The following is a 72089-nucleotide window of genomic DNA, read 5'->3' on the forward strand; positions in this document are numbered from 1 at the left end:
GCTGTATGTATGGTGCATTCAAATGAGTATAACACTTTTTTTTTTAAAGGGGGGAATTTATATTTGTGTATTCAAGTACATCGATGTTAAGAACATTTATTAATTATGAAAATAAGTTTCCATTTCAAACCAGTAGTATGTAAAAGTCTAATCTGTACTTTTATTTTTTTCTTATGTTGTGAAGAAGTTATGAGTTGTTTGGCACATTTAGATGCAAACCTGATTAGTTATGGATTTATTTTATTGAATAAGCGGAACTTGATACGATCATCTAACTCCAGTAGGAATTGATAGGCAATACAAATAAGCCTTCACTTTGTGAGATAAACATTATTGTCCTTAATTGCAAAACTAATATGTTTTTTAAAATCTGATGTCAAAAAATTATCAGCCTATGGGCTTGCTCGGTGGCTCAGGCAGTTGGAGCTCCGTGCTTGTGGGGACAGAGCCAGGAGTGCAGTTTCCAGGCTCTCGGCCTCACATAGAAAGGTACTGGCTCAGGTAGTAAATGGCCATCAACTGTGATTGGATGACCATCAGCTGTGGCTACGTGGCCGTCAGCTGTAACCAGTGAGCCATTGGCCACTAATATAACTGCCGTGGCTACAACTAGTAGCAAGTGGTGGGCTAGCAAGAAGATGGTGGCTGAGCTAGCAAGCGGCGGAGTGTGGATTGCAGATTGCAGAGAAGCGGATTGCTAGCAAGTGAGATTGTTTGTCAGAGACAAGTGGATGGCGGGTTGCCGATAGTGTGGCTCCTGCTTCCTGTGTCTCCAACCCAGCTGCCAGCAAGACTATAGTGGTATGACTCCGCTATCCATGGCTCCGTGGGTGTTCCTTTTTGGCCTCACCATATCCTGCGTTCCTATGTGGGGAGCGGGAGCAGAGACCCCGCCTGATGACTCCCTGCACGACAATGTTCCTAACTCCGAAGGCTGCCAGTTCGATTCCCACATGGGCCAGTGGGCTCTCAACCACAAGGTTGCCGGTTCGACTCCCGCAAGGGATGGGGGGCTGTGCCCCCTACAACTAGCAATGGCAACTGGACCTGGAGCTGAGCTGCGCCCTCCACAACTAAGACTGAAAGGACAACAACTAGACTTGGAAAAAAGTCCTGGAAGTACACACTGTTCCCCAATAAAATCCTGTTCCCCTTCCCCAATAAAATCTTAAAAAAAAAAAAATTATCAGCCTAAAACACCGATTTAGAGGGTATTTATTTATACTCTTATTTATTCCTTTTCTAAAAGTATCATATATTGTCTTTAAAAATTACTTAGGGTCAATTTGCATTAATATGGTTTTATAAATATGTTCATTGGAATGGCTATGATGTCTTTATTTACCAAACTAAAAAATGATAGGAAAAACTATACATAATTTGAACAGATGGAAAAATTATCAGTGTGTAAACCATGTCCTGGCCATAAGGTTGGCACTTTTGAATGCCTTAATAATCCTTGGTACACTGGAATGATTTAAGCACTAGGTGGAGTTCCAAATAGTGTATCCTTACAACACTTTATTTTATTAATATATTTGAGGCTTCAGCTTTTGTATTCCTCCTTAGTTTCAGTCTCAATTTCATTTGTTTTCTGTCTTCCTCGGAAAGAAGCCATGCAAGTATCCACTCCAAGGTACTCAGCAAGGGCAATCATCATGTTTGGAGATAACATTCTAGAGAAAAGCAGAGGAAAAAATCATAATACTTTAAGAGGAGTCAAAGAGACTTCTTTGCAAACATTGCTTTCCAAGTACACAAAGTGTGATGCCCTGATTCATGCCGTGCACATGTCACTAAATGAGAGGGATGAACAAAGAAATGCTGTGTCACCTACACTGTGTGCCATCGGACATCCAGGGAGCTTGGAAAAATTCCAATGCTCGGGCCACAACTTATCCATATATTATACACACTGAATTCTGTGGAAAGACTATGTACATCCTTATTTACTGGGCTAACAAATGGTAGCAAAAACGAGAAAGAAAACCAGACCGACTAAAGCAGAATTTCTCAGGAGCGGGCCCAGGCATCAGTGTTAAATGTTCCCCAGGTGACTCCAATGTATACCTGAGGTTGAGAACCATTGCTCTAGTTCCGTGAAGATGGAGGAACTGTACCTTTAGCTTAGTTCTGCTTAGATCAGCTCAGTTCTGCTCAACCTAACTTAACTTAGCCAATATTTATGGTGCGCATATTCTGTGTTAGGTACTGTACTAATTCTGGAGCATATAGCCAGCAACAGTGCAGAAAGTGTGCCCTTTCCTCCTGGAGCATGCAATCTAGCAAGGAAGACAAGATGTTATACAAACATTCGTAGGTGTAATGAGTACTACAAAAGGCAGGGACAGTTGTGATGGGATGGGACATCAAGGACTTGATGCAGATGCTTAGGGCAGCTCTTAAGCCAGGATGAATAGAAAGTGCCATCTTAGAACTTCTTGTGTGCACACATGTCCAGTGAATGCATGAATAAACCCAACATGGCAGAAAGTATGTTGAATAAGGTATAAATAGTAAAGAAAGTACTAGATTTATTAATAACATAATTTTATAATAGTGAATCACTGGTTGTGTTTTTGACCTGACAAGTAACTTTTTAATTTTTCTGGCAACACACTGTTTTTCCCCCTCTATTTTTCAAAATAGAATTTTAGATTAGTCAAACTAAAAGAGTTCGCCAATAATATTAATAATAACAACAATAACTATTTCTCTTGACGTAAATAATTTGTGCTCTGGGAGGCCTAATTTTCTTAGTGTCTGGAAAAACCAAGACACAGCTAGCTGGAGTCTAGTAAATTGTCCTTGTGCTATTGAAGTTCTTCCTTTTACCATTTAAAAAAAATATATGAAATTACTTTCTGGCAAAAGAGGTAACAGTGATGGGACAATTTATTCACAATTAACCAAAATGATAGAGAGGTCATTATTAACTTACTGTTTAAGGAGCAATGCAAAATACATAAATTTGGGCATTACTAAGTAAAGTTGTTCCTCTAAAATAGCATTTAAAATTTTCTGGGCCACATACTCCTGCTCCAGTATAGGCAACAGAAATGGATACCTGGAATAAAAAGAAAGTTACATTGTCAGAGTGGTACTTTTTTTCCCCCCAGACTGGTATTTTTTGTTGTCATCATGAACACTAATCATTAACTTTCAGATATGGAGTTAATAGTTATAAATATCCAAACAGAATGCAAATATTAAGAACTGCCTTGTATTTTCTCTTATGACCAATATTGGGACAGTGCTAATACATTTTATTTCCTAGAGTGAACTCCCTGCCTTTACTGATTTTCTGCTATGTGATGGTCTGGACATATGGAAGGAACTGCTTTTAGATTTTTTTTTTTTTTCATTTGTCTTCCCTCCACCTCAAACATCAAGTAAGTGTGTACTATTACAAAGCAAACTTGCAAAAAATAAAATTTTACCAAAATAATATCTTGAGCATGTGTAATATGTCTTTATTTTAGGCAGACCATTGTTAAATAGTAAGCAGAATTAGATGTTTGGGGGCCGGCCCGGTGGCTCAGGCGGTTGAAGCTCCGTGCTCCTAACTCCGAAGGCTGCCAGTTCAATTTCCACATGGGCCATTGGGCTCTCAACCACAAGGTTGCTTGTTCAACTCTTGGAATCCCACACGGGATGGTGGGCTCCGCCCCCTGCAACTAAGATTGAACAGGCAGCTTGAGCTGAGCTGCCGCTGAGCTGCCGCTGAGCTCCCAGATGGCTCAGTTGTTTGGAGCGTGGGCTCTCTACCACAAGGTTGCCAGTTCGACTCAACTCCGGCAAGGGATGGTGGGCTGCGCCCCCTGCAGCTAACAAAGGCAACTGGACCTGGAGCTGAGCTGTGCCCTCCACAACTAAGATTGAAAGGACAACAACTTGACTTGGAAAAATCCCAGAAGTACACACTGTTCCCCAACAAAGTCCTGTTCCCCTTCCCCAATAAAATTTTTTAAAAAAAGAAATGGCAATTATGTGATAGGATGGAGGTATTAGCTAAGTTATGGTGGTAATATATTGCAGTATATATATGCATCAATACATACATCTTAAACTTACACAATGTTATATATCTATTATAGTTCAATAAGGCTGGAAAGATATTATCTATATACATCATTGTTTTATTCACCCCCTACCATTTTAGGATTACTGACTTGATTTTTCCTGGAGACTTTGTTTTTAGCTTTTATATACATAGGGACTCCAAGTTTACAAAGGCCATCATTTAAGATCACTGCCTTTTTTGGCTACCATGCCATCTCCCCTTGGTTGGTCACATTTATTCTGTAGTCTTTACAATTTAGCTTTCATCTTTACCATTCTGGAAAGGCTAATGTTATGCTGAGTTGTCAGAAAAAGTTTCTTAGCAAATGCAAATGTCTCATTTGGTCTTCATCATTTAAACTTTTCCTGTCCTTCCCAGTTATCCTCTCTGACCAGATATATTTTCTTATGTACTTAATTCCAGAACTTCCTACCACATTTTTCCTTTATGGCTATTCCTTCAGTTCATATGGATTTATTATTATATTTAAAAAATATTTATTATGAAGAATTTCAATGAAACAAAAGTGGAAGAGTATAATAAACAGTGGTGTGCTGTCAAATGATAAACAATTGTAAAAAAATAATAAATGGAGCCACTTTAAAATGGAGCTAGAGCTGCCATCCCAGGAGACCTACCATGCATGTCTTTTGCCTCAAACTTTTGGAATGTTAAAACAGGACAATGTAACATTTGGACTAGGCATAAAACAGCTTTATGTCTCGAAGAACTGTTTGCAAAGTTAACAAGAAAGCAAATATGACTACTGGACTGAAAATTGAAAACATTCTTTAGAATAAACATCACTATGTTATCTGCACAAATAGAAATGTCTTCTTTTTATTGATGTAATTGTTCCCCTTCCCTTTCTTATAAATATCTCTTGCATTTGCCTCTTAATTAGAGCACTATTTGGATTTCTGACTGAATCAGTGCTTTCCCCGAATATTTTTTGATATCAAATAAATGCTTGTAGCCTCTTACTTTGAAAGGCCTTTTATTTTCAGGTAAATGAGTAGTTCCCTGGAAAAGAAAAAAGTGTGTATAGTTTCTAACTTCATCTGACTTTACTCTCCAGTTTGCTCATTCTACTCAGACACAGTGGTCTTCTTTCAGGTTCTTAAGTACTTCTGGTTCTTTCTGATCTCAGGAGCTTTATACAGGATACTTAGATGCTCTTCCCACTGCTCTTTTTTTTTTTTTGTATTAGTTTCAGGTGTACAAAAATAGTTAGATATTTACACCCCTCACAAAGTGATAACCCTCCCAATCTACTACCCCTCTGACATAGTATATAGCTGTTACGATGGTAATTGACTATATTCCCTATGCTATACTCCATATCCTATGAGGGTGTGTGTGTATATATATATATATATATATATATTTTTTTAATTATATATATAAGTATATATTTAATTATAGTTGACATTCAATATTATTCAACTTCAGCTTCTGGTGTATAGCTCAGTGGTCTACACGGTCCATAAAGTGTTCTCCCTGATAATTCCAGTGCCCATCTGCAGCCTACATAAACTTTACAATATTATTTATTGTATTCTCCAAACTGTATTTCATAGCCTCGTGACTATATTATGACTACTAATTTGTACTTTCTAATCCCTTTACCCTTTCTTCCATTCCCAACCCCCTCCCATCTAGCAACCATCAGTATTTTTTTCTTCCTATATCTCTGAGTCTATTTCTGTTTTGTTTGTCCATTCTGTTCTTTAGATTCCACATATAAGTGAGATCATATGCTATTTGTCTTTCTCAGTTAGACTTTTGTCACTTAGCATAATATTCTCTAGGTCCATCCCCTTTTGCTCTTTACCTGGTTAATTCCTCCTTATCTTTCAGGTCTCAGTTTCTATGTCACTTCCTCTGAGAACCTACCACTGACCACCCCACCCCATTTTAAATTATATACCCCTTATCTCCCTCATAAAACTTTTTTTATTTTATAGAACTTAATCACTATCAATTCTTACTAGTATTGTTATTTTAGTAATAATGTTAGAAACAAAGAAGTAAGTTAAAGAAATTTTAAACAGGGAACTTACCTCAACATAATAAAGGCCATATATGACAAGCCCACACCTAATATCATACTCTAAGATTAGAACAAGACAACAATGCCCACTCTTGCCACATTTAGTCAACATAGCAATGGAAATCCTTGCTAGAACAATTGGGCAAGAAAAATAAATAAAATATATCCAAATTGGAAAGGAAGAAGTAAGTAAAACTGTTTCCATTTGCAGATGACATGATATTATATAGAGAAAACCCTAAAGACTCCATCAGAAAATTGTTGGAACTAATAAATTCAGTAAATTTGCAGGATACAAAATCAATATACAAAAATCAGTTATATTTCTATACTCTTAACAACAAACTATCAGACAGAGAAACTAAGAAAACAATCCTATTTATAATTGCATTAAAAAGAATAAACTACCTAGGAATAAATTTATCCAAGGAAGTGAAAGATTGGTACACTGAAAACAATAAGATAGTGATGAAAGAAATCAAAGAAGACACAAGTATATGGAAAGATATTCTGTGCTCATGGATTGGAAGAATTAATATTGTTAAAATGTCCATATTACCCAAAGCCAGTTATAGACTCAGTGTAATCCCTATCAAAATTGCAAATGGCATTTTTCACAGAAATAGAACAAAGAATCCTAAAATTTGTATGGAACCACAAAAGACACCAAATAACCAAAGCAATCTTGAAAAAGAAGAATAAAGCTGGAGGCACCACACTTTATGATTTCAAACTATATTACAAAGCTATAGTAGTCAAAACCGTATAGTTCTTGCATAAAAACAAACAAAAATCAGTGGAATAGAGAATCTATAAATAAACCTGTATGTATATGGTCAATTAATTTACAACAAAGGTGCCAAAAATATACAATGAGAAAAGGATAGTTTCTGCAATAAATAGTGTTGGGAAAACTGGACAGTCTCATGAAGAGAATGAAACTGGACCCCTATCCTACACCATACACATATGATTTATAAGTAAAAAAATATTATAAATTCCACATAGTCAATTGCTTCTCACAGATACTTTCATTGATTTTTGAGGCATTATTGCATCACATGTAATAGTTCGCTGTATGGATATGCCACATATTGGTTATCCATTCATTAGTTTTTGGACATTTGGATTGTTTCCACTTTTTTGCTGTTATGAATAATGTGGTATGAACATTTGCATATAAGTTTTTGTAAGCATGTATGTTTTCATTTCTCCTGGGTATATACCTAGGAGTGGAATTGCTGGGCCATGTGATAACTCCATGCGTAACATCTGAAGAACTGTCAAACTATTTCCCAAAGCACCTGTACCAATTTACAATCCCACCAGCAATGTGTGAGTGTTCTACTTTTAGTAGTACTTCATTCTTTGTTATGGCTGAATAATACTTCCTTGTATGGTTATACCACATTTGTTTATCCATTCATCAATTGATGGACATTTGAGTTATTTCCACTTTTTTAATATTATGAAGAATGCTGCTATGAACATTTGTGTACAAGTTTTTGTGTGGGCATCTGTTTTCATTTCTCTTGGATATATAGATCTAGGAATGGAAATATGGTAACACTCTATATTTTTGAGGAACTGTCCAACTGTTTTCCAAAGTAGCTACACCATTTTACAACCCCGCCAGCACTATATGAGGATTCCAATTTCTTCATATTCTCATCAACACTTATTATGGGTCTATTTGAGTATAGCCATCGTAGTGAGTATGAAATGGTTTTTCATTATGGCTTTGATTTAAATTTCCCTAATGACTAATGATGTTGAACATTTTTTAATGGGTATATTGATTATTTGTATGTCTTCTTTGGAGAAATGTCTACTTAGATCTTTTGCCAATTTTTAAATTGGGTTGTTTGTCTTTTTATTGTTGAGTTGTAAAGACCCCCTAGTACATTCTGGATACAGGTTCCTTATCAGCCATATGAATTGCAAAAATTTTCTATAATTCTGTGAATTGTATTTTCACTTTCTTCATGTCCTTTGAAGCACAAATTTTTAAGTTTTGATGAAGTTCAATTTACTTAACCTGTTGTTTCTTGTATTTTGTTGTCACAGCTAATAAATTATTGTCTAATCCAAGGTCACAAAGATTTGCACTGTTTTTTTTTGTTTGTTTGTTTGTTTTTGTTTTGTTTTTTGGTTTTATCTCTTACCTATAGGTCTGTGATATATTCTGGGTTAATTTTTCTATATGGTGGGAAGTAGGGATCAAACTTTACTCTTTCGTATCTGGCTGTCCAGTTGTCTCAGAAACATTTTTTAAAAAAGACTATTATTTCCTCATTGAATTGTTCTGGCATCTTTATTGAAAATCAATTGAGCATGATTATAATGGTTTATTTCTAGACTCTCAATTCTATTCCATTCATCTATATATCCTTAGCCCAGTATCACACTATCTTGATTAGTGTAGCTATGTGGTAAGTTTTGATATTGGGAAGTCTGATTCACTCCAACTTTCTTCTTTGTCAAGATGGTTTTAGCTTTTTTGGATCCCTTACATTTACAAATAAGTTTTAGAATCAGCTCATCCATTCCTGCAAAAAAGGCAGCTGGGATTCTGATAGTAATTCCATTGTATTTGTAGATTAATTTGGAGAGTATTGGCATCTTAATGACAGTAAGTCTTCCAATCTATGAATGTGAGATATATTTCCATTTATTTAAGTCTTCTTTAATATCTTTCAAAGATGTTTTGTAACTCTCAGAGTATGTTTTGTACCTTTCTTGTTAAATTTATTACTAAGTATTTTATTATTTTTGATGCTATTGTGGATGGAATTATTTTGTTAATTTCATTTTTTAGATTGTATGTAGCAAGTATACAGAAAGAAAATTATTCTTTTGGATATTGATCTTATATATTTCTTGCAACCTTGTGTAATTTATTTCTTTGATCTAATGATTTCCCTGTACATGTATGTATTCCTTAGGATATTCTATAAATACAAGATCATGTCACCTGAGAATAAAGGTAGTTTTACTTCTTCCTTTCTAATCTGGATACCTATTTTTTTCACATTCTTGCCCAATTGTCCTGTTAAACAGGAATTGAATCAAAGTGTTGAAAACAGACATCCTTGTCTTGTTCTTGATCTTAGGGTAAAAACATTCAGTCTTTCATTACTAAGCATGATGTTAGCTGTAGGTTTTTTATTTTTATTTTTTTTTGGATGCTGCTTGTCAGGTTGTAGAAGTTCCCTCTATTCCGGCTTTTTTGGGGGTGTTTTTGTCATGAAAGTGTTAGATTGTCATATGCCTTTTCTGTGTTTATTGAGGTGATCATGTAGCATTTATCCTTTATTGATGTGATGTGTTACATTAAATTATTTTCATGTTAACCCAACCTTGCTTTCTCAGGATAAATTCCACTTGGTTATGGTGTATTATCATTATTATATGTTGCTGGATTCAGTTTCTAGTAATTTGTTGAGGATATTTGTATTTATATTCATAAGGGGCATTGATCTTTAGGTTTTATTTTCACGTGATGTCTGTTTGATTTTTAGTATCAAGGTGATAGTAGCATCATAGAGTGAATTGGGAAGTGAATTGGGAAGTGTTAAGTTCTTTTTTTATTTTTGGAAGAGTTTTTGAAAGTTTGGTATTAATTCTTATTTAAATGTTTGATAGAATTCACTAGTGAAGCCATCTTGACCTGGGATTTTCCCTGTGGAAAGTTTTTTAGATTACTAATTCAATCTCTTATTTAACTCAATTTGGTATTTTTTATTTCCTCTTGTCTGGTTTGTGAGTTTTTATCTCTTTAGGAATTTGTCTATTTCATCTGAGTTATCTAATTTGTTTTCATGTGGTTGTACTTTGTATTTTCTTAAGATGTTTTTTTTCTTTCTGTCAGAAGTGATGACCCTTTTTTTATTCCTGATTTTAGTGCTTTGAATCTTCTCTCTTTTCTCTTTCTTTGGTAAGTCAATCTAAAATTTCATTAATTTTGTTGATCTTTTCAAAGAACGAACTTTTGGTTTCATTGACTTTCTTTAGTTTCTTATTCTCTAGTTCATTTATTTCTGCTACAAATTTTATTATTTCTGCTTGCTTTGGATTTAATATGGTTTTATATTTTATAGTTTATTAAGGTGGAATATTAGTTACTAATTCAAGGTTTTCCTTCTTTTCTTTTCTTTTTTGGAACACAATGAATTGCTTTTATTTCGGTACGCATCCACTTCTCAGCATGTAGTGGTCCTGAACAGAAAGAGTGGAAAAACGCAGCCATTTGCCAGGAAGTCAAAGCCCGCCACCTTCGGGGATCTGCCTTGCACACCGAGCTCTTTGTGAATCCCTGCTGAGAACCGTGAGGAGCAGCAGCACCAAAACCAAAGTGTGCACCGAATTCAAGGTTCTTTTTGTTCCAGTTGTCAGATTCCAAACTAGACCCAAATGGATTGCAAAGGTGACCAAATGAGAGCCCTGTTTAAAACTTTAATTTTTAAAAGCAAAAGCAATTACAGGAAAAGAAAACAACTCATTCAGAGGGATCATATGTGCTTACAAGTGTCTTCTGTGGCCTTTCTCCAAGCTTAACTACCAAGGACTTTGAGAGCTGGCAGGTCTGAGTAACCCTGCTGACTGTTTTCACCTTATCAAAACCTGAGCTTAAAAAAACGCCTCAGCTGATGATGACAGCAGAGGATGGCAGGGCTGAGGACCCAGTATTCATTTCCTAGGCTGGCGGAGAGCAAATGAATGTGGTTCCAAAACTAAATGAGAGAGGTCAGAGACTCTTTCCAACCTTACCTGATGGTGATGGCTTCTGGCCAAAGCAAGGGAGTGTCATAGGAAGTTTCGGGTGGTGAAGGTGCAAAAAGGGAGTTGAGGAGGCAGAGGAAGGAGAAAGCAGCACCCCTCAACATAAAGGTGGGGGGGGAGAAGATATAGGGAAAGCCCTGAATTCCTCACCAAAGGCCAATTTCGGAGGGGAGCAGAAGGGGTTACAATCTATGCTTCGGCCAAGGGTGATGGTAGAGATTGGGGAAAAGATGATGGCTTGGAGGGGAGGGCATCATTTAAGACTTAAAAAAAGAAACCAAGGGTGCACACGAAGCACCCCCACACACCCAGCAGTAGTTCCACAGGCTGTTACCTGAAACCTTCACATCTACTCTAACAAGCCACCCCAAGCTGGAGGGCGGGAGGGAGGCAGGGGGAGGGGAAGGTGGAGAAGGCAGAGACCCTAGGCCATGTCATGAGCAGCAAGGTGATTGTGTGATGTGTCTTTTCACAGTTGAGTTAGACGTACCCCACCGGTTACGATGGGAATCAATTTAAATATAATTTCTTGATCCCAGAAGTTCAACTATGTGGACAGTGGTTACACTTGACAGGATGATTTGTTATAGCACAACTTATATGTTTCAAATGAACAAAAATTAGTATCATTTACAGTATTTTAAGATAAACAACTGCCTTTCAATGGGAGCTTCCTTTCCAGTACTTTGAGGTCTACAAGACGTAGCTAGAAAATTTACTACTGTGGAAAATGAAGACTGCTTAAATTGAATGGGGATAGTGGGAGGGCCTGTGGTTTTTCTTTTTGATTAATTGCTGTAACACTGTCCTTCAGGTGGCTGAGGGAGTTTCATATTTTCTTTAGACATCATTAGGCGCCGAAGCTCTTGCAGGACAACTTTGATGCTATATGAATTCTGCCATTTTGCTAGCACTGATATGGCTCTTGAGTCCACCACTCCATTAGAACTATTAACTCCATTCATATTAATTTTTGTTACAAATCTTACAAAGGGGGGTGCTTCTGGGTATTTAGGTCCACATTCTATTTTAAGGCTATATATTTGGTTTTCATAAATTGTTCTTGGAGGCCCAATTATCATCCCTGTCCATCTTGTAAGTGTCATGTCTTCGTCATCTTCTAGACCCCAGCTAACTGTGCCATCTCCTACTCCTTTTTGGCCTTCTTCGAGTTCTTCCAACAGTCGGAAATTGCGAGGGACTTTTACTCCCGAGCCCGTGGTGGCTGCCATCTTGCGTCGCTGTCGCTCCTCCTTCTTTTTTTAATGTAGTCATTTACAGCTATAAATTTCCTTCTAAGCACTGCTTTAGCTGCATCCCATAAGTTTTGCCATCTTGTATTTCCACATATTTATAAATCTCAAAATTTCTTCTGGTGTTGATTTCCAATTTCATCACATTTTGGTCAGAGAACATGCTTTGTACAATTTCATTCCTTTCAAGTTTGTTGATGGTTGTTTTATGTCCTGGCATATAGTCTGTCCTGGAGAATATTGTATGTGTATGTGGGAAGAAGGTGAATTCTACTGTTGTTAGGTGGAATGTTCTGTAGGTGTCTATTTTGTCTACTTAGTTCATAGTGTTTTAGTGTTCTATGCCCTCTTGATCATAGGACATCCTTTAATGATTTTTAAACGATACTTTTTGAGTTATTTTCTTAGAGGTTTTTCTACAGCATAAATAACCTATCAGAATCTACTTCAGATTTATACTTCTTAAATACCAGTGAGACACAAAAAACTTTATTGTGTTTACTTTACTTCTTTGCTACTAGCTATATTATCTCTCCCACTTTTGTGTTACTCTTATACATATTATGTATATATGTTATAAACCCAACCATACATTGTTGTAATTATTACTTTATAAAGTTTATGTTTTAAAGAAGCTGAGAGAAGAAAGGAGAAAAAGTATATACCGGGGTGTCAAAAAAATGTATACAAGTGGACACGTTAGTCAATGTTGCAGAAGCAGTAGTTTGTCATAATCGGAGGTGCCTGGATGCTGATGGTAACCATTTGAGCATCCCTTGTAATTGCAGAAGTCAAATGTGATTTGTATTCATGTTTTGTTATTAGGGTATATTGAGTATTACAACTTTAATAATTTTTTTCCTTTCTTAAAATGTGTATACATTTTTTGGCACCCTTTATATTTATAGGCTTTGTTATACGAATCTTCTCCATTTTTGATTCTCTTTATGTCTTCCTGTGGATTTCAGTTACCATCTGGTGTCATTTCCTTACTCCATTACAGTTTTGTCCCCACCTTTTCCTTTGTGATCATATTGTTAAAAAGATTACATTTCTATATGATATAGGCCTAATAATACTATTATGTCCATATTGTTTATATATTCGATTTTAAAATCAGTCAAAAAAGAGAAGAAATATGCATTTATGCTATCTTTTTAAAATTACCTACTTTATTACCTTTACTGGCACTCTTTGTTTTTCTTCATGTGGATTCAAATTATTCTCTAGTGTCACTTACTTTCAGCCTGAAGAATTTCTTGTAGTATTTCTTTTCTTTTTTTTTAAAAGAGTTTATTGGGTATGGGGAACAGAACTTTATTGGGGAACAGTATGTACTTCCAGGACTTTTTTCCAAGTCAAGTTGTCCCTTCAGTCTTAATTGTGGAGGGTGCCGTTCAAGTTGTCCTTTCAGTCTTAGTGTGGAGGGCGCAGCTCAGCTCCAGGTACATTTGCTGTTGCTGGTTGCAGGGAGTGCAGCCCACCATCCCTTGTGGGACTCGAAGAATCGAACTGGCAACCTTGTGGTTGACAGCCTGCACTCCAACCAACTGAGCCATCTGGGAGGCAGCTCAGCTCCAGCAAGGTGTTGTGTTCAATCTTTGCAGGGGGCGGAGCCCATCATCCCTTGCGGGACTTGAGGAGTTGAACCGGCAACCTTGTGGTTGAGAGCCTACTAGCCCATTTGGGAATTGAACCGGCAGCCTTCGGAGTTAGGAGCACAGAGCTCCAACCACCTAAGCCACCGAGCCGGCCCTTGTAGTATTTCTTCTACGGTGAAATGCTAGCAGCAAATTCTTGCAGTTTTTGTTTTCCCTTAATTTTTGACTTCATTTTTTACTTGTTTTGCCTTAATTTTTTGAAACACAGTTTTGCTGGATATAAGATTCTCGTTGACAATTTTTTTTCTTTCAGCACTTAGAATATATTAGAATATATCATTTTTTTGGCTTTTATTGCTTCTTTTGAGAAATCAGCTATTAATTGTATTTGGACTCCCTGTACATAATGAGTCATTTTTCCTCTTCAAGATTTACTTTTTGTTTTCATTTTTCAACATTTTGAATATACATTGTGTCTGAGTATTTACCCCTTATGTTTATCCTAGTTGGAGTAAAGTTAGCTTCCTGAACATATAAACTAATTTTTTCCCATTAAATTTGGGAAGTTTCCAGCCATTATTTCTTTGAATATATATTTTTTGTTCTTTCACTCATTTCTTTCTGTTAGTCTCCCGTTCATGTGATATGAATAATGGTGTCCCAAATTTCTCTTAGTCTCTGTTCACTTTTCAGTTGTTTTTCTTTTCCCGTCTCAAATTTACATTGTTTCTTTTCCACTGTCAAATTTACATTTGGTTCTTTTTTATTCCACAAATAACTTCTAACGATCTATTTATAGTTGATAAAACATTGTCATATGATTTTTGCCATTTTAAAAATATGGATTCCTTTAGATCTTTGAATGTGCTGATGATAGCTGCTTTGAAGTTTCTCTGCTATATCCAACGTCTGGGTCCCCTTCAAAGTAATTTCCATTGCTACATTTTTTCCTATGTATGGCACACTTCCCTGTGTCTTTGCGTATCTTATACTTTTTTTTTTGTTAAAGAGTAGACATTTTAGATAATACTGTAGCAACTCTGAATAATAGTCTTCCATAGGGCTTGTTGTTAGAGTTGTTTGCTTGTTTATTTATTTAGTGATGTGACTGGACTAGTTCAAGTCTATCTCTCCTGCAATGTGTAGCTTTGGGTGTCATTCCTTGGAAGATGCCATCTTGGGCATAAATACAATTCTTCCTGACTGTTAGGTATAACTGTGATTTTAGCCAGGCAATTTTTGACTGTTTCTTTTTCTTAGGTTTCTAGCTTGTCTGCTTCTATTTGTATCACACCCAGCTCTTAACCTCTACAATTTGCTAGCTGGTCGCACTATTTTCTTGATAATGCTCTGACTTTTGGTCTTATGCACTTGAAGTTAGGTCCCATAGCAGAGACAGAGAGATCCCAGTCTGTGGGGCTGACTTTGACCCTTGCCTGGCAGAACCTTTGTGTTATGAAACAGGAGTTGTATATGATGAGAAACTCACTCTTCACTGAATTATCCCTATTGAGCAGGATCTGAGGGTTGGCAGGAAGTAGTGTCACCACCCGGCTGCTGTGTGGATTTTCCACAATGCAGAGCATTGAAGGTAGGGATCTGCCAATATTTACTGTCTGGTGAATCTTCCTAAATTAAGTCTTCTACCTTAAGAAGATAGGAGAGTTCAGTAGCCATTTGACTACTAAAATTACTCGTGTGGCTCTCCAACAATAAAGAGCTGTTCTGCAAATAGGAATTGCTCTCTTCACCAATAGCCTCTCCCCAGATCTTTCCTACCTAGTGGGAATTGGGGGTGGAGGGACAAATATTGTCTGGCTGAGTCTATCCACTCAATATCGGCCTTCCACAGAAAATGGGATCTTCAGATGTTCACTTGCTATCAAACTAACCCGAATAGCTCTTTTACACCAGGGAGCTGGGGAAGATGGATACTGCTACTTGGTTGCCAAGCCCACTGAAACAGTTATTCTACAAGGCAGAACTGTGGGTGGATAGGTGCAGTCCCTAGCCCCAGTGCCATTGGCTCCCAGTGTTCTTACTAAATGTCCATAGATTTTCTTGAATAATACTTCTCAATCTGTTGCATGCCTTTGATCAATCTTCAAAGATTTTGAATGATTGTCTTTGCTAATTTTGACCAGCTAAATAGATGTCTCTTTGTAAGAGATATTCTCCCTCTATATTCTGTCAACTTTTCACCTCCTGTTTTAGCACTTTCTGTTTAATTTATAGTTTCACTAGACTCTAAATAGCCTTATTGCTTTCTAGTCATCCTGTTTGTTGGCTACCTCTTTCCTACAAATATTGCTGATTCATGTCATTTGTATCATATCCGTCCCCTTTTTAGCAATAGTAAGGGCTAAATCATATTTATACTTTTCAATATAGTCTATTGATTGTCTCCTTTGTGTAAAAGCCCCCATACTTCATTTGCATCCTCTTCTGGACTGTTCTGCCAAATGTAACCTTTATATCAAAATACCTCCCCCAATACTTCTCCACATATATAAATCAATCTTACAAAATATTTTATCTTTTGGATTATTTTTTACTTCAGTATACTTATTAGGAAGGAAATAATCTTTTCAATACTACAATGCTAAATATTTTAATAACTTCTCACTACATGTTTCTGTTATATTGTAATATTCTGATTAGCAATTTAGGTTTAAGTTTTCACCATACCATAAACTTTATAACCATATTATTATCCATAATTGAATAAATTAATTAACTTAATACATATTGAATATTTTTCTTTTACTAAATTAGGCATTCAAATTATTTCTTTTGTTTTACTGTCCACATTTCAAAACTTCAAAACAAAAATATGACAATTGACATATATTGGAAGATTATTATAAGAGCAAAGATTACTATAAGAATTCACTTACTTGGTTGTAGCACCATCAAACATCCCAGTTTTGATGAAATATGGACAAACAATGGTGGTTTTAATTTTACTTTTCTGTACCAGTTTTAATTCAAGGAAGAGAGACTCAGCAAAGCCAAAAGCTGCAAATTTGCTTGAACAATAATCTGAAACAAAGTGAAAAACTGTTAGTAATAGAATTTGACAAGTTAATTTTTGGAATTATTTTGAAAATTGAAATTCCCTTTTCTCTGATCTATTGAGCATAGAAGCATCACCAGTAAAGTCATTTTTGTGGCCACTCTACTCCTATATCTCCACATTATATACTCAACAACAAGATGGAAATTATTTCAGTTTCTTTTAACCCAAGGAGACTAATGAACCAGAGGTACATTCTTCTCTTTGTTTTTTAAAAAGAGAATATCTCCTCTTACCACTACCATTTTAAATAAGGAAACGGAAAGGCATGCTGGTGTTAAAAATAGAGCCAAATATACCAGAGATTTCCCCTTGTTGCAGGAAATGTTTCTATACCTTGGAAGAGTCCTAATTTCTGGGTATCATGGGTTGAAAATGTAAAGGCACATGGCAGTAAAGTACTCACCTGTTAGTCCATTAATACCAATTTGTCCTGCTACACTTGAAATACAGACCAAATGACCATGGTTAGCTTTCATCATGGCAGGAAGAAAGGCCTTACAAGTCTGGGAGATATAAATACACTGTGTCAATATATCATTCATTTGCTATTTTATTTGCTCAGTAAGTATTTGATGAATTTTAGTTTCATTTAATAAATAGTTATTTAACACTTATGATGTGTTAAAATCTGTGGCAGTACAAAATAATCACTGGTACCATGTAGTCACTATTCTCAAGGATCTTCAAATTTATTATATATTAATCTATAAGAAATACTATTTGACTTGTTTTTTCTTTTAAATTAACTGTACCAATTGAATTAAATCAACATTTATAGCTTGCTAAAAAATATTTAAAATTTAGTTTTTCTAGTATGCTGAGTTTTTCCTTGCAGTTTTCAGCAATTTGTATTAAAATTTAATTATGTTCACCTTCCTGGCTTTACCAAAAACAAAGTTCCTTCTCACACCAATAGATTGGCAGAGTAGGAAAAACTGATCAAGGAAAGGTGAATTTCAATACAAGGAAAACACACTCTGGGAAATAAAGTGTTTTGGAATTGTCTACCATGACTTAGTTTTTAACTATTTTGATAAAATTCACTTATTCATCCTCAAGTAAAATATTAATTCAGTGTTCTAAGTTCCCATGCCTTGAAAAAGTCACGATTCTCTTACTGCTGTGCTGATTAGGTTCCCTCAGGGAACTTTTCCATTCTCTTTTCTCCTGATACTGGGCTCTTTTATCTCACCTCTACTCAGAAATAATAATCCATAACTTGGAAATAAGACAAAGAGATGATTGTGTGACTTTCAAGTACTAGAGGATTTTTAAATAATTTTGCCTGAGATTTATCTAACTATCTTGGCAATGTAACTGTGTTTCACTAATTATAAGGACCCAGATATTTCCCAATCCTGTTAAATTAGAGGTTAACATGTAGAAAACTAATAGGTGTAATTTTTTTTTGTTTACTAGAAAAAATAATACCAGACGTAAGAATTTAGTGATCTTATTTCAGCATTCTCTTTTATTGACTATACAAATCCAAATCCCTCATATCATCAGTTTATCAGCTGTGTTATTTGGCTGGTTCTCCCAAAAATGAGATGAAACCTTGGCAGACAATACTCACCATCTATTTCTATGAGATTTACGATTTTAACAAAGTCAGAAATTTGTGTTAAGAGTTTTGGAGAGTCTGCTGAGATGTGCTTACTTACAAGGACCAGTAAGTCAGAGAGAAGCTACTGGATCAAAAAATGTCACTGTTACTTTTGAGATCATTTTGGTGTCACTAACCTTGTTCCAGAACTACTGAATGGACTGATGAGTTTCTGCTTAGATATGGACAATGGGTCTCTTCTGACATTTCATGTTCAAGTGGAGTAGCATTTTATATGTCTGTCTCTTATGGTGATGACATCTGTGTTTTTCAAAAATTAAAAACTATTGTTACATGAGTCATTTCTAACTGCAGGCTAGTTAGAAATGGCAAGAGCTGGTCATTGTCTTTCAGAACAACTGTGTGAAAAATTTAGCCTGGGCCCCAGAGGGCATCCTCAGGGCAATCATCTGGTAGACCTGATGAGACTTTTTTAGGGACTGGAAACCTCTCTATGGAGATCTAGCTGCAGCGTCATTATGGGTGTCTGGAAGTTTATCAACTTTCAAGAAGGTGAAGCTGAGTAATGGGATTGAAGGTATGTGTCAGTGTCACTTTTGATAAGGAATTTTGTGGGTTGAGGCAATGAAACTCCCTAGATGAAAGGGAGAGAAAGTAGTGGCCTATAGCAGTCTGTCATATGGTTGAACACTAGTGAAATTTAAAATGATTAGGGGCAGTTATCTACTCACAGGGATCTAATCACTTGCAGGAGTTCAGTTTTGTTCGTGTTTCTCCACCAGGGTTGGTTTTTAAATTTTTCTCCAAATGTATCTGTATTTGTATTTGCTTTTGAACGAAGGCTAAAGTTGCTACCAGTTTTCTGTGTCCAACTGAGAAAATTTTCCTTCCCAGAGAAAAAGTGACTAGGCATTTCGACGGTCTGTGTGTTTATAGCTCTATGTAAGATGGGATTTTAAGGACACTGTATAAGATGAATTTATCATAAAAACCCATCATTTGTTCTTACTACGTAGATATTCACCATTAAAGGGAAGAAAAAGGAATGCAAATAAGTGTTCGGTGAGCAAGTAGTCATCAAAAATGTATTAATGAAACTTTTTAAACTCATTTTTAACCAGGGAACTTAATAGAGAATTATATATCGATTCAGGTTTACACATTACTCATAATCCAGGTAAATCTGTAAACTAATGAGACTTGTTTTATAAACAGCTATTTTCTCTGATTCTATCACCTGTGAGATATAATACAAAAAAAGCATCAGATTTGCTTGATTTTATTTTATTGAATTTGGTGTAAGACTTGGTTTTTCTCAGGAAAAGCCTAATTAATGAACTTCCTAAATTTTTTCACACTGGTTATGGGTCAAATAAGTTATCATTTTTTCCACAAAATATTTCAGGTTATGAAGATTGCAATATGTGTTTAGTGAAATTGAATTACAACAAATGATGAATTTATTGTTTAAAAAAGTATTGACATTTTTGAACTTCAGACAATTCTGCCAATTGTTTGCACTTAGTTACTCCACTTGCACTCTTTTACAATTATTTGATGTCATCTTTTTGAGAACGTTTTAATATCTTCAGTGATTATGCTACTCTGAGTGTCCACGTAAATGACTTGAAGACTTTAGGATAATATCAAGTTGGGTAAATTTATGAGAAATCTTTGGTTAACCACAAAGTTTTTTAAAAAATTAAAGGTTGGGGCTGGCCCGGTGGCTCAGGCAGTTAGAGCTCCATGCTCCTAACTCCGAAGGCTGCCTGTTCGATTCCCACATGGGCCAGTGGGCTCTCAACCACAAGGTTGCCAGTTTGATTCCTCGAGTCCCGCAAGGGATGGTGGGCTCCACCCCCTGCAACTAGAAGACGGCAACTGGACCTGGAGCTGAGCTGCGCCCTCCACAACTAAGAATGAAAGGACAACAACTTGAAGCTGAACGGCACCCTCCACAACTAAGATTGAAAGGACAACAACTTGACTTGGAAAAAAGTCCTGGAAGTACACACTGTCTTCCCCCCCTCCCCCCCAAAAAAATAAAGGTCATAGTGCGAAGGTATGGAGTCAACTAACACAGTTTTGACATGTTTTTGTAAAACTTGAATTGAGAAGGTAAGTTCAGTGTGGCATATGCTATATCTTGTAATATGATGACAAAGTTAATTATATTTTAACATTATAGTTGAAAGCTAAACATGATATTATATAGCTATATGTATATTTTTATGTTTCAGATCATATGTATATTAATGCATATTACAATTAACAAGCAAAATAAATGTATATATGATAAAGATTAAGGATTTGGGAGCTTAAAATTAGCTTTGGAATATTCAGTCTGGCTTAAACAATTGGTATTAAAAGGCTATTCTTTACTTTTGTATAATCTGCTCAGAGAGTGGAGATTCTTGTCAGAATATTCTGAACCCTTAAGCTAATTTTTGTCATGCTATTGAATTGTTAAAACAAAGGACAAAAATTTGTCATATCTTAAAGCTCTTAGGTCTCTTATTAACTATACTATTAATTTCTGTAAGGTTTATTTAAAAAAGAAACTACTTGTATTGTCACTCTAGCTATTAAGTTATCCCATACAATCATTCAGCTATGTTTTTGTTCAGAAAATAAAACTGTGGAGGTTATCATTGCATTCAAAGTTATCTTTGGCACTTTTTAGGTGACCAAAGTACCCAAGGCCTGTTCCCTTAGCTGAAATCATGACATGGCAATCGGTAGCAACAGAGATGTTAGGAACAATGAGGTATTTTTGGTATGTACCACATTTCTTCATTAGCTGAGTCCTGTTTTAGGAACTGTCCTGAGGAAATGTGGGGAAAGTTGTCAGGTAAAAAGAGAAAGTCAACCTTCCCGTGTAAATTTATTAACACAAATACATTCCATCTGAAATTGTACACTTGCTAGGGTGGAGAGAAGGGCTTTAGGGATTTGTCAGAGCTCTCATTGTAATGATTAACCAGATCTGTTTGAAATAGTTATGTATTACACTTCTATCAGAGGATTCTACTTTCACCAATTGATAATTCTAGTTACTGAAATAAATTAATCTAATCCATTCAGATATGTCCTCACCAAGAAGTTTATGGGCTCCCCTCATCATGTCTGAAGGATCGGGTGCGACACCAGAAACTGTGCCTGTGGAAGACAGAGCACAACAGGACACTCTAAAAGTTACACTGGAAAGGACGGTGCCAGGCAGTCAGCTGGTTGGTGCAAGCCTTCCTGTGTGAGGGGACAGCGCCACTGTGAGAGGATCTTCCATAGGCCCCACCAGGGTCTCTTTAGACCAGAAGCAGTTGACAGTATGAAAGCAGACTCTGACCAGGATCCAGCAGAACAGCAATAATTATATACGGCTGGATTATGGAATCAATGAGGGAAATTTAAATGTGCTCAGTGTTCTATTTTCTTATGGGCATATGAAGAAGGCTTTTTCCTTTGTGATCTATTTCTAATCTTCAATTAGGGAAGCTATACTTATGCAAGCTGCAATGAAACACTCTGCAAGGTACCTCATTCCAACCATTACTTTCAAAATTCTAGAAAAGTATCTTATGGGGAATCCTAGTGTAGATTATAAACTAACAAATCCTCAGGGAATGTGAGGATGGTGGTGATTCTTGTTCTGAACTTGGATTTCAGATGAGTATCTTCATAAAGGGTTAAGCTTAGACAAATATATGGAAAGACATTGACTTATCCTAACTGCCATAAATCCATAAATAATCAAGCCATTTTTATAGATAACATGAAATATATTAATTTTCCTGTCCACAATCTACTTAGGGCAATAAGCAGATTCTATTACAATGACTTACTGAGATCCTTCCTCTTTCATGGCCATGTACTCATTTTTATAGGTTCAATAAGAATCAGGCCTTATTCTTACCAGGATATAATTAAAGAGATTGTTAGTGCAACCAGAGCACAGGTGTGTCATATATAAGACTATGTTTCATTTAATCATATATGACAAGACCACATTTTAGGGATATAGTAGTTAGAGTTCATATGTGGAACAAATGCCTGCTAAGTTGCCTTTCCAGGAAGCTGGACTGATAACTGTTCTGTGGCTTGCAGGGGCCCTCCCAGCTTTATAGGTATTAAGGAAGGTCATTTCCTGGCAGGCCAGCAACCTTGGCAGGATTGAGGTACCTCAAGAAAAATGAAATCTGTCATAATTAGAAATACTACTGGCAAAACTTGGTGGAGACATTTTTTGGTTTTGGTTCTGTAGCCTTGGAATACATGAGCTAATAAGAGCATTAAAAAAAATAGAAATAAAATCTTTGGGAGGCGAATGAAGATTCCTTCTACCTTCTATAATTTTCAGATGGAAGTTTATTCTCTGGTTTTAGTGGTTGCTTAGCTTCATCTCTCAAAATTTGTTGACATTCAACAAGAAGGCTATGTGTGTTTATTAATACCCTTTACTGCAACTATGTAAATGAATCAAGCCAAACAGATCAGAACACACAATATCAAGGTACAAGTTAAGAGACTTCATGAGGCCTGAAGGATGAGAAGGAACCACCACATAAGAGGCAGGGGAAAGAATATTCTTGTCAGAAAGAACAGCTTGTGTAAAGGCCCTCATATCGGAAAGAGCTTTATATTCCATGGGGTCTTCTCAGAATCCTTGGAGTATAGAAAGTGAGCAGAAAGTAGAGAAAGTGAGAGGTGGGAGACAGATGAAGGAGGCTATTGCCACATCATGTAGGTGCTTACAGGCCTTGATAGGTAACTGTATGTTATTCCAAGTGCATTTGGAATGCTCTGAACATTTTTGAGCATGAAGTGAGATAATTTGGTTAACAATCACTTTGTTCCTGTCTGAAGACAGGTGAGAAGACACCAGCGTTGAGGATGGAAGGCCATGTTGCACTGCTGACAAGAGGTAACAATGTCTTGGACCAGGGCTAGCAGCAAAGAAGGAAAGAAATGAGTGCGCTTGAGTATGTTTTGTAGGGAGAGCCAAGGATGTTGGCATTAGGGCAATGGAAGAATCAAGGATGACTTCTAAATTTGTGGTGTGATTAGATATGGGTGCCCCTAGCTTTATTTGCCAAGGTAGTGTTTTCCCTTCCTCAAAGAAGTTTTGAGGTGGGGTGAGAGAGGGAAAGAAATCAGGGATTTTCGCAAATATTTATGGAACACCGATTGTGTGTCAAGCACTGTGGTAGGTGTTCACTAAATATTTGTTGAAAAAGATTTGTTCGTCTCCCATAGGGCTTTGCAGTGAGCAGGAAACAAGATCAAGGAAATAGTTCTGAGGACTTCAGAGAGTAGGTATAGAAACAAGGAGCTTGGGAAACCTAAAGCAAACCATTCTAAGGGCCTATCCTTGGAGCCACAGAGGACTGAAGCCCTGCCTCTCTCTCCCTTCCCCATGGCTCCTAAAGTCCATTTCCAGGCACCTGTGCTTCCTGCATACCCTGACCCTGCTGGTACCTGTTCATTTTTATCATAGCATCAAGTAGAAGCCCTCTTGGTGGAAACTCCCTTGGTAACACAAGTCTCCTTCAGCCTCCTAGTATTCATCTTCCAGAATTGCCTTGTTGTAGATGGTAGCCTCTAGACATATATATGATTATTTAAATATGCATTTAAATGAATTACATTACGTAAAATTAAGAGTTTAGTTCCTCAGTCCCACCAACCATACTTCAAGTGTTCAATGGTCATGGGTGACTAGTGGCTACCATATTGGGAAGCACAGAAAAAGAACATTTTTATCACAATTCTACACAACAGTGCTGGTCTAGACACTATAGTCCTAAAGGAAGTCACCCCTGAGCTATAAATTTACTAATTCTCCTTCTTATGTAAAAGTCCTTCCCTTCTCTCTTGCTTCTCCCTTCTGTAAGCTTGGGCTATCACTTAGCAGTTGCAGGACTGTGGTAAGCCATTTAAACCTTTTGAGCCTCAGTTTCCTTATGTGCAAAATGAGAATGAAAATGGTACCATGGCTGTCATGTAGAGGAAAAAACTTAGAGCAGTGCCTAGCCACAGTTTTAGCTTATTTCCTTTGCTATGATGCCCAGTCATGCATGGACATAATAAACCACCACTCTAAAAATAGTCACTTTCTTTCTGCACAAGCTCCTCTTTCACTCATGAAAAAATTAAATTTCTTTTGTTTATACAAAAAGAAATGGCTGTCACATTCTGTTTGTATTTTGGTAGGAAGATTTCTGAATAGCTTAGCATGTCTTGGGACCAAACTAGAGAGGGTGGAGGGGAGGGCCCTACCCTGAGAGTTTGGAAGAGGGTAAGAACTAGCCTGAGCCCGTGGCAAGGTGAAACCTGGACAAAGTGAGAGGTCATTAGCCTATCAATGGGAAACTCACAAAGGATATATTTACAGATAAATGGCTGAACAGTTGTTTACAGAAATACATGGAGTTTTCATTCTCATCAAGAAAAGAAAATGAAAAAGAATGAAGATTTACCCAGAAATGAGACAAGGCATTTATAAGAAATGAGCTTTCCACCATGTCATCTGGAGTTTTGAGAAACAGCTTTCCCGTCACAATTCCAGCATTGTTAATGAGGAGGGTCACGTCACCGACTTCTTTTTTAACCTGGACAGAAATGAGGCAAACATTAATTCATTTGGGGGTGGTACACTTTAATATTTATTTTTCCAGGTCATCGTTTTTTCCCTCATTTTATTCAGGGAATTTCTTCAAAACCAGAAATTTGTTTGTTTTTGCACATAGAAAACCAACAATTTTAAAGTAACTTTATGATCTAATTATATTAAAAACCACTGTGATTTGCCAGTTTTGCTTAAAGAATCGTGTGTGTGTGTGTGTGTGTGTGTGTGTGTGTGTGTGTGTGTGTGGAGATGACCTAATATTGCAACTGTTTTCTCTATCTCCTATTTCTGTTATGCTACTAAGCCTTTCCTGCCTGTTGCTAATGCCACGGGTGTTGTATGTGTGGTGTCTTTCTGTATGCCTCCAGATGTCTTCCTTCAGATGACAGTTAGGTCTTCCCTCAGCCTGGTGAGGCTTACACTTCTGTTAGTGCCTTCTTCCTGACTCTTCTGTGAATTGGGTAGCAGGAGCACATCCTATCCCCCTGGAACCTGGCCAGTGCTTGGCACAAAGACATCCCAAACACAGATGTGTTTGGCCCACTGCCCAGAGACCTCTGTGAGCTTGTGCACTTCTGTCCAAAAGACCTCCCTAGATCTAATTCCTGTCCGAGGCTGATGTTTCCCTGAGGTCCACAGCTGTGCTACAGCAATTTTCTTCCCCTTTCCCTCTGCATTGCCTACCTCGCCTGCTTGCATAATTCACGATCTACCACCAGCCTTACTCGAAGGAAAGTGTGCTCCAGGAAACACTGCAGGGACTGTTTTCCTTTTTTTCACCATTTGATCTCAAATCATGGCTTTGTAGGCAACATCGACAAATTGGACCCAAGAGCAAAGCATGATGCATGTTTAAATGATTTGAATACCTTTGCATGTTTAAATAATTTGAATACCTTTTTTATTTTTGCCCTTAACTAGATCTTTTGTGCTGATGCAGCCATCTCTTCCTGAACAGGAAGCCCTTCCTGCCTTGATTTGATTTTCTAGTTCTGGATCACATACTTCTTTGTGTTGAGCTTTCCAGATAATATGATTGGGACATAGTAGGTAAATATTGCTCCTGATGTAGTCAAGTCGAACAAGCTATGGCAGAAATGATTAATATTGCTGAGCTGAGGTTGGGCTGAGGGATTAGACTACTTTTGGGAGATGCAAGGCAGAGGAAGATACCCAGGAGAGGCTAACTTTTAAAGAGAGACATCCCATTGGCTTGAGGAGGGAATCAGCATGTGCAAGTGCTCCATCTTAGACCAATTGTGAGGGAGAAATGTAGGCCTGAGAAAGAGTTGGAATCTTTGATGTAAGACATTCTTGAATATTTAAGAAAAACCTTGGTTGCTGTCATCCTGTCCAAGACCTAGAGAGGATAGGTAACTACAATGGAGTATTACTTGGCCATAAAGAAGAATGAAATCTTAACCATTTGCAACGATATGGATGGACCTAGAGACCATTATGCTAAGTGAAATAAGTCAGATGGAAAAAGACAAATACCATATGTTCTCACTTATATGTGGAATCTAAAGAGTAGAATACATGAACAAACTAATCAGAAACAGTTTCAGATATAGAGGAAAAACAAGGTTGCTAGATGGGGGTGGGGTAGGGACAAGGGAGAAGGTAAGGGGATTAGAACGCACAAATTGGTTACCACAAGATTGCCATGGGGATACGAAAGACAGTTTGGGGAATATAATCAATAATGTTGTAAGGAGTTTGTAGCGTGTCAGATGGACACTTGTCTTATTACGGAGACCACTTCATGGATGGTGTAGAGGCCTGACCACTGCAATGTACACCTGAAGCTGAAACTGAATAATACTGAATGTCAACTATAATTTAATATATATATAGTCACAGGATGTGGAGTACAACATAGGGAATAGAGACAATGGAATTATAACAGCTATATACGATGTCAGAGGGGTAGTAGATTGGGGGAGGAAGGTTATCACTTTGTGAGGGGTGTAAATGTCTAACTATTACATTGTTTTGTGCACCTGAAGCTAATAAATAAATAAATAAATAAATAAATAAATAAATAAATAAAAATTGCACATCTAATGAGCAATAGAGCCAGGACTAGTCCTTGTTTCTGCTGACTCCTGATGGTTAATGAGTCTCTGAGAAAAGCAGTTGGGCAACAACTCAGAAGCCTCATCAGATTTCCACTTCCACTGTTTTATTCTATACCCCTTTGTGGAGGCTACAAAGTCAGATATCTGACATGCAGAATCAAGCAAGAGACATACGGAGATCTTGGGGGAAGTCTATGACAACCTTTTTTCCTCTCTTTGTAAAAGATCATACTAGATGCAATATTTTTCTTGGGCATGGAAGCTAAGATGGACACCAATCAACTTACCCGATCAGCAACTCTGTAGACCTCTTGCCTGTTGCTACAGTCACATTTATAGGCAAATACTTTCACACCACCCTTTTCTTTGGCCAGTCTACACGTTTCCATATTGCTTTCTTCATTTATGTCCCATAGAACTAAAATAGCTCCCAGGCTGGCAAATTTGATGGCCATTAGCCTCCCAAGTCCACTTCCAGCTCCGGTTATAAGTACAATCTCTCCAGCAACATCCTTTTTTCTCTTGGGAATTATCTTGTAAACTAAAGATTCTAGAAAATAATATAGAAATTTTCCCAAAAATATGGAGGTATCCAAAATCACATCCATGTTGATTCACTGAAGAAAAGATTGTCCTGGTAAAAAAAAAAAAAAAAGGTAACTTCATGATAAATTCATTAGATTATCACAATTGCAATACACATGAAGTAGTTAGTACAACGGTATTTACCCTTGAAACATTAATTCTCCAAAATATGTATTTTAGCAACAGCTTCTAAAATCATTGAATTTTTAAATTAGGTAAATAATGACTATGAAAATATTTTATGTTAACAAGAATCTTTCCAATTCACAGGGCACTTTCTTACCTGTAGGTAGTAATCTGTGATCTCACAGATTACTAGGGCAGCTTTATAATTAAAGACACAGATCTTTGAGTCTTGACTTACCCAACATTAATGTCACTAGTAAACCAAGACTGGATTCTCAGTCCAGTGATGTTTCTACTATACGAACTCACTTGATGATCTCATATCTAAGAGAAATTTGCTTTTTATTAGGCAGTTGGTCAATATTGTAAAATAACATCATTACAATAAAAACCTTTATACATTTTCACCTGATCCTTACACAATCCCTCTGAGAAAGCAAAGCAGGTATAGTTATTATTTTATAGTGAGGACATGAGATAAAAAAGATTGAGTAGCTTTATTCAAGGTCACTAATAAAATAAGCAACATTAAGTTTAAGGACAGAGGTTTCCTGCATTGTAGTCCAAGCCTTTTCCATTAGAATAGGCTTTTCTTGGAGCTAATGTATATTTTTCCCAAACCCACCATTAAAAAAAACAATGGAGCATTTTTCATTTCTGGTGACACATCCTTGATTTTTGATAATCATATTCTGTTACACTTGAACATCCTTACACAATCATTTCATGTGGAAATTAGACGGGGATATCTACAAAACCCAGTTTAAAACAGACCACCGCTGCTTGAGGAAATAACCACTAGTATCACAATAATAATAATAATAATAATAATAATAATAATAATGCATCAATACATATGAAATCTTCCTATAAACCAAGAAGTTCTAAGTGCTCCACATGCATTTAACTCTTGCAAGAGTTGCCCTATTTTGCAGTTAGGAGAACAGAGTTACTAAGAGGTAAAGCAAACTATCCCATGGTCACACAGTTAATAAAAGTGAAGATGGAATTTGAATCCACACAATGACTTCGTTGTTCAAGCTGTCAAATGCTAAGAAATATAGTAAAAAGAGGGGAATAAAGCTGAATCTGGTAAAAAGAATTATCTTTGTCTTACATCTATTTCATGTTAAGTCAGGAATTAATTTTGAGGTATCCCAAACTCCCAAAAGAGGACGCTGAGGGATCCAGGCTACCTTTGTCTTGCTATTAGCCCTGACTTGCTAGAAATTCCCACTGAAATGATATTAAAAGAGTGTTATTGCCAGAACACTATTATAAATATGTGGATTTGGGGAGGAAAGAAAAATCCTGGGAAGCCTGCCTTTAGGACAGAGCAAGGAGTAAGGGCATCACAGATCTCTTCCATTAACTCATTTGGATTTATTAAGAATATTAACCACATGCCTAAAAGTATTTTAGGGACTTCCATTTATCTTAATGTTCACTATGAGTCAATGCACATTTGAAGTTTACAATCAGGAAAGACATCAAGCTAAAGAAAATTCACTTTCTTCTCCAAGCTTATATAAACTTTTCTGGCTTAGGCACAATCCTGGCAACATGTATTGTATTGTTATTATGAAAAGAAATGATATCATCTATTAAAAATAAATGCAAATGTGATGGAGAAAGCATTTTGGGTTGCAGGAAAAGATTGTGACTTTCCTCATACTTTTTCTGTAGGAGAAAGTTTATTCTCAACGTAGATGATTTGTCTTGAAAGAAATTCAAGTAGCTTTCATAAAAATTATTAAATTTCAGCAACACATTGTTACACTTTGGGACCATTCTGAGGACAAGAGTTTAGACATGTATCCAACCATTCATTGTTTAAATGTTACCTGAACTGAAACACCTCACTCTCAGGCTGCTGAAAGCATTCAATTTTGGAACAAAGAAGAAAAGTACATGTAAGCCCTGCATGTAGGAAGCACAGGCCAGAAAAGACTATTACTCCCAGGTGGGTCCTTGGGCAGTCATGGCAACCAGGCAGTTAGAAACAAAATCATTGAGCATTAGGACGAGCAAACATTTATTAAGTACTCCACTGTACTCTGCTTTCCATGTCTCATTTTATTTAATCTCCCAAATAGCCCTGTGTGTAAGTATGAGACTCAGGTAGATACATAACTCGCCAAGGGGTGCATGGTTCCTGCATAAAAGTGGGATTTGAGCCCAGACTATGATTCTAGAACACCTGCTACTTTGACCATTACACATGTAAGTTCCCTAAATAACTTTCAATAAACCGGGCTTTGACTCACAGGACCTCCTTTCATTTTTCAGGCACTGCCTGAGTGCTTCAGGCTAAAGGATGGCTCTGAGAATGGAGTAAGCAGTTGTACAAATATCTGACTCTCAGGAATGTTTTAAAAAAAATCAAAACAACAAATATAACAAAGCATTGTGAAAATTGTAAAATGCCATTCAAATATTGATTTCTGTCATTGGCACAAGAGACTCTTTAATAATGACACTGACTTGATAGCCAGTCGTCCATAAAGACAACATCGAGCAGGCAGGCATTGAAGGCTTTTCTCTTACTTTTTAGAGTTTGCCTCAGCTATGAAATTGCTGAGGAGGGCTTGGGAGAGGGGATTGCACAGGAGTTTACCTGAGTCACATTTTTCCCTTGAGCTGTTGGTAAAAATAGGAGCCTGTCATGGGATTAAATCCATGCATTCACCTGAGCCCAGCCCAGCCCAGCCCAGCCCACAAGAAGGTTTCCCTCAGCTCCTTCTTGCCTTTCTCCCTTGTCTTTTTACCACCTTTTCCCCTCATGCTGCCAAAAGTCAGCAAAGTGAACAAAAACAATGAGAAAAAAGGAATAGACATTGCAGATGATAATAAAATTACCTCATGCCCCAATTTTGGAAATGCACTAAACTGTGCCCAGAGAAACTGACTGTCAGAGTAGGCATCTAATATTTTCTCCTGAGTAGCCAAAGGACCTAAATCTTACCTGCAGAAATGTTGCACTCCAGTGGCATGAGTTCTCACAGGGGATGAAGCATACACAGCTCATGTGAGCTGCTAGAAGCTGCTAGAAGCTGTCTCTTAAGTGATTTTGGTTTTACTTGCCCTCCCACGCCTTTTGCTACCTCTGTGGGTGCCAGATGAAGGCGTGTCAACCATGAGAATTTACCTGAGTTTCACCCATGTTTACATAACTGCAACATGTGACATGTATCCTATACTTTCAACTCCCACAGTGATCTGGGGTAAAGGTGTGACCTGTGAAAGCACATGTTTAAATTAATTTATAGGCATAAAACTGCCATTATTGTCAGCTCTCCTGAAGCTATACTAAAATATTTACTTTTACATCAGGAAAACAGAAATACTTTTTGCTTTTCTTTTTTTAAGCTCAGTTAGGAAAATGTGAAACTCAGTTGCTGACTCATATAAACAACTTGGGGATCAGGATACATTATTTTCCTCAGATTTTTATTATGGAAATTTTCCAACACAATAAAACTTGAAGAAATAGTCCATAAGTGTTCCAAGAACCTATGCTTAGACCAAACCTTTGTTAACATTTTACCAATTTGCTTTCTATTGCCCCCTTTCTTACCATGTAAAAGTATGTTGTAGATATGACACATAAGTACCCAGTTATTATACATAACCGAACTGAAAGTACCATACCTAACAAAAGCAACATTAGTTCTATAATACCATTTAATATTAATCCACATCCAGATTTCACCATTGGTCCCAAAGATCCCATCAAGTTTTATGTATTGCATTTAGCTGCTATGTCTCTTTAGTAACTTTCTACCTAGAAAAGTTCTGTCCATCTCAAAAAACATTTTTAATATATGTGTCACTGGTCAGCTGTCTTATAGAATGTCCTATATTCTCTGTCTGACTTTTCTCATGGTGTCATTTATCTAGACTTCATCCCCTGTAACTTCTGCAAACTTCAATTTAGATTTAGAACCTTGATTATATTCAGATTAAACATTTTTTTGGCAAGAAAATATCATTCATATTGTTGAACACTTCATATTACAGCCTGTCACAATGTCTGGTGTCAGGCTATGCCACTATTAAGATGTTGAATTTATTCCCTAGGAGGTGATAGCAACCACAAACTTTCTCCATTGTAAAGGCACATTTTCCGGTTACAGTTTCTAGTAGTTTGTGGGGTGGCACTTGGGCATCATGTGACTATATTGCTTCCCACAATCTTTCAACTAATGATTTAAAAAATATATAGACTTTATTTTTTTAGAGCAAAATGAGTGGAAAGCACAGTAAGTTCCTTCTTCCCCAACCATACTCACAGCCTCCCCCACTTTCAACATCTGCACCAGATGGTACATTTGTTACAATTGATAAGCCTACACTGACATATTGTAATCACCCCAAGTTCATAGTTTACATTAGCGTTCATTTGTTTTGACAGATGTATAATCTTCACTATTATAGTATCATACAGAATAGTTTTACTGCCCTAAAAATCCTGTGTTCAATCTATTCATCCCTCCTCCGCAGCCCATAGCAACCACTGCTGTTTTATTGTCTCCATAGTTTTGCCTTTCCCAGAATGTCATATAGTTGGAATCATACAGTATTCAGACTTTTCAGATTGGCTTCTTTCAATTAGTATATACATTTAAGTTTTCTCCGTGTCTTTTCATGGTGTAAGAACTCATTTTTTTATAGCTGAGTAATATTCCACTGTTTGAATGTACCACAGTTTATCCATTTATCTATTGAAGGATATCTTAGCTGCATTTTAGTGGGCAGTGATGAGTGAGGCTGCTAAAAATATCCGTGTACAGGTTTTGTTGTGGACATGTTTTCAAATCCTTTGGGTAAATACTAAGGAACATGATTGATGGATTGTATGAGAAGAGTATATTTAGTTTGTGAGAAAGTGCCAAATGTCTTCCAAAATGGCTGTACTGTTTTGCATTCCCATCAACAATGAATGAAAGTTTTTTGCTCCACATCCTCCCCAGCACCGAGTGTTGTCAGTGTTTTGCATTTTAGTCATTCTAGTAGTTGTGTAACACATCCAATGACTTTAACATCCACTTACGACTCTTGCCTGAATGATGATTATACTGGGACTTACAAAATGATTTTCTAATTTAGCATTCTTTCTACATTTATTAATTGGCCTTCTTCTGTAACAAGAAACATTTTGCTTTTTAATTTTTTTTTTAATCTCTCTCACAGTGGGGATTTCTAAAGAAAAGAATGACTCTCTTGTTTATGTGAATTTATCGTGCTTTGCTGCTCACTGCGACTCACAGAAAGCTACCGGAAGACCAACTGTTACTCCGTCGTTTTTTGTATTCCCCATAAAACTTAACTCAATGCTTTATATATAACAAATACTAAGAGGAGGCCTGAGCTTAGTGAGGGTCTCCTTTCCTCTAGCCACTGCTGACCAGAGAGGGAGAGCACAGGTGGGTTGTCTTCATTCCTCTTTCTACCTTTCATATCTTTGTTCATGGAAGTCTGTCCTCAAAACCCCAGTCTCTCAAACAAACTTGCCTTTGCCACTGGTACCTTAACCATCAACTAAGTGAAGCACACCCAAATTCCAAAGAGTCTCAATGAGTCACAGGACCCAGGCACAGAAATAGTGCTTTATTTCCCAAGAATTAAATTATCTTAGCTCTCAAGCTTCTCTTTCTACTGCTGGCAGATAATCTTACGAATTCAAAGTGATTCCCTGTTTCTTCTAAGGTAAAGCCTAGTCTTTTGTATTGACAATAAAATAAATTCTGAAGTATCCTAAATTAAATTGCAGCAGGCCAGAGGGAAGGAAGAGACAAGAGAGATAATCAGTTAACAACTTGATGAAGATGAAACTGGAACTTTAAACAAACATAATCAGTTTATGTTTGCTTAAAGAAGGTCTGTGGGAGGGGCTAGGGCTTATGGAAGTTCTCACGTTCTAGTAATCGTAATTGCGATAACCCTACAGGAAGAACTCTAAGTTTATAATAAATCTCTATGGTTCTAACTTCCTTTTTCCTTCCACAAATACCCTTCTGTCCGGTACGCCAGAGTATTCACATGGCTTGCCATGTCTGCATGTGCCGGGTTGCAACACTTTCTTTTTCCTGAATAAATCCTTTTTGGTGATAAAACACCTGGTTGGTATTACTTTTCAGTCTACAAACTGCAAGGCATGACCAACAAAAGACTGCTTAGATACCTGAATGTATGTTGAAACTTTGAATTAACTTCCAGGTGGATATTTCCAAGATTATCTAGAGAGGATAGCTGAGTAGCCAACCATCAAGTGCAGCCGTATTCTGCTTCCCCATGAACTTTCTGGACTATTGTCTACAACTCATCCCAAAGAGCAAATATTAATACTTCTTTCTTATGCATTCTGCACCTATTCTAGAAAAGCTTTCAGTCATGAGAGATTTTGATTAATAAGATGGTCAATTTGTAACAGGGTGAAATGTTCAGTCTCTGACTCCATCTTCTTCAAGCCTGTGTTGTTCCTACAGCCTTCAGCTCCTGCATTAGATACACTAATCATTAGAGAAATTCAGCTTGGGGCTTAAGCTTTTACAAAAACAGCCCCTCCCATTTTCCCTTTCATTTACATAAAAAAAAACCCAAAACTCTACTTTATTAAGATGGATTTGAGGATTAGGTGTTCCATCTTCTAGACTGGTGCCTTCCTTTTTTTAAAGATTTTTTTTTTTAATTGCGGAAGAGGAACAGGACTTTTTATTGGAGAACAGTGTATTTCCAGGACTTTTTTTGTTTTTTTATTGGGGAACAGTAGTAGTGTGTTTTTCCTAGGACTCATCAGCTCCATCCAAGTGAAGTTGTTGTCCTTTCAATCTTAGTTGCAGGGGGCACAGCCCACCATCCTTTGCAGGAATCAAACCGGCAGCTTGTTGTCCAGAGCTTGTGCTCTAACCAACTGAGCCACCCATCCGCCCCTGTTGGTACCTTTTGATCAATGTACCTTTCCTTACTCCAAACTCTGACATTTTGAGTTTTGGTCTTTCGAAGCATTGGACACATGGGATTCAGACTGGTAACAAATTCAAATATTCACCTGCCCCACACCTTTCGGCAGCATCAGGGTACGGCATGGGCTGTGGGTCCTTGGTGGGTGAGTTTCTCCACAGCTTTTTATTCTTGGGAGCTTCTACCCATCGTGTCTGCTGCTAAGTTCTCTTGTAGGCTCTGTTCCCTAAAGGCCAGGTCATTCTAGACTGACTTCTGCCTTCTGTGACCCATCAGCAGTTTCCTTGAGTTCCTCTCTCTCCTCTCTCAGTTCCTATAGGCCTTTTCCTCAACCTCCCTTTAGTGGGCCCATTGTTTTTGCTTCCTGCCAAGCTCTTTCCTTTTCTATGCAAAGTCTTCCAGACTCAATTTAGGGGAGCTCAAAAAAAAAAAAACATATTATCCTCTCAAGTTCAATTTCAAAGGCCTATTTTGCAACTTGAAGCTCTAAATTGGACTCTTTGTTCTGGTGAAGTAATTATTTTCTCCTCCTTTGCTTGGGCAATAAGCCTGGAGGCATGGAACCTCCCCTGTAAGAATGCTGTCTTGGGCAATGTTTCAATTTCAGCTGCTGGGATCAGGGAGGGCCAGTGGACTAAGGGTGATTCAGGGCAGCTGGGAGGATGCCTCTCATTTTCAACTGTTACTGGAAAGTGATATTACAAAAGGAGGAGACATTCCATATGAGGAAAAATCCAGAAGCAACATTATCAAAGCATCATTCTGAGGACCCTAGCCCTGGGGTAGGGATGTAGGAGACTAAACATCAGAGGGCAGAAAAAATTCAGTGAGGGGGGAATCCAAACCCAGTGTAGCCTGTCCCCTGTGGAAAAAAAGCCGATATCCCTGAGAACTCGTACTGTCTTTTTACTACGATCCGACACGGTGCACTTTTAGTGACTAGGGTAGGGTCCAGCATTATTGATCAAGGGTTGGGATCTGCATCTATTTAAATTTAAATTGTAATTAAAATCATATCAAATAAAAAATAAAATATTCAGTTCTCAGTCACAGTAGCCACATTTAAAATGCTTGGTCATTGTATGTGGCTCGTGGCTACCATATTGGATAACAGATTTAGAACGGTCCTTCCCATTGCAGAGTCCTGTTAGACAGCACCGGTTTAGGGCTTTTTAAAATGGTGGTGGACCTGTCTACTCGGAGCAGGGCAGGCCATTAGGGAAGACTGTAATTGCCTTGAGAAAAGGCTGCTTATGAAATTAAGCAAACTTAGCAACAGCAAGGCCTTCTTGGTATATTTTTTCTGGCTTTAACTCTGGAGGCCTTCTGGATTTTTTTCTCAGACTTTAACTCTGTTCAATTCCCAAATTTGTTCCTTGATCAAAATTTGGTTTACATGGACTCTACCCCTATTTGTGACTAGCGTAATGCCATATTTCCCCGAAAATAAGACCTAACCAGACAATCAGCTCTAATGCGTCTTTTGGAGCAAAAATTAATATAAGACCTGGTCTTATTTTACTATAACATAAGACCGGGCTTAATATAACATATAACATAACATAACATAACATAACATAACATAACACAACATAACATAACAAACATAATAAATATAATATAATATAAAATATAATACCGGGTCTTATATTAATTTTTTCTCCAAAAGACGCATTAGAGCTAGTTATCTGACTAGGTCTTATTTTCGGGGAAACATGGTGGTTCAGTTTTGCCAGTAATCTTTTTTTAATTAAAAATAACCTTTTTAGCTTCTGGTGTACTGTGTGAGGGATATAAATGATAAATATCTAACTATTACATTGTTTTGGATACCTGAAACTAATAAAATAAATAAATAAATAACTTTTTTATGTAAACTGCTTTTATGAAAGTACAGGGTACCTTGGTTTTCGAACATAATCTGTTCCAGAAGACAATTTGTTCGAGTTCTGAAACATTGGAAAACAGACGACAGCTAGGCCTCAGGATCTTGTACTCAGCGGAAGCCACGTGACATGGTCGACTTCTGAGGCGTGTTCAAAAACCGAATCATTTACTTCTGCGTTTACGGCGTTTGTAAACTGAAATGTTCCTCAACGGAGACAGACGTTCGAAAACTGAGGTATTACTGTAGTTCTTTTTTTCATTGTGGATTAACACAAATAAGAAAGTAAAACAACTATGTCCCTAACACCCAAAGTTTACCAGTATTAACACTTCCATATATTATAAATATAAATGTGTGTTCCCTTTTTCTATCTAACACACACAAACACATACATAATATACACATCAATGTAAAACAAAGTTGTTTTGTAACTTGTTTTTGAAATTAACAAACTCCAACTTTGCATGTCAAAATTTTACATCCAGTCCATATTTGAATTTTTTCAATTGACTCCCAAATATCTTTTTGAGCAGTTTACCCAGATTGAGATCCAATTCAGAAACAAGCAGTGCATCTCTTGCTTTGTGTTTGAATCCCTTTCAATTTAGCACAGGTCTGGTACTGGTGAAGAGTAATTAATCCTAAGTATTGCAGCTGACAAAGCCTGACATTTCACTTGCTTAAGTCAAAAAAGTTTGGGTGGCTCTCTCCCACCTTGCATTTGGCTATCCAGATCTGGATGGTGGCCTCCAAGAGAGGAATGGAGGTGGGCCACTGGCTGTTAACTGCCTTGGCCCAGAATTGATACACATTCAAAGTCTTTTGGCCAGAGCTGACTGCATGGTTCCAAACTAACAGCAAGGGAATTTGGAAAATATCAGGGAGCACTGAAAGTGTCCTGAACATGTCCCTGCCGTATACTCCTCCCTTGTGAAGCTCCTGACCCTGGCATGTTGAAGAGGCTCAGGTGCTATCCTGTGGGTAGTCACATCTTTGAATTTTTCTGGTTGTTTCTTTTCTTCATGGTGCAATTTAGGTTGTTCTATCTCATAATTTTTATAAACTAGTAGTTCGATATAAAAACTTAAGGATAAATGGTTAACATTTATGTTTAGAAAAATGATAGGTAATGTGTGATTTGTATTGTATCACATCAGGAAATTTAAATATCTGATTAATTTGGATTATAATGCTGAGGTTGCTGGATTAGTGTAATGAACATCTGGTGACTTCTTTAGACAGTTGCATTTTCCTATTCATGAGTAGTAAACAAGTGATATAGGATTCTGCTGTCTGGGGCCCGGAGTCTGTGGTCTCATGTACTCGAAGAATGAGAACACGGACCCAGAGAGGTAAATTGAAGCAGTATACAGTTTTATTGCAAAAGTGAAAAGTGCAAGAGTACAGCTCTCTGAAGAGACGGGGGATGTGGTGGTGGGGGGGATCAGAATGGAATGCCCCGCAGGCTAAGTTGAGCAGGAGACTATGTGTCCTTGGATCCATAATCCTTAAATTGCTTACTTAAAGATTGGGCTTGCCCCCTCCCCTTTCTGAACATGGGCTGGTGTCGTGCAGGGTGTCAGGCAGGGTCTCTGGTCCCGCTCCCCACACAAGAACACAGGACACAGTGAGGCCAAAAAGGAACACCCATGGAGCCATAGGTAAGGAAGCAATACTACTATACTCTCACTGGCAGCTGGGTTGGAGACACAGGAATCAGGAGAAACACAATTCGCAACCCACCGTCCACTTGTCTGCCAACCAACCTCACTTGCTAGCTGTAATCCGCCGTGCTAACTGCAATCCACACTTGCTAGCTCAGCCACCATCTTCTTGCTAGCCATCATTTTTTGCTAGCGTAGCCACGGCAGTTATATTAATGCCCAATGGCTCACTGGTTACAGCTGATGGCCAACTAGCCACAGCTGACGGCCATCTACTACCAGAGCCAGCACCCCTGCATGTGAGGCCGAGAGCCAGGAAACTGCTCTCTAGGGATCTGTCCCGGCACTCCACCCCTACAGGGTCTCGCTTCACAATCTACATGACAAGCGTCTTCTGGAGGGTCCCTGTGCGAGGCGCCTAGAGGTGGATGCAGTATCCTGCACAGCCAGGGCTCTCAGGGCACTGCCACTTTCTCTCTGGTCTCAGCCAGACTTCCTGGGCTCAGCCAGGGCTCTCAGGGCACTGCCACTCTCTCTGGGCACAGCCAGACTTCCTGGACTCAACCAGGGCTCTCAGGGCACTGCCACTCTCTCTGGGCTCAACCAGACTTCCTGGGCTCAGCCAGGGCTCTCAGGGCACTGCCACTCTCTCTGGGCTCAGCCAGACTTTCTGGGCTCAGCCAGGGCTTTCAGGGCAGTGCCATTCTCTCTGGGCTCAACCAGACTTCCTGGGCTCAGCCAGGGCTCTCAGGGCACTGCCACTCTCTCTGGGCACAGCCAGAATTCCTGGACTCAGCCAGTGCTGTCGCATATTCTGGACAGTGGCCTGTCAAGGCACAAAAGCAAACATCCGGTGGTATGTTCCCAAGCAAACAGTCAAGCGGTCCATTAAATTAGGGATGGAAGGCAATTCGCCATAGTCCATAGTCATTCTCCAGGGCTGTCCTGGGGGTGAGGGACGACCTTGACCTCACCCTCATCTCCCAAGGAGGACTCAGCATGTGTTTACTCCTGGGGGTACAAGTCCTGCATCTGGGCTGCCTCAGCAAGAACTTCCCAGCTCACAGGGCCGCAATGACCTTCACTTTCTCCAGCCTGTGCTGGTTGGAGAACTGTCCACATCTTCCCACCCCTCCACGGGGGTCCAGCTCTCCAGCAGCTGCTCCTCCTGGTCTTCCTGAGACTGAGTGTTCATATGCACAAACTGCTCCACTGCCCGTTGGAGAGCTTTGGCCGGCACCATACCCTACTCACTGCTCCATGTGTCGTGCAGGGTAGCCTGCGGAGTCTCTGGTCCCGCTCCCCACATAAGAACACAGAACACGGTGAGGCCAAAAAGGAACACCCACGGAGCCATAGGTAGGGAAGCAATACTACTATACTCTCACTGGCAGGGTTGGAGACATAGGAACCAGGAGCAACACAATTCGCAACCCACCGTCCACTTTTCTCTGCCAACCAACCTCACTTGCCAGCTGCAATCCACACTTGCTAGCTCAGCCACCATCTTCTTGTTAGCCACCATTTTTTGCTAGCGTAGCCACGGCAGTTATATTAATGGCCAATGGCTCACTGGTTACAGCTGATGGCCAAAGCTGACGGCCATCTACTACCTGAGCCAGCACCCCTGCATGTGAGGCTGAGAGCCTGGAAACTGCTCTCTGAGGCTCTGTCCCCACAGCTGGTATCTTGGCTGACTCTGCAGTTTGATGCAGTAGCCCCTCCTGTCCAGTTCCCTTTTCTACATTTTTTTCCCCTGTTAGTTACTGTTCTCTTTGGCCTAGAGGTCCTCCACCCAATGTCCCTGATTGCCCATGATTTTCCCATCTCACTTTGAGACTGTTTGTCTGGGCCTTGATGCCCTCCAACACGGTCCTGTCCCTAACTGCCAATGACTTTCCTATCTAATAAATACCTAATTTATTTAAGACTGACATAATCCTTGTGTGAGTCAATAATCTTCTTAGGTGTTACAGAATGATGATTTTCTAATTCAATCATTCTTTCTACACTGGTAGCTAGATTTCTTCTGTAAAAATCTGTCTTCACTTGTGTCATGCGGGGTGTCCGGCAGGGTGGCCTGCGGGGTCTCTGCTCCTGCTCCCCACATAAGAACGCAGGACATGGTGAGGCCAAAAAGAAACACCCACGGAGCCATAGGTAGGGAAGTCATACCACTATGGTCTCACTGGAGGCTGGGTTTACACGACGTGCAACCTGCTGTCCGCTTTGCTGCCAACCGACCAACTCTCCTCGACTCTCCTTACTCTCCTTCAATCTCCTCCTTCACTCTCCTCGGCTCCCCCCCGTAGCCACGGCAGTTATATCAGTGGCCAATGGCTTAATGGCTATAGCTGATGGCCAACCTTCCACAGCTGACGGCCATCCACTATCCGGGCCAGTACCTCTCCGCATGCGGCCGAGAGCCGGGAAACTGCTTTCTGGGGCTCTGTCCCCACAACTTGGTTTCGTTAATATACACTGTTTGGGGGCTTAAAAAATAAATTTCCTCCCACTTTGTAAATTCTTCTCACTGGGCTAATAATCACATTAACAGAGACAGATTAACAGGAGAAAATGTCCAAAGTTTATTATACAAGTGCACAGTCACGGATGCCTTAAAAAATGAGACCTGAGGCTAGATTGGGTAGTTGAGTCTTATGTGTCATGCTGGAGCTATGGAGAAAGGGGAGCTGTGGTTTGGGACTTCAAAGGGCAGGAAGGGAATTCACATGTAGATGGAAAAGCAAAGGTTTGGTAAATAAATGTTTGCTGAGGCATCTTTAACACTGGGCACAGAGAGGACTTTGAACAAATGGACCTTGCTCGGTTTCTCCCTGTCTCTCACACACTGACTGTAGTTATCTGTGTTGCTTTCTTCCTTCCTAGAGCAGGTTCTCTATTTTAATTCCTTTTAGGCAGTTAGTGGGGAGGTCAAAGGTTTTTCCTGAGTCTTTTGTTCCTTCATAACCAGCTTAAAATCAATATCCCAAAAGGCATAATTCAGGATAGAAAACTGCTTTCCTTCAAGTGCCTACTGGAAATGCTTAGTTATTTCTCTTTAGTTACCGATTTTCTAAGTAAGGAGTTGACTTAACAGATGCCTCAAGTAGTACCTATTTTTAAGTTCTCTCTTTGTTTAGTAAAACTTTTTATTGAGACAATGGTAGAGTCACCTGTAGTTGTAATAAATAATATAGAGCAATTCCTGTGTACCCTTTAACCAGTTTTTATACTGGTAACATTTTGCAAAACTATGGTAAAATATCATAGCTGAGATATTGACATTGATACAATCCACCTCATCTTGTTCAGAGTCCCCCCATTTTACTTGTACTTGTGTGTATGTGTATTTGATTCTATACGATTTTCTCACACGCGTATGCTTGAGTAATTGTCAAGGTGCTGAATAGTTCCATCACTACAAGGGCCCCTTGAGTTGCCCGTTTGTACTCACACCAACCATAACCCCACACCCCATTACCCCCTCCTGATCCCTAATCCCTTACAATCACTAATCTGTTCTCCATTTCTAGGATGTTATTTCAAACATGTTGTATAAATAGAATCATACAATATGTAATCTTTTGAGACTGTCTTTTTCCCCACTTAGCATAATTCCTTAGCAGTTCATCGAAGTTGTCATGTTTATCAATAATTCAAATTCTCTTGTTTTTAGGATTGTTATACACGTAATAATTTCATAGACTAAGTGCACTTAAATCAACTAAACTCATTATTTTGATGCTGAAATTGTCACAACTTTGACATGTTGGATCACCTTCCAGCTGGTGCCTGAATACTTTCTATATGGCACTCATCATTTTAAAACAATAAATTTATTTATTGAAGTAAATAAATTTACTATTTATTTACTTTGTAATTACTAATAATTGCTATTATTACTGAAATGTGCCTAGATCATAAAGGTATAGCTCAATGGATTTTCAAAAAGATACAAAGTTAAGATCCAGAAAAAAATTACCACCACTCTAAAATACTGTGTGTGCTCCCTCCCAGTCACTATTCTCCCACACCCCACTAGCCAGCACTATAGATTAGTTTTGGCTATTTTTGAACTTTATGTAAATGGAATTTTACAGCATGTATTATTTGTTTGTTTGTTTCTGTCATCTTTCACTAACATTGTTCATAAGATTCATGTTGTTGCACGTATCAGGGGCTTATTCATTTTCACTGTTGTATAATATTCAATTGTATCAATGTCCCATTCTGTTATTAATGGACATTTAAGATATTACTAGGCTTGGATACTACAAATAATGCTATGAGCGTTCTTATATAAGTCTTTTGGGACACAGAAATATAAATTTCTGTGGGTAAAATCCTGGGAATGAAATAAATTGCTGATTCAAAGAGTATGTGCATATTGTACTTTAGGAAATATTGCCGAAGAGTTTTATAAAGAAAATGTACCACTTTATACATACATCTGCCAGCACTGTATGTAAGTTACATTTGTCCCATATCCTGACTAATACTTCATATTGTCTGTCTTAAATTTTAGACATTCTGGTGTATATATAGTCCTCTCTTTCTATGATTCTGATGTGCATGGATTTTAGTTACCACATTTTAGTTAAGTCACACCAGTCCCTCAAAAGCATGGTTCATATCAGTCATCATGGTATGTTAACTGTGATTAATCACATTAAATGCAAACTTTGCTGTCAGCTCTTCAGTCTGCAAATCGTTACATAAATAGTACATGTGCATCATGATCTGTGACCTATCATGCCACATATCATAGTCTGTTGGTAATGGGTCACTGTGTATCTATTATTCAATTTATACACAGATAGCAATGTATGTAGTTACTTTACCTCCTTCTCTCCCACTGATAAACCCATGTGACATTGTATATAAATACATGATTGAAAGAGGAAATTGGCAGCAAAGAAATAAAAACTGATAACATCAAAATAAATTAGATGTGATTAGAAGATACGAAAATGACACAGTCAAGATAGAATGAGACCTGGACCTGCATAGAGCTTGGTACAAACCATATTAAAATGTTCTGTGAATATAAAAACAAAGTAAAAATGCTTCAACATCTTTTAGCTTAAATTGTGATTAAGGAGAGGATGTTGCAAAAAGGATATTATCATATATTAACCTGTCTGGGCCCTAAATGCAATCACAATGTATAGGCATACCTCAGAGATATTGCGGGTTCTGTTCTAGACCACCACAAAAAAGCTATTATCTAAAGTGAGTCGTGAATTTTTGGTTTCCCAGCACACATAACAGTTATGTTTACACTACACTGTAGTCTATTAAGTGTACAGTAGCATTATGTCTATAAACAATGTATAAACCTTAACTAAAACATACTTTTTTTTTAAATTAATTTTATTGGGGTGACAATTGTTAGTAAATTTACATAGATTTCAGGTGTACAATTCTGTATTACATCGTCTATAAATCCCATTGTGTGTTTACCACCCAGAGTCAGTTCTCCTTCCATCACCATATATTTGATCCCCTTTACCCTCATCACCCACCATCCACCCCCTTACCCTCTGGTAACCACTAAATTATTGTCTGTGTCTATGAGTTTTTGTTTCTCATTTGTTTGTCTTGTTCTTTTTGGTTTATATACCACATATCAGTGAAATCATAGGGTTCTCTGCTTTTTCTGTCTGACTTATTTCACTTAGCATTATTCTCTCGAGATCCATCCATGTTGTCACAAATGCTCCTATATCATCTTTCCTTAACGCCGAATAGTATTCCATTGTGTATATGTACCACAACTTCTTTATCCATTCATCTATCGAAGGACATTTTGGTTGTAAAACATACTTTATTGCTAAAAACTTAACCATAATCTGAAAAATGGCACCAACAGATTTGCTCGATGCAGGATTTCCACAAACCTTCAATAAAAAACACAGTACCAGTGAAGTGCAATTAAGTGGAGTGCAATAAAACAAGACATGCCTGTATGCTCATAAGAGACAGGTAGAGAGCATTTTGCGGCAAACACCCAGAGGACAGACAGACACACGGAGAACAGGCTGAGAAGAGGAAGAGGAAATGTTACCTAAGAGGCATAGATTGGAGTGAACGTGTGGTGTTAACAGAAGCTGGAAAAAGCAACAGATTTTCTGCTAGAGCTTCATGGAGGGAGTGGGGGCCTGCTGACATCATGATTTCAGATTTCTGGCCTCCAGACTGTGGGAAAATATATTTCTGTTGTATTTGTTATAGTTTGTTATGGTATCACTAAGAAACTAAGGACTTGAGTATTTGAGGATTTTGGTATCCATGGGGTGTCCTGGAACTAGTATTCCCACAGACACGGAGAGGCAACTGTATACCTACACATACAATTTTGTAATATTTTCTTATTTTTCATTCTTATGCTTGTTTTTAAAAATGTAAACACTTGTGTTTGCATGTGTGTATTTATATATTCATATTCTTTGTCCTCATTTGTTCGGCACACAGAGATAGCACTATATGTATTGTTTGTACTTTGACTTTTTTTTCCCTTAGAAATATAGTCTGGTGACATTTACATATTAGTACATAGAGACCTTGCTTCCCCCACCCCTCCATTGCCAATCAATTTCTTTGTTGTTATTGTATGTTAATAATTTTTTATTTTTCATTTACAGTTAACATACAATATTATATTAGTTTCAGGTTTACAACATAGTGATTCAACATCTATACAATTTACAAAGTGATCACCTCAATAAAACTAGTACCCATCTGACACCATACATAGTTATTACAATACTGTTGACTATACTCCCTATGATGTTCTTTACATCCCTGTGACAATTTTGTAACTGCCAATTTGTACTTCTTAATCTCTTCACCTTTTTCACCCAGCCTACTAACGCCCTCCCATCTGGCAACCATCAGTTTGTTCTCTGTATCATGAGTTTGTTTCCATTTTGTTTATTTTGTTTTTCAGATTTCACATATAAGTGAAATCATATGGTATTGTCTTTCTCTGTCTGACCTATTTCACTCAGCATAATACCATCTAGGTCCATCCATGTTGTTGCAGATGGCAATATTTCATTCTTTTTTATGGATGAGTAATATTCCATTGTATATATGTACCACAGCTTCTTTATTCATTCATCTATTGATGGACACTTAGGTTGCTTCCCCATCTTGGCCATTGTAAGTAATACTGCAATGATCATATGGATACATATATCTTTTCAAATTAATGTGTGTGTGTGTATGTATGTGTGTGTGTGTGTGTGTGTGTTTTGATAAATACCCAGAAGTGGAATTACTGGGTTCTTCTTTGTCTCTTGTTACAGCCTTTGTTTTAAAGTATATTTTGCCCAATATAAGTATTGCTACTTTAAAAATAAGTATTTTATTTTTTTCATTTTCATGAAATATCTCTTTCCATCCCTTTTCTTTCAGTCTGTGTGTGTCTTTCAATCTGAAGCATGTGCAAGATCTTGTTTTCTTATTCAGCCACCCTATGTCTTTTGATTGGAGCATTTAATCCATTTACATTTAAAGTACTTGTTGGTAGATATGTATTGTTGCCATTTTATTATTCATATTTTTGATTTGTTTCCAACTTCTTCTTAAATAAGTCTGTTTAGCATTTCTTGTAATACTGGTTTGATGGTGATGAACTCCTTTAACTTTTTCTTGTTTGGAAAGCTCTTTATCTGTCTTTAATTCTAAATGATAGCTTCGAGGTATAGTGTAATCTTGGTTGTAGGTCCTCGCTTTTCATCACTTTCAATATTTCCTGCCACTCCCTTCTTGCCTGCAAAGGGTCTGTTAAGAAATCAGCTGATAGTCTTACGGGAGCTCCCTTGTAGGTAACTAATGGTTTTGCTCTTGCTGCTTTTAAGATTCTCTCTTTGTCTTTAACCTTTGGCGTTTTAATTATGATGTGTCTTGGTGTGGCCTCTTTGGGTTCATCTTGTTTGGGACTCTCTGTGCTTCTTGGGTTTGTATTTCATTCACCAGTTTAAGGAAGTTTTCTTCAAATAGGTTTTCAATTTCTTGCTCTCTCTCTCTCTTTTCCTTCTAATACCGCTATGGTATGAATAGTGGCACACTTGATGTTATCCCAGAGGCTACATAAACTGTCCTCATTTTTTTAGATTCTTTTTTTATTTTTGCTGTTCTGATTGGGTGTTTTCTGCTACTTTGTTTTTCAAATTACTGATTCAGTCCTCTGTTTCATCTAATCTACTGTTTATTCCTTCTAAAGTATTCTTTATTTTAGTTATTGTAGTCTTCATTTCTGATCAGTTCTTTTTTATGCTTTCTACTCCATTTTTATGTTTCCTATCTCTTTGTTGAAGTTCTCTCTGAGATCATTGAGCATACTTATAACAGGGTTTTGAACTCTGCATCTGGTAGATTGCTTGTCTCCACTTCATTTTGTTCTTTTTCTGGAGTTTTGTCTGATCTTCATTTGGGACGTATGTCTTTGTCTCCCCATTTTGCCTGCCTCCCTGTGTTTGTTTCTATGTATTAAGTAGGGCTACTATGTGTATAGGGGGTGTCCCAGTCTTAGTAGAGTGGCCTCATATAGTAGGTGTGTTGTGAGGCCCAGAGGCGCAGTCTTCCTGGTCTCCTGAGTTAGGAGTTCCATGTGTGTTCCTTGTGAGGGTTGTTTGCTCTCCTGTTGTAGCTGAGCATTATTTTCTGCTTGCTTGTCCTTGGGAGAGATTGACCCTCAGGCTGATTTCTTGTCAGGACTGGCCATGACTACACTGGAGGAGCTGTTGTGCAGGGGCACCCTCTAGAACAGAATTTGCTTTAGCAGGACTCTGGTGCTGACCCAGTTTGCCCTTTTGGTGTGTCATTTGTGGAGGTGCATGAATAGTGCTCTGGTGTGGTCTGAAGCTGGCTAATGGGTGTTTTGATTCTGGGATCTCTTGGGAGTGGCTCTATTGTATTGGGAGTGACTGCCTATGTTTTGCCCAGGGCCACTTGGTATGAGCTACAAAGTGATCTGCAGATGGTTGCCATTTGTGCTGAGCTTAGAGATGCCTTGAAGAGGCTAAGCTACAAACCTAAGCTGTCAGCTGCTAGTGTCGGTGTCATGAGGGGTATCAGGCGGGGTCTCTGGTCCCGCTCCCCACATAAGAACGCAGGACATGGTGAGGCCAAAAAGGAACACCCATGGAGATCATAGATAGGGGAGTCATACCACTATACTCCCCGCCTCTCTGCAATCTGCGCTTGCTAACTCAGCCACCATCTTCGTGCTAGCCCCCATTCTCCTGCTAGCATAGCCACGGCAGTTATATTGTGGCCAATGGCTCACTGGTTACAGCTGACGGCCAACTAGCCACAGCTGATGGCCGTCCAATCACAGTGATGGCCATTTACTACCCGAGTGAGCACCTTTCCACATGAGGGCGAGAGCCTGGAAACTGCACTCCTATCTCTGTCCCCACAGTCAGCCTTGAAGCTGCTTAGCAGAATATACAGGGCATGTCAAGCCCAGACACTGCTTGTTTGGGGTTTGTAAACATTTGAGAGATTTTAGGGAAATTTGCAGTATGAGCCATGACAGGCCTTTTATATGGAAGAGCCATGGAAGCTCCTTGGGTGGGCCTGCAAGTTGGGTGGAGAGGACCTTAGGGAATCACCAGGGAAGGTGAACGGTGTTAGCCAGATTGATGGAGATTGAGATATGGTGGCCACCTGGGTGAAAGGTGGGCTCTACAAAGAAGCAATGGCTTCTACTAGCACTTCTCTCTGGGAGAAAGCTTCCCCTCCAGCGCTTGCCCTGCAGCCTGACAATTCAGTTCCTCCCCATATGTCTCTGGTGACTTTTGAGCTGCCACCCTAGCACCTGAGCTCTGAATTAGTGAGTCCATCAGTGAGTAAGTCCGTGTGTGGGCCCTTTAAGAGGAACAGCTGGGACTCTAGTGGCCCTCTGCCTCACTCAGCCACAATATTTGCTGGTTTTCACAGAAGTTGTGAGGACTTCTCTTTCGGGAACTAGGGTCCTGGGCTGGGGAGCCTGGTGTGGGGCTGGGACTCCTTATTCCTCAGGGGGTGCCTCTGAAGCTGAGATACCAACTTTTAACCACTATATGTGGGTGTGAGACCAGCCTGTCTCATATCTCTGTCCCTCCTACCAGTCTCAAAGTGACTTCATCTGTATGTCTGTCGTGTGAGGCGGCCTGTGGGGTGTCAGGCGGGGTCTCTGGTCCCGCTCCCCACATAAGAACGCAGGACGTGGTGAGGCCAAAAAGGAACACCCACGGAGACATAATTAGGGGAGTCAAACAAATATATTCTGGCTGGCGACTGGGCTGGAGACACAGGAAGCAGGATCTACATAATCTGCAATCCGCCGTCCTAACAGCAGTCCGCACTTGCCAGCCACCATCTTCTTGCTAGCCCCCATCTTCTCTCTCTTGCTAGCGTAGCCACGGCAGTTATATTAGTAGCCAATGGCTCACTGGTTACAGCTGACGGCCAACTAGCCACAGCTGCTGGCCATCCAATCACAGTTGATGGCCATTTACTACCTGAGCCAGTACCTTTCTATGTGAGGCCGAGAGCCTGGAAACTGCTTTTTGGAGTTCTGTCCCCACACTCCACCCCTACAGGGTCTCGACTCACAATCTACGCAACAAGCCTCTTCCGCGAGGGGCCCTGTGCGAGGAGTCTGGAGGTGAATGCAATATCCTGGACACAGCCAGGCTCTCTGAGCACAGCCAGGGTTTCTCAGTGCACCACCAGTACTTCTGGGCACAGCCAGACTTCCTGGGCTACTTAGGGTACCATGCTAGAATAACAGTCAAGGTGCTTACATATGCTCAATGGTGACCGGTCAAGAGACAAAAGCAAACATCCCCCAGTGCCAATACATGGTTGTATGTTCCCAAACAGTGAAGCTGTCCATTAAATTAGGGATGGAAGGCAATTCCCCATAGTCCATAGTCATTCGCCAGGGCTGTCCTGGGGGTGAGGGACGACCTTGACCTCACCTTCATCTCCCAAGGAGGACTCAGCAAGCGTTTCCTCCTGGGACTACAAGTCCTGCATCCGGGCTGCCTCAGCAAGAACTTCCCAGCTCACAGGGCGGCAACAACCTTCACTTTCTCCGGCCTCTACTGGTTGGGGAACCGTCCACATCTTTCCACCCCTCCACGGGGATCGAGCTCTCCAGCAGCTGCTCCTCCTAGTCTTCCTCAGACAGAGCTTTCATACGCACAAACTGCTCCACTGCCCTTCGGAAAGTTTTGGCCAGCACCGTATGCTGCCGACTATGCCATGTGTCACGTGGGGGACCCTGCTCACTGCGCCATTTGTCGTGCGGGGCGGCAGGCGGCGTCTCTGGTCCCGCTCCCCATGGGAGAGAACACAGGACATGGTGAGGCCAAAAAGGAACACCCATGGAGCCATAATTAGGGGAATCAAACCAATATATTCTGGCTGGCCACTGGGCTGGAGACACAGGAAGCAGGATCTACATAATCTGCAACCCGCCGTCCTAACAGCAGTCCGCGCTTGCCAGCCACCATCTTCTTGCTAGCCCCCATCTTCTCTCTCTTGCTAGCGTAGCCACGGCAGTTATATTAGTAGCCAATGGCTCACTGGTTACAGCTGATGGCCAACTAGCCACAGCTGATGGCCATCCAATCACAGTTGATGGTCATTTACTACCTGAGCCAGCACCTTTCTATGTGAGGCTGAGAGCCTGGAAACTGCTTTTTGGGGTTCTGTCCCCACAACGTCCTTAGTTATAAGACTTCTGTTCAGCTAGACTTCAGGCAATTCTCAGTGATGGTTATTCTGTACTTTAGTTGTAATTTTCAGATGGTCATGGGAAGAGGCAATGTGGGGCAGAGCCAGGAGTGCAGTTTCCAGGCTCTTGCCCTCACGTGGAATGGTGCTCACTTGGGTAGTAAATGGCCATCAACTGTGATTGGATGGCCATCAGCTGTTGCTAGTTGGCCATCAGCTGTAACCAGTGAGCCATTGGCCACTAATATAACTGCCGTGGTTGCGCTAGCAGCAAATGGGGGGGCTAATAAGAAGATGGTGGCTGAGCTAGCAAGAGCAGATTGCAGTTAGCAAGTAAGGTTGGTTGGAGAAAAGCAGACGGCAGGTTGCAGATCGTGTGGCTCCTGCTTCCTGTGTCTCCAACCCAGCTGCCAGCGATACTATAGGGGTATGACTCCCCTATCTATGACTCCATGGGTGTTCTTTTTTGGCCTCACTATATCCTGCGTTCTTATGTGGGGAGCGGGACCAGAGACCCCACTTGACACCCTGCATGACAGGCAAGCACAAGGTTTTCCTACTCTGCTATCTTGACTAGAAGCTACTTTTTCATTCTTTTCTTTTTTTCTTCTTTTTTTTTTACATCTGTGGGGACAGAGCCCCAGAGAGCAGTTTCCAGGCTCTAGGCCTCACATAGAAATGTGCTGGCTCAGGTAGTAAATGGCCATCCACTGTGATTGGATGGCCATCAGCTGTGGCTAGTTGGCCGTCAGCTGTAACCAGTGAGCCATTGGCCACTAATATAACTGCCCTGGCTTTGCTAGCAGAAAAAAATGGGGGCTAGCAAGATGATGGTGGCTGAGCCTGCAAGCGGAGCAGTGAGGGTTGCGGACAGTGTGGATCCAGCTTCCAGTGAGAACATAGTGGTATGACTTCCCTACCTATGGCTCCGTGGGTGTTCCTTTTTGGCCTCACCATATGCTGAGTTCTTATGTGGGGAGCGGGAGCAGACCCTGCAGGCCTCCCCGCACGACAACATCTGCATGGTATTGCAGTGTGGGGGTAGTTTCCAGTCCCTTGCTATTTCAAACAATGCTGAATCCAATAGTTTTTTTGAAAAGTTCAGTTTGTTCTTTGGCAGGCATACCTGTAGGATAGATTGCAACACATGAGCTTGATGGATCAAAGGGTAAATGCATTCAATAATGTTTTATGTTGCCAAACACCTGCCTGTGGCAGTACTCCTTCTGTTCCCATGTGTGAAGGGGCTGCTTCCCTAGTGTGGGCAACAGTCTGTGTTGTTATCTTTTTGGATTTTTAACAGTCTGATGAATGAAAACCAGGGTCACAGCTTAGTTTTAATTTTTTCTTTCTCTAATTATGAGTTGGTTGTTTTTCATGAGTTGGTTGTTTTTAAGGGCCATTTTTAATTCTTTTTTGGTGAATTTGGTGGTTATTTATGCTCTTCACTTATTTTTCTATAGGATGTTGTTGTTTTTTTCAAAATGTGTCCTAACACTTATACATGTATTTGTCAGATTAACCCTTTAACTGACAAGTATCAAAATGTTTTTTCTGTTAGCTTTTTGTCCTTTGATTGTGTATGATTTTTTTTGCCATGCATAAAATTTTTTAAAGTAGTTGAATTTATCAATGTGTTCTTTTATGTTTTCTGAATTTTGAATCATAGCTAGAAAGACCTACCACAGCCTAATTTTATTTTATTTTTTTTCAAAGTACATACAACTTTCAGTGAATTAACCTTACAAAAGGCAGTGGCATCAAACATTAGATATATTTGGTACAAAACTGGTCCTAGGTTGTGAGAACTAATTCTGGTGATGGATGGCTATGAGCTTCTGGCATGACACAACAGAGTAAGGTGATAGAGCCACAGATCCCAACTGGGGCCCAAGGACAGCCACTGGCAAAGACACATGGGTGAACACACTCATATTCCATTTAAGGTGAGAGAATCAACTTACTCACAAAAAAGGTGTTTTAATATCAGACTAGAAGATGAGGTTGGCGGGCATTTTCCAGAAAAGAACATGCACCAGTTTTATTGCCTTAAGAATTTTTGTTTGTTTCATCTTTGTTAGTTCTTTGAATGTTTTTCTCCTCTATCATGCACCCCTTTTCCTTAGGAGTAAGCACAATGCAAGTGGCAGAGCAATCTTGGCACACATCAGAAACCAAATAGTATGCCACCAGGTCACCAGAACGAGCCTGCAGATGCTCCAGAGGACAGAACAGAGCATGCACATCAAAAATGAAGGCCAAAGTTGCAGTCAGAAAGTACATTGTACCTTCCTAAAAATAGTCCTCTTGCTAAAATGAAGGTGACTCTTTAGGAAGCCAAGTTGCTCTGGGAAAGGGACCTTGACATGTCTGTGTTCACAAAGTACACTTTCAGTGCCCCATTTCCTTTCGTGTCGATTATTCCTTGACATGTGTATGTATACCCTAGGGACTGCAGAATGAGGCTTGTCTCCTCTGTAACCTGTATTTTGTCCAGAACTCCAGTGCTGTCCATCCTACTGACCACATTTCCAGTGTTGCCCCAGATATCATACTGTGGCTTCTGAGCTCCAATTCCACCAATTATTACATGTCCATGGTTCACACCCACTCACAACTTGAAGTTATTGAAAAAGTGCTTGTTGATTGCGTCCAGTTTCCCCACCAGTGCAAAAGCAGGCTCTACCATGGTGCCTATGTGCATATACTGCCTCTCAGACTCCTGGGTGTGCTCTACCACAGTCCAATTTTAAAAGTAAAGGAATTCATACACATTTTCTTCTAATAATGGTATAATTTTATGTTTTTACTTTGAGATTTTGATTATTTGGATTAAATGATATAAACTCTATAGTAGAGAACTCAGCGATACCTAATAATATAGACATGCATTTGTCCTTTGGCTCAACAATCTCTAATTCATGTTTGTAGTGTGAAGTATGGGTTCAGTTTTATGCTTTTAAATGATTAAATGATTTTTAATGTTATATACCAACATTATTTTTTAAAAATCCATTTTAACACATTGAATTGAAATTATGCCTCATCATATACTAAATTCTCATGTATATTTGTGTCTGTTTCTAGCTTTCTAATATGTTTCTTGGTTTGTCCACAATGTTTTGAATATTGAGGCTTTATATTTTTGTTTTACTATTTGGTAGGTCCACTTCTCAATATTTGCTCTTCTTTTCCGCTGTTTTCTTACAGATGTTTTTCTTATGAAATTTAGAATCAACTTGTTTAGTTCCAGAAGGAAAAAAACTGTTCATATTTTTATTTGGGATCAAATGTATACATTAATATAGGAAGGATTGACACCATTACGATGTTAGAACTTCTTATCTAAAAACCTGGTATTTCTTTCTTGATGTTCAGGTCTAATTTTGTGTCCCTCAGCAATATTTGTAAGTTTCCTAATATAGATGCCTCACATTTTAACCTTTTTTATGACCACTAACATAAAAAGTTAGGCCGTGCTATGGTTAAAAAATAAGGCCCTAAAGCTCAGTCACAAAATAAAACCAAGGCTTGTCTTTCACTCATGCACATACCAATGTAGGTCAGGCGACTCACTGAGAGTCCATTCAGCAGTCCAACCTGCTTCACGAGGGTAACCTCACAGCTGACCTCACATTAGAATTAGTCATGTGGACTTAGTGGCCTGCAGGAGGGCTAGGATGTCAAGTTCTCCTGTGTTCCACAGAAAGAAGTGAGCAATAAATATAGGTGAGCATAGTATTCTCTTAATTATATCTTCTAACTAGTTGTTTATATGTATATTATGGTATTAATTTTCTGTGTTAATTTTATATCCTATTAGTGAATTTTCTGACAGTAGCTTTTCCGTTGATATTCTTGCATTTATATCACCTGTAAATAGGCATAGTTTTATCTCCTCCTTTTCAATCCTCATACTTGTGATTTCTCTTGTCAAATGAATTGACTGATACCTCCAGGACAGTGTTAAATAGTGGTAAATAGTGGGCATTTTTGCCTTCTGTGCTTTCCCATTAGACCAGATGATTTACAAACACTCCTTACTTGTGAACATGTGCCTCTGATCAAAGTCCGAGATCACTTGCAGCCATTCTCCATCCCACACTCATGATGGATATTGCTATCCAGTAGCTACTAAACCCTGACATGGCTTGTCAACCTTTAATAGGTACTAATCACACTTGACAACCAGGTGAAGTCTGTGTTCCATCCCATACCTGAACCAAAATGTAGCCTTAAAAGCTGCATCGAGTCACATTTTTAATCCAGACGACACACTGAAGTATAATTTTGAGTATGACACATCTACTAGATTTATTTAAAATATATTAATTCATGGTGCTGTTTAGGTGATGTGTCCTGTAATGAGCAGAATCTTCTTCCAGAACTTTGGGTAGACTTCTAAGACTGAATATACTTGTATATAAGACAGTTATGTGACATCCAGGCCAGATTCTCTTCCCAGCTCCCCTTTCTGCCCTGCCCTCATACCAGATCCTGGTGTCCTCAGTCCAATTTCAGCTCAGATTGCATTTCCAGACAGTGCATGTGACACCTCTTTTTCTGAATAATTGTCTGATCCCATTATTTTTCCCTTGTATTAGTAATTAACTTTAAATAAAAAATGTGTGTTTTCCTCCCAACTAATTTGTAAGCTATTCATTTATTCAACAGTTATTTTTCAAATACCTAATTGTTGAGACCTATGTGATAGGCTCCTGAGATATAGCAATGACAAAAAACCAAGGATAATTTTTTTCTTTGTTTAGTGGATGACAAATAGACAACTAATTGAACAAAAGTATTTAAATTATCTAGGATGGAAGAAAAATACACTGTAATTAGAGAATCTAAAATAGTTGTTATCTAGTAAGTTGTATGTACTTTGTTACCTTGTAGCATTTTTGGTACCATAGGTATATAATAGCTATTTATTAATTGATTAATGAGCAAATCAAGATTTATGTCATCCATAAAGCACATAAAACCAAATTCTTTTGTGAAATGAAGAAAAATTGACAATAGATTTAAAAATAGACACTTGGAGTGTTTCTTATACTTAATGAAAATTTAGTATATGTAGCTATGTGGCTTTCTTTTATGTTCTGGAATTTACTGAAATATATCCCATGATTCTGAAATGGAATTGTAGGAAGTGATGGATCTTATGAAGTTATTTGGTCTTTGCCATAAGTGTGACAAATGAGCTTAAAGTTAAATAGTCATATAAAGCTAAACATGAAGAAATAGCATTTGTTATTATGGAGACATAGAATACTTGATAGAATGATTCATATTTCTGGCTGTTGTAAAATTTTTGTAAGTATGTTACTGGAGAACAGACTCTTCTTGGCAAGGTGTCCAGGTTCTTGGTGTCTTGAATGAAGAATTGAATGAGGCACAGAGATGCAGTGGTGAAAGAATAGTTTATTAGAAATAGAAATACACTCCAGAGAAGTAGGAGGGGGCCCAAACAGAAGAGTAGCTCTAGGGCCCATTATTAGATGTGAAAGTACACTCCATAGGGTTAGGAGCAGACCTGAACAACAGTGTGGCTCAAAAGGTGCCAACTGGTAAGGACTTAGAGTTTTTATTTCCTTCTCTTCTAGAATGGGCTACTCCTCTCTAATTGTGGGGTCTCTTGATTGGCATTTATGATTGACAGTAGATGATTACTTCATCTTTTCAGACTGTGCATGTTCCTTGCCAGAATTCAGTCTGGTAGAATGATATTAATAAACCTCCGGACATATGTATGATATTATAATGCTGGTATAATGAGTTTAGAGTGAAATGAAAGTCTTTGTAGCCTTTACTGAGCAAGTGCGAGTGACCGGTCTACTCTAGTTAGGTATCTAGTATCCTTTAGCATCCTCATAGTGGTTGATGGTTATAGTAAATAAGGGAAAGATTTGGGTGTGGAGGGGAGGTTTCTGGGTGGTCTCTGGGCAGTTGCTCTCCGTAGGCCATGTTGGACATGCAGGAATGTTTGGAGACCCCATTCCTATCTCTAACTGCCTGCCTCATTTCCCCCTGAGAGGCGTGATCCCCATAAATGTCTATGGGAAGCTGAGGGACAGGAGATCTCTTTTTCTGTATCTGCCTCCTGCTGAATGTGGTCGTTATCTCTACTTGTTGGGGATTCACGGAACTCTCGCCCTATCTGATCTTAAATGAGAGGAAGGGGTCTCAGGATCAACCTGGAAGAACTTGCTGACCTCCTTGGTCAGGATGTATTGGAAGCCTTGCTGGGGCATCATTTGAATCCCAATGGCCCCTAGATAAGGAGAGAGATTTTGGTTAATATATTTAAAACTGTTGGCCCAAGAAATAGGACTCAAAGCTACTGATGCAGGTGACTAAGTGATGGAAAGTCTGTTTAGCTACGTGGAGCCTGTGGCTTTTTCCTCTGGTTTAACCGGTCATTCAGGTGGCATTATTCACCCAGGATCTGAGCCTGGAATGGCCTGGAAAGAATGCTGGGCCACAATGATTACAATCAACAAGCATAAATCACAAATTTCTGGGTAATTATCTGAAGCAGGGAGTAGGAGACATTCTATGATTCAGGCTAGGAACAATTTTTTGTTTAAGATTAAGAAACTGATTTAAAAAGTGATTAGGACCAGGGACTAAGAGCTAAGAAACTAGGGAAAAGGAGACTTAAAATCTCTACAGTGGAGGGGGGCTCTTTCGTTTGGCCTGTATCAATTGCACAAATCATTTTTGAAATTCTTACAGCATAATAAATACAAGCTTAATTGTAACAAATGTATTTTGCTTGACCTAGTTAGACTAAACTAATAGTCTGGGGGATGGGGGGCTGTCTCTCTTCCACTAGTGATTAGAGACTGCTACTCAGTCTATGGCGTGGACTTTGTTTTCTTATTCTCTGCTAAATAAACTTGCTTTTACTTTAAACTCTATTATTGGCTCATGTTTGAATTCCTACGTGAAGCCAAGGACCCTCTTTTCCTGTAACACTACCAGCTCTCCCTAGACCAATAAATAATCCTGAGCTTGGGAAGGTAATGCATAGGTGACATAAGTGACCCAAAGCTGGACCCAGTTCCCTCATTGACAGCCTAGTATTCTTTCCATCACAACACATCTGAAAAATTTACACAATTAAATATCTATAAAATTAAAAACATACCTGTGGGTAAAAACAACTTTAATAGAACAAAACTTTTAAAAAATAAACAGGGGTTGTGGAATGTAACAGTCTATTGCAATTCAGATCTGGTAAATTCCAAAGGCTTAAGGATACTGGAGAGTCATGTTTCATTCAAATAATCCACTAAAATTACTGCATGTGTGTTTTTATTTAGAAAATGTGATTTCATTCCTAGAGTGGAGTATTTCTTCCTGTGAACAGATTTCAATGTTGTTATAGTGTATTTTGATGCCCTCTAAGACCCAAAGGGTAGACCTAGTGTGGATGTCTGATGAGTCGCCTTGTTCACTGTAATCACAATGTATTTTGAAATGCGCAATTCTGGGTGTCTCAGAAATTTCAAATCTTCTCTGATTTCACCAGTTACATTTTTCTAGATTTCTGACAAGAGCGACTATGCAAAGAGCTAACCTTCCAGAATAATGTGGTCTGACCGCAGGTGCCAGCCTTATTATAGGCACTGCTTCTCTGCTTTCTTTTCGCCTCCAATCTCAGTAGTTTTTTTTAATTCTTGCTCCCCTCCAATATATTACCTCACTTTTATTTATTCATTTTTGTATAATAGGGATTTCTATTTTCTCATTATTGCATGATGGGTACCAGCAACTGTATGGTTAGGGCCCCATCAAGAAACACTCAAGTTAATATAATTCAAGTGGAGTTTAATAGACTACTTACAGAGGTGTGAACAGGGTTTGAGAAAACCACGCAGGGGAGGTCAGTAGCCAGTGGCTGAAAATGTTATCATTTAAAAGTCCTGCTGCTGGGGCAGATGGATGGCTCAGTTGGTTAGAGTGTGAGCTCTGGGCAACGGGCCTGCTGGTTCCATTCCCACATGGGCCGGCAAGCTAAGCCCTCTGCAACTAGAATAAAGTCAATGAGCTGCTGCTCAGCTCCCGGGTGGTCAGATGGCTCAGTTGGTTGGAGCGAGGGTCTCAACCACAAGGTTGGTTGCCAGTTTGACACCTCGACTCCCACAACGGATGGTGGGCTGCACCCCCTGCAACTAAGATTAAACATGACACCTTGAGCTGAGCTGCCGCTGAGCTCCCAGGTGGCTCAGTTGGTTGGAGTGCATCCTCTCAACCACAAAGTTGCCAGTTCATCTCCTCCACTCCCACAAGGGATGGTGGGCTGCACCCCCTGCAACTAACAACGGCAACTGGAACTGGAGCTGAGCTACGCCCTCCACAACTAAGATTGAAGGGACCACAACTTGACTTGGAAAAGTCCTGGAAGTACATACTGTTCCCCAATAAAGTCCTGTTCCCCTTCCCCAATAAAATCTTAAAAAAAAAAAAAAAAAGTCCCTCTGCTCACTGCACAAAAGCCAAAACTCAAGAGGTGAGGTTGGTGGAAAGAAAAGCAAGTTTTGTTCCAAAATGCCAGCAATAAGGAAAGACAGTGGACTCCCTGTCTCAAAGTCTGCCTTCCTTCTTTTAATATCACCAAAAGGTTTTATATACAGGCAAGCAGGGGCAAAACAAAGGAAGGAGAAGTTGGCCAGGCAATTTTGGGAAAAAGGGCTTCCTAGAGTGTTGAGAGCGCCTGGAAAGGCAGTTGCCACATTTCAGTCTCTTCCGGAAAGTCAAGGGGACATTAACCCCTGGGCAGGGACCTACGTCCCTGCATGGTACTTGTGACACCAGTGGGAAACAAAGTCCTGACACACAGGTTCAGATAGTGTGAATAACACAGCTTATTTGGGAACCAATGCCCCTCCAGAGGCCAATGCTCTGGTAAGCACAGAAGGTTATACAGAATAGAATAGAATTTAATAACGAAACAAGTCCCAGGGTCAATTAAGGTGGAGAAGGTCCCTTGTCTGGGAGAGATGACTGGGCCCATGATGGGTCTTGCAAAGAAGAACTTTGGAGAGCCCCAATATCGCAGGTTGCACCTCACAGAGGACTCTGTCGATCGCCCAGACAAACGTTCCAGAGGATCGTTCCAGAGTGTCTTGCTCAGAGCCTCGCAGAGGGTCTTAGCTGGAGCGCACAGTTGGACCATTCATGGCATTGCTCTGGAGTTCTGTTTTTATCCTCTTTTCCTTGGACTTGTTTACTTCTTAGGTGATAACCAGAAGTTGTTTGCCAGGAGTTGTTTAATTCTTAGGTGATAACCAGAAGTTGTTTTGGTGAACATGTTTATTACTCAATTTTGTTATGCTCAGTTTCGCACAAAAACATGTTTTTCACTTCACTCTTATCAGCCTCACACATGCATGGCCATAGTACTGTCCCTATTAGTAAACAACTTGTTTTGCAAACCTCAATCCACATGTATGTTTTATATGCTCTATACGTAGAGGCTGATCTGTCACGCCTTCAGGAGTGAATCCCACATAGATGCAAGAACCCCTCCCAAGTTACCAGGCCAGGTGTGCACACTGATCTGAAGTAAACAGAACCATTGGAACTAGAATGCATAGTAAATGTACAATACACAGTCATCAAATTTTGGTGGGAGGAGAGGAAAGCAAAGAAGAGGAAAAAAATCTTTCAAAAAGTCCCAAGCCAACCCACTTAAATTGTATTACATCAGAGATTTAAATATCAAAAATAGAAGATATAGGGTCACCATTACGAAAAACAGCAGGCAGCTTTGCTACCCTATTTCTAAACAACTAAAGGAGGGAGCATTACTAGACTGAAGTCAGAGAGGCAATAAAGAGGGCTGCCCTCTGGAATCTGACATCTTTAGTTCAGGGGTCCAGTTAGCCTGTGGAACCCTGCAGGGAGGAAGCTAGAGGTATAAATAATCTACCATTTACTCTCTGATCCTTTGGTGTTTCTGCTCAGTGAAACCCAACAGGAAGCCAGAGAGCAATGCATCCCATTGATGTAATCTGTTTAAATAGCCTCCCAGGGCTATTTATATTTACTCCCACAGAGCAAAATGTAGAAGATGGAGGGGAAAATGGAAAATACCCAGCACTGAGGCTATTTATCAGACAGTCACTTACAAGCCTGTAACAAAACCTGGCCACTTTAAGAGGCAAGTTGTGGTAATCCATTCAGGTGAAGCTGGACTGTTTCCTCACAATGGCTTCTGAACTTTTTGCTTTTCCTCAGTCCCCAACTTCTGGCCCTCTTTTTGCCCTCCCTTCCCCAATATCTGCTAAGCAAGCTTGATTTTGATTTTGTGACCTAGTATTACCGCTTTGAATACCCTTTCAAGTAGGCACAACCTAGAAGAATGGACAATAAATATTCATTAAAGAAGTGCGTGGGTATAACTAGTTTGGTGCTGTCTTAACTAAACCTGTCACTCTGGTTTGGGCAGCACTCCTGATTCCCATAACCCAGGTCCTTCATTTGTTGATTGCCCTCACTGCTTTCTGTGGGCTATATGTTTTTATTCTGACCCTATCCTGATTAGGTGGGAAGAGATAACTTCTGTATGAGATATACACGAGAAGAACGAAGTCCTAGAAACATTGACTTTTCTACCTTTTTCCCCCTATTATTTCAAGAATTTTTACCTCCCCCAGATTCTCACTTTTGGAAGCATATTTTCAGTGTAGCTATTATGTTAATGAGTCTTTATATGGCAGAAGGTATGGCTCATATTTAACTCTTATACATTTGGAGAACATTTTAATACTTATTGCTTTTTTGCTCTGGACAGGATCTCCTTTATGAACTTTAAAAATTGGAAAAATGTGAAAACATCTCTTAAGAAATGAGAGGATGAGATATAGATTGTAATACAAGTGTCACATCTTTTAATACTGAATTTCTAGTTTGAATGAACTAGATGAAAGGTCTAGGGTTGGCTTGGTGTATTGGTTCATGGACCAAGCTAAGTCCTAGTTGCTCTTCCTGGAACTTGGGATGACACCTGAGGATGGGTTCCAGAGACTTGGTGCTCATGATTGATGCTATTCAGCATTAGACACCTTGACTGTTTTAGGAAGAGCTGTACAAGGACTTGAAAAGTATGCTTATGAATTCTGGCCACATATCACTTTTGAGATATCTTGAGTGACATAGCCCTGAAGCAAACAAGAGAAGGAGAGGGGTAGTTGGTTTCCACAGCTTTCCTTAGATGTTATCTGTATTCTCTTTTGCTATGGATAAGAGTAATTACAAGCTCTGGAAGTAGGTTAGAATGCTGGTATTCCAATTGTGTAATCTTGGGCAAGTTACCTAACTTTTAGTGCTCTAATGGAAATTATAATATTATCTAACTTATATGTTTGCTATGAGAGAAAATGAAGTAATATAAGTAAAGTGCTTAACTATATTTGGCACAGAGATAAAGTCCTGAAAAAAAGTTAACAGAGCATCAGTGAGCTATGGGACAACTTCAAGAAGACAAATATATGTATATTTGGAGTCTCCAAAGGAAGAGGAGAGGGATAAAATAAAATATTGAAGATATATTGGCCAAAAATTGTTCAAATCTGATGAAAACTATAAACCCACAGGTTCAATGATTGCAACAAACCACAATCACAAGAATAATGAAGAAAAATACACCAAAGCACATAATAAAGTACTGAAAACAAGTGATAGAGAGAAATTCTTAAAAGCTGCCAGGGGGAAAAAAGACATCCTTAGGAACAAAGGCAAAATGCTTTTTCAGACATACAAAATGTAAAAGAATTCATCACCAGACCTGCACTACAAGAAATGTAAATTCTGAGAGAAAGTCCTGCATGCAAAAAGAAAATGATACAAGTGAAGATCTGACTCTACACCAAGGAATGAGTACTATGAAAGTAAACACTTTTCTTTCTTATTTTTAACCATCTTTAAAAGATAATTATCATGTAAAGCAAAAAGAATACAATGCATTTTGGGGTTTATATCATAGGTAGAAATAAAATGTATGACAACAATATCAAGATTAGTTGAGGGGTACTGAAAATATATGAAGTGTGATGAAAACATACAGTGAATGTTTAAATTAAAAAAAATATTACAGTAAAAGGCACATTGCCATTAATCCCCGTCAAAATATTCCCACTCACTTCAAACACACTTTCCCATCGTTCTTGCCACTTTCTGAAGCACTTCTGGAACCTCTCTAATGTGATCACAAAATATAGTGAATTCTGCTGCCGAGCGCCATCCAATGGAAAGGCAGGAATTTTTAATACAGGAAGCAGTGCATTGAACCTTAGCAACAGTGTGACAAGTTTCAACTTGTTTGGTGCAGCAGTTGGGTGTGAGCTACAGTTGAAAGAAGGTGTGTTTTAAAATGTGTCATAGATCATCCTTCATCATGACAATGCTCAGTGTCACACATCACTTTCGGTACAGGAATTTCTGTCAAATAAAAACCTTATGGCATGTCCTCATCCACCCTATTCACCATCTGGCACTGAGCAATTTCTGGCTCTTTCCCAAAGTCAAAATGATTATGAAAGGAAAATGTTTTGAATTGATTCAGGATGTCAAGGCAGCCACGACAGCACAACTAAAGAAACTCAGGAAAGAAGACTTCCAGTACTGCTTCAGAAAGTGGCAAAATAATGGGATAAGTATGTTTGAAGTGAGGTGGAGTACTTTGGGGAGGTATTAATAGCAATGTGTCTTTTACTGTAATGAATTTTTTAAATTTAAATATTCACTGTATTGTTTGATCACAACGTGTACTGTTGTAAGATATGTATTCTATATGTTAAATGGTATATTACTTGAAAGTAGACTGTGACAAGTTAAAGAAATATTTATAAACTCTAAAGCAACCACTAAAAATAAAACAAAGATTAGCTACTAAGCTAACAATAGGAATAAAATAGGATAATTGAAAATACTCAATTAATCCAAATGTAGGCCCTGAAAGAGGGAAAAGAATAAAGAACAAATGAGACAACTATGAAATATGGCAAATATGACTAGAAATATGGCAAATATAAACTTATTTATATAAATAATCACATTGAATGTAATGGTCTAACTATCCCAATTGAAAAGCAGGCTATTCACATTGGATAAATAAATGCAAGATCCAACCATCTGTTGGGTCTATAAGAAAAACACTTTAAGATAAAGACACAAATAGATGGAAAGTAAAAAGATGGGAAAAGATATACTATTCTAATACTAGTTTTTAAAAAGTTATTGTGGGATTACATCATAAAAATGGCAGCATGAGGTGAGCCTCTTAAAATCTCCCCTGGAATTTACAACGAATTGAATAATTACAATTCCACAAAGAACTGCCTGCACAGCAGACAGGCAAGACTAAGAGGCATGCAACTGAAATCATGTAAAGGTGGGCAAATTGGGCGAGCAGGGGAGGAGGGAAGTGGGAAGTGCAGAGATGCGGGCTGCGTGCGTGCAGGAGCAGACCGGAGATTGAAGCTCCCTGCATTCTGGAATTACTGCAGTCGAGGAACAGGGAAGAATTTGGACTGCTAGGGCTCCCCTTATGGCCCATAGTCTTTCCTGAGGGATCAGCATATAACACGGTTTAATTCAACACTCATGGCAGAGACCTCTGAGTAAAGATGAAGGGAAGAAGGATGAAAATGTCAGTTTCAGTCCTCACTGCTGAGCAGAGGATGGAAAGCTTAGGCGTGGAGCCTAGCCGCCCACTTCCCACTCTTCCAGACCTCGCCTCACCCTCACCCTCCCAGCTCTAGAAGCAGAAAGGCGGAAGTGACAGATCAGAAGAACACAATATTTGCAGTTCTGAGAACTGTGGCCCACAGCCATTGACTGTCAGTCCAACTAGTTCCAGCAAAGGGGAGGGAGCTATGGGTGCAGCATTGGCTGTGCTGGTGGTCACTGCCATTGCCCTGGCCCACCTCTCACAACCCATCCGCCCCTGTCCCCACCTATGTGGGCAGAACCCTGCAGGAATAAACAGAGCTGCTGAAACACATAGGCCCTGAAACTAGTGCAGGAAGAGCTTAGGAACTTCAGAAGCTCTCCAATACTGCCACGGAGATGGTACCCTGTGACCCAGGTGACCTGTCCACAGAAGAGTACCCACCTTCCAGGGAATCCCCCCACTGTGTGAGAAGCTGGAACAGTGCAGAGAAAATATAATACTACAGTGTGAAGAGAATAAAAGGCTGCAGTCATAGAGAAAATAAAACATTCTATCAACACCTACTGGAAAACAAAAAAGAAAGACCTCTTCCTATCAAACTGTTGCAGAACCCACTCCTGTAGATGTCTAGGAAGAGAAGTAATAAATCATTAATTGCCATGAATAATGAAGGTAACAAGACAGCTTAGAAAGAAAATGAAAAGTCTCCAGAAAATGAAACTAAAGACATAGAAATATGTGACTTAAATGACAGAGAATTCAATATGGCCATTCTTAAAATGCTCAATGAGATACAAGAAAACACAGACAGCCAGTTTAATGAACTCAGAAACACAATCAAAGAACAACATGAACATTTTGCCAAAGAGATTGAAATTTTAAAAAAGAACCAAATAGAATTTCTGGAGATTAAGAACTCAGTAAAAGAAATGAAGAATGAAATAGCCAGTTTAGGTAATAGAGTCGACCAGATGGAGGAAGGAATCAGTGATATCGAAGATAGAAATCTGGAAATGACACAGATAGAAGATGAGAGAGACTTGAGAGTTAAAGGAAATGAAAGAACTCTACAAGAGCTTTCTAACTCCATCAGAAAGAAAAATATAAGAATAATGGGCATACCAGAAGGAGAAGAAAGGGAGAAGGTAACAGAGAGTATATTCAAATAGTCGATGAGAACTTCCCAACCTTGTGGTAAGAACTGGATCCTTGAATTCAAGAAGCAAATAGAACACCTAATTACCTCAATCCCAACAGGCCTTCTGCAAGGCACATTGTATTGACGCTATCAAAAGTTAAGAACAAAGAAAGAATCCTGACAGCAGCCAGGGAAAAGAAGACAGTTACCTCCAAAGGAATGCCTATTAGATTATCATCAGATTTTTCAGCAGAAACTCTACAAGCCAAGAGGGAGTGGAATCAAATTATTCAAGCTATTGAAAGAGAGAAATTATAAGCCAAGAATATTTCCAGCAAATATATCCTTTAGATATGAAGGTGCAATAAAGACCTTTCCAGACATACAGAAGCTGAGGGGATTTTCTAACACATGACCTGCATTACAAGAAATACTGAAAGAGGTTATTTGACATGAAACATAAAAACAAAAGAATACAAAAACATCAGCAGTATTACAAGCAGACACAGCAGAAAATGGCAACCCCTATACCAAATAGGACACTATGCACTTAAACATAACATACAGGGTAAAGAAGAAAAAAAAAAAAACACCCAATGCCTAAAAAAAGAGGAAAAAGACAACTTGCTACTGTAGTGCAGAAATCAACTCACAGCATAAATAGGGATAATTTGTGACAACTAAAACGTAAAAGGGGAGAGAGTAAAGGTCTGAACCAGCACAAAAGAATGGAGAAATTAAACCTACTGAAAAAAATGGAATACTCTAAATATGAAAATTTCTTTTACATAAACTAAATGGTAACCACTCAAAAAAAAAAACAACACCCACAAACAAACCCAGAACTGAAACATATAACATAAAAAAAAAAAAGAAATGGAGGGAAAAATCATAGAATATGACCACACTGAAATAAAGGACAGCAACAAAAAGGCAAAGAAACAATGGAGAGACCATCCTACCAGAATGACAGGAAATTCTCATATATCAATAATCACACTAAATGTAAATGGACTGAACTCACCAATAAAAAGGCACAGAGTAGCAGATTGGATAAAAAAACTAAACCCAACAATATGCTGCCTCCAAGCGAAACATAGTCACTACAAGGACAAATATAGACTCAAAGTGAAAGGGTGGAAACTGACACTCCAAGCAAATGGTATCCAGAGAAAATCACGTGTAACCATACTGATATCAGATGAAACAGACTTCAGAATAAATAAGGTAACAAGAGACAAAGATGGACATTTCATAATGATAAAGGGGCATATACAACAAGAAGACATAACAGTCATCAATATTTATATGCCCTCAATTAGGGAGCACCAAAATATACTAAGCAACTACTAACAGAACTAAAGGGAGAAATTGACCAAAACACAATTAGAGTAGGGAACCTAAGTTCATCATTGACAGCTATGGATAGGTCATCCAAACAGAAAATAAATAATGAAATATCAGCCCTAAATGACACATTAGGTAAAATGGACATAACTGATATTTACAGAGCACTTCATCCTAAAACATCAAACTCTGCATTCTTTTCTAGTATACATGGAACTTTCTCAAGGATTGACCGCATATTGGGACATAAAACTAGCCTGAGCAAATTTAAGAAGATTGAAATCATCCCAAGCGTATTCTCTGATCACAAGGATTTGAAATTGGATAGCAACACAAAAAGAAAGTGGAAAAACACAAATATGTGGAGATTAAACAATATACTTTTAAAGAATGATTGGGTCAAAGAAGAAATAAGAGGAGAGATCAAAAGATACATAGAAACATATGACAAGGAAAATACATCCTACCAAAATTTTGAGATGCAGCGAAAGCAGTTTTAAGAGGGAAATTTATATCATTACAGGCCTATCTCAAGAAAGAAGAAAAATCCGAGACAAATAACCTCACGTTACACCTTAAAGAACTAGAAAAAGAATAACAAATGAAACCCAAAGTCAGCAGAAGGAAGGAAACAAAAATCAGAGCAGAAGTAAACGAAATAGAGTAGAAAAAATTAATACGACAAAAAGTTGGTTCTTTGAAAAAGTTAATAATATTGACAAACCCTTGGTTAGCCTCACTAAGATAAAAAAGGAAAAAGACATAAATAAAATCAGAAATGAAAGAAGGGAAGTTATGATGGATGCCACAGAAGTACAAAGGATCATCCAAGAGTACTATGAAGGACTATATGCCACCAAATTCAATAACCTTGAAGAAATGGATAAGTTCTTAGAAACATGTAGCCTTCCTAGGATGAATTACAAAGAACTGGAAAATCTAAATAGACTAATCACCAGTAAGGAAATTAAATCAGTCATCCGAAACCTTCCCAAAGCAAAAGTCTGGGACCAGATGGCTTCACTAGTGAATTCTACCAAACATTCAAAAAGGATCTAATACCTGTCCTACTCAAACTCTTCCAAACAATTGAAGAAGAGAAAATACTCCCTAACTCATTTTATGAACTGAACATTACCCTGATACCAAAACCTGGTAAGGACAACACAAAAAAGAAAACTACAGACCAATATCTCTGATGAATACAGATGCAAAAATCCTACACAAAATTCTAGCAAATCGTACGCAACAATGCATTAAAAAGATTATTCATCACGACCAAGTGGGGTTCAACCCAGGGGCACAAGAATGGTTCAACATATACAAATCGATCCATGAGATACACCACATAAACAAAATATGTAAAGGACAAAAATTATATGATTATATCAATAGATGCAGAAAAAGCATTTATGATTAACATCCATTTATGATTAAACACTTAATAAAATAGGTCTAGAAGGAATATACCTGAACATAATAAAGACCATATATGACAAACCCAGAGCTAATCTCATAATTAATGGTGAAAAATTGAAGCCCTTTGCTCTACGTTCAGGAACACAACAAGGCTGTCCCCTATCACCTCTGCTTTGCAACATAGTATCGGAAGTCCTTGCCAGAGCAACAAGGCAAGAGAAAGATATAAAAGGCATAGAAATTAGGGATAAAGAAGTTAAATTGTCACTTTCTGCAGATGACATGATGCTATACTTAGAAAATACTAAAGACTCCACCAAAAAGTATTAGAAACAATAAACGAATACAGTGAAGTTGCTGGCTGCAAAATCAACGTAGAAAAGTCTATTTCATTCTTATATACTAACAATGCAATCTCAGAAAAACAAATAAAACAAAATTCCCTTTACAATGGCAACAAAAAGAATAAAATACCTAGGAATAAACTTAACCAAGGATGTGAAATACTTATATACTGAAAGCTGTAAGACATTTTAAAATGAAATTGAGAACAAGACATAAGAAATAGAAAGACATTACGTGTTCATGAATTGGAAGAATCAACATAGTTAAAATGCCATATTAACCAAAGCAATATACAGATTTAATGCAATCCCCATCAAAATCCCAATGGAATTTTTTAAAGAAATAGATCAAAAAAAAAATCATGAGATTTGTATGGAACCACAAAAGATCCCGAATAGCCAAAGCAATCCAAAGAAAAAAGAACAATGCTAGAGGTATCACACTCTCTGATTTCAGCTTGTACTACAGGGCAACAATAATCAAAACAGTATGTATAGTATTGGCAGAAAAACAGAGGTGCAGACCAATGGAATAGAATTGAGAACCCAGAAACAAACCCATATAAATATGGACAGATAATTTTTGACAAAGAAGCCAAAGACATACAATGGAGAAAAGATAGCTTTTTCTATAAATGGTGCTGGTAGAATTGGAAAGCCACATGCAAAAGAGTGAAACTAGACTGCTATCTCTCACTGTGTACTAAAATTAACTCAAAATGAATCAAAGACCTAAACATAAGACCTAAAACAATAAAACACATAGAAGAAAACATAGGTACTAAGCTTATTGGCCTTGGGTTCAAAGAGCACTTTATGAATTTGACCCCAAAGGCAAGGGAAGTAAAAGCTAAAATAAATGAATGGGACTATATCAAACTAAAATCTTCTGCACAGCAAAAAAAACCATCAGCACAATAAAGAGGCAGTCAACCGAATGGGAGAAGATTTTTGCAAACAACACCTCTGATAAGGGGCTAATATCCAAAATATATAAGGAACTCATATAACTCAACAACTACAAAAAAAACCCAAACAATTCAATCAAAAAATGGGCAGAGGACCTGAGTAGACATTTCTTCAAAGAGGACATACAAATGGTCAATAGACATATGAAAAAATGCTTAACATCATTAATCATCAGAGAAATGCAAATGAAAACCACAATGAGATATCACCTCACCCCAGTCAGAATGGCTTTCATCAACAAGACAAATAGTAACAAGTGTTGGAGAGGCTGTGGAGAAAAAGGAACCCTCATACACTGTTGGTGGGAATGCAGACTGGTGCAGCTGCTATGGAAGGCAGTGTGGAGGTTCCTTAAAAAATTACGAATAGAATTACTATATGACCCATCAATCCCTTTTCTGGTTATCTACCCCAAAAATCTGAAAACATTTATCCATAAAGATATATGTCCTCCAATGTTCATGGCAGCTTTATTTATGGTGGCCAAAACATGGAAACAACCAAAGTGTCCTGTGATAGGTGATTGAATAAAGAAGTTGTGGTTTATATGTACAGTGGAATACTATTCTGCAATAAGAAAAGATGAAATAGTACCATTTGTGACAACATGGATGGATCTTGAGATTATAATGCTGAGCAAAATAAGTCAGACAGAAAAAGTTGAGAACCATATGATTTCTCTGGTATGTAGTATATAAAAGTGAAAACAACAAAAGAATAAGACAAACAAATGAAAAAACAAAAACTCATAGACAGACAATAGTCTAGTGGTTACCAGAGGGTGAGGGGCTAGGGGGGTGGTAGGTGACGGTAAAAGGGATCAAATATATGGTGATGGAAAAAGAACTGACTCTGGGTGGTGAACACACTATGTGATATATAGATGAGGTATTACAGAATTGTACACCTGAAAGCTATGTAACTTTACTAACAATTGTCACCTCGGTAAACTTTAATTAAAAAAATTAGTATGGTTATATTAATATCAGACTAAGTAGATGTCAGAGCAAGGAGTAAAGAGGATTATCTCATAATGACAAAGAATCAATTAATCAAGAGAGTATAACAACTTTAAATGTTTATATACCTAAAAGCAGACCTTTAAAACTACATGATGTAAAACCCAATAGAACTGCGAGGAGAAATCGATAAAGTGACAACAATAGTCAGAAATTCACTCTCACCAGTTGACAGAACAAATAAACAGAAAATAAATATGGATATAGAAGATTTGATAACACATTTGATCTAAATTACTTTTAGGGACACCTTATTCAACAAGTGCACAATGCACAGAATATTTACCAAGAGAGACCATATTTTGGGCCATAAAATAAGTCTTGGGTAATATAAAATTTCCAAGTCATATAAAGTATGTTCTCTGATGAAATTAAACTTGGCAGTCAGTAATAAAATGATATATAGAAAATCTCCAAGTATCTGGAAACTAAATAACACACCTCTGAAAAAATGTGGTCAAAGAAAAAAACAAGGGAAATTAGAAAAAAAATTGAACTTAATAAAAATGACATGACAACAAAATTTGAGATGCAGATAAAACAGTGCTTAGAAGGAAATATAAAGTTATTTTCGTAAAATAAAACACCAATCCCTCTTAAAAACTTTCAGCAAATTAGGATTATAAAGAAATCTTCTCAAAATGATAACATGCAGTTATGAAAAACCTATAACTAACATCATAATTAATGCTGAAAGAGTAAATGTTTTCCCTCTAAGATATGGATCAAGGTAAAGATGTCTGCTATTACCATTCCTTGGAGGTTCTAGCCAGTGCAATAAAGCAAAACAATGAAATAACATGTACACGAATTTGAAAAGAAGAGCCCAAAGTATCTTTATTCACAGTGATGTCATTGTCCATCTAAAAATTCCAAAGAAATCTACAGAAAAAAAAGCGCTATTATAACTAAAAGGTGTAAAATGATACAACCACTTTGGAAAAGAGTGCAAAAATGTTTATTAAAATGTTAAATATACATCTCTTATACCACCCAGTCATTCTTCTAGGTATTTTATTTAAGAGAATTGAAATCAATGTCCATACAAAGACTTGTACATGAATGTCCATGATGGCTTTATTTGCAATAGCCCCAAACTGGAAGCATTAAAAAAAATCATCAACAGGTGAATGGAGAAGCCAATTGTGGTTGATCCATAAAAAGGAATAAAAAAGAGTGAACTATTAATATTCCATGTCACATTATGGATGAATCTCAAAACAATTCTGCTGAGTTAAAGGAGCTAGACATAAAAGAACATATTAAGTATATTGTGTATTATTGTATTTACATAAAATTCTAGAAAATGAAAACTAATGTCTACTGAAAGAAATGGATGGTGGATAGGAACAGGCAGGATTAGAAAGGAAAGAATGAATTACAAAGTGGTACTTGAAAACATTTTAGGAATATGATTAACTTTATCATTTATTTATTAGTTTCAGGTGCACAAGACAAAGTAATACTTAGACGTTTATCATTTATATCCCTCACACTGCGTGGACCCCTCTTCCCCCATCCACTATCCCTCTGACATCGCACGGAGCCATTACATTTCCACTGTCTCTATTCCTAATGCTGCACTCCGCTTCTTGTAAGTATATACCTAAATACACACACACACACACACACACACACACACACACACACACACACATATAAAATTATAGTTGGCATTCATTATTGTTCAGCTTCAGGTGTACAGTGCAGTGATCAGGCATCTACATCTTCCCTGAGGTGGTCTCCCAAATGGGACACGTGCCCATCGGATACCCTACAAAATCTTTACAACATTATTGATTACGTTCCCCAAATTAATTTTCAAAACCCCGTGGCCATCTGTGGTTACTGACTGTTTTCTAATCCCCTCACCTTCCCCCTTATTCCCACCCCCCGCCCATCTAACAACCCTCAGTTTTTCCTCTTTGTCTCCAAAACTGTTTCTGATTACTTCATTCACTTCTTTTTTTTTTAGATTCCGCATATAAGTGAGATCATATGGTACTTGTCTTTCTCTGTCTGACTTATTTCGCTTAACATAATGTTCTCTAGGTCTATCCATGTTGTTGCAAATGGTAAGATTTCTTTCTTCTTTAA

The 72089-nt window shown here is 38.5% G+C and overlaps 2 protein-coding genes across 2 annotated transcripts; both read right to left on the reverse strand.

Annotated features, from left to right (window-relative positions):
* Window positions 1–1546: 1546 nt before the first annotated feature.
* LOC308507035 (short-chain dehydrogenase/reductase family 16C member 6-like) lies at window positions 1547–27712 on the reverse strand (the record flags this gene model as incomplete). Its single annotated transcript, XM_081071278.1, has 6 exons — window positions 1547–1676; window positions 2942–3067; window positions 16650–16794; window positions 17235–17334; window positions 24875–25006; window positions 27392–27712. 6 exons carry the CDS (start codon window positions 27710–27712, stop codon window positions 1547–1549), a joined length of 954 nt encoding a protein of 317 aa, XP_080927404.1.
* On the reverse strand, window positions 11687–12142 carry LOC308507036 (ubiquitin-conjugating enzyme E2 variant 1-like; the record flags this gene model as incomplete). The annotated part of the gene is made up of 1 exon (XM_081071279.1): window positions 11687–12142. The coding sequence occupies exon 1, from the start codon at window positions 12128–12130 to the stop codon at window positions 11687–11689; it is 444 nt and encodes a 147-aa protein (XP_080927405.1). The 5' UTR covers window positions 12131–12142.
* Window positions 27713–72089: the final 44377 nt, after the last annotated feature.

This window comes from Rhinolophus hipposideros (genome assembly GCF_964194185.1).
Source record: "Rhinolophus hipposideros genome assembly, chromosome: 13".
NCBI classification, from domain to species: Eukaryota; Metazoa; Chordata; class Mammalia; order Chiroptera; family Rhinolophidae; genus Rhinolophus; species Rhinolophus hipposideros.